The sequence below is a fragment of the Coptis chinensis genome, chromosome 9, assembly GCF_015680905.1.
Source record: "Coptis chinensis isolate HL-2020 chromosome 9, ASM1568090v1, whole genome shotgun sequence".
In the NCBI taxonomy this organism is placed as follows: domain Eukaryota; kingdom Viridiplantae; phylum Streptophyta; class Magnoliopsida; order Ranunculales; family Ranunculaceae; genus Coptis; species Coptis chinensis.
In genome coordinates, this window is record NC_141464.1 from 15,662,706 (window position 1) to 15,734,794 (window position 72,089).

At 37.3% G+C, this 72,089-nt stretch overlaps 1 protein-coding gene across 1 annotated transcript; it reads right to left on the reverse strand.

Moving 5' to 3' along the window:
- Positions 1-11,430: 11,430 nt before the first annotated feature.
- On the reverse strand, positions 11,431-12,684 carry LOC147475012 (uncharacterized). The gene has a single exon (XM_086585240.1). It carries the CDS (start codon positions 12,682-12,684, stop codon positions 11,431-11,433), a length of 1,254 nt encoding a protein of 417 aa, XP_086441366.1.
- Positions 12,685-72,089: the final 59,405 nt, after the last annotated feature.

The following is a 72,089-nucleotide window of genomic DNA, read 5'->3' on the forward strand; positions in this document are numbered from 1 at the left end:
AGAGTCATATACTCATCTAATATCAGATAGGATAGAGTCCTATACTCATCTAATATCTGATAGGATAGAGTCCTATACTCAGTGGTTTATCCTTATCTTGGTGGGCGTCTATCCAACCTTATTTCCAACATCTCCCACGCCCAACAACGAAGAAGGTTTCTAAGAGAAGCTTTTAAGTAGAATGCTTAGCCATTTGTGTGTCTCACACGGCAAATGGTTCGTGTGACCCTAGCACACGATCATGATATATCTGTGAAGTAGCAAGTCGCAATGAAAAGCACGACACAGTGATCTACCATGAAAGTGATCTTAAAGAAGATGAATCCAAAAACCTAATATCCGGAGAGTGTGTGTATACCCCAAGATCTGTTTGTTTCATCACTTTGACAAATAACACTCATCCCTATGAGTCCACACCATAAAGTCAAAAACGTATCACATGATTCATAATTATCATCAATTGTCCTGGCTAGGTAGAATCCCAGTGATTGTGTGATAAACCTTCAGTTCTTTTACCCTTTGCACGCAAGTCATTCTCGTCAGAGTTCTACCAACTTCCCAGTATGCATCCAGTCAGCCTTTTAGTAAGAGCTTGTGGGGAGCAAACCAAAGTTACGAGTAGTCCTCTTATTTTCTTGACAAGGTCAAAAGTTCAAGGAGGGTACCATTCGATATGTTTTAAACAAAAATATATCAATAGAGCTCACATAGCAAGAATTTTAGGGATATTTCTTTTCTTGCTCTCGGTGGTCAACTATACACATGTTGTGTGAAAACATGTCATGGCAAGAGTATCTAATTTGTTTACTCAACAATAGATATCTGTATGTCCACTCATACCATGCAAGTGTTGTCATCCCTAATGACAATTCCAAGGATACTATGCTCCCCACTTGGCAACAACCGTTTTGTAGGTTTAGATGAATCTTCCCTATGAAGCCTGTTTCTTCTTATCCAATTATAAGAAGGGGCATGACTCGGCACTAGGTCCATCCTTCCTATAAGGTTTAGTGACTTGTCAAGCTAAACTCCCACTGTTTAAAATGGAAGTGACTGTTCATGTGAGTGAACCAGTCAACCCTACTGACATACATATGAGATGATAAACAGTATAATGAGAATGCAATCGATCTGGAAAGAATGCACTTTTATTCATTAAACCATCAAAGTGTTCTTAACGTAATCACATCCTCTTTAACCCAAGCATTTTTACATGTGCAAGGAAGAGTTCCTTTGGAATAGGTTTGGTCAGTGGATCCGCAACCATCTGATCAGTGGATATATGTTGTAGAACCACTTTCTTCTTCAGTATCATTTGTCGCACGTAGTGGTATTTTAACTCTATATGCTTGGTTCTTCCATGGTACTTTAGATCTTTAGCATATGCAAGAGCAGCCATGCTGTCAGTCCAGATGTGAACTGGTTCAGCAGCTCTTGAGAACACTGACAAGTGTTTGATGAATCGTCTGAGCCACACAGCCTCCTGTGTGGCAGAGCAACATGCAATATACTCAGCTTCCATAGTTGAAAGTGCTATGGAAGTTTGCTTCTTGCTGCTCCAGGATATAGCACCTCCATTCATTATGTAGGTATATCCTAAAGTTGACTTCCTCTCATCAAGGTCTCCAGCCCAGTCGGCATCGGAGTACCCAATCAGCTTAAGATCTTTCAATTGGTAGACAAGTGAGTAGTCCACGGTGCCTTTTAGATACCTCATTATCTTCTTGACAGCCTTCCAGTGTGCGACCCCAGGATTTGTTTGGAACCTTGATACTAACCCAACTGCATAGCAGATGTCTGGCCTTGTACACAACATTGCATACATAAGGCTTCCGACTGCGCTTGAGTATGGTACATTTTTCATAGCCTGAGTTTCAGTAGGATTCTTGGGAGACATTTTAGAACTCAAAGACTCTCCTAGACTTATTGGGAGATCCACTTGCTTACAATCAGTCATGTTGAATCTTTCCAAAACCTTCTTGATATATGTCTCCTGAGACAAAGATAACAAGCGTTTGGGCGATCACGGAGTTATTTTAACTCCTAAGACATAACTAGCTTCACCCATGTCCTTCATTTCGAAGTTTAATGACAACCACTCCTTAGTGGAATTTATCAATGCCTTATTGTTACCTGCTAACAAAATGTCATCCACATATAGAGATAGAATCACAAAACCATTTTTAGATGTCTTGACATATACGCAATGGTCCTCATTTACCATTCGAATTTTCTTGAAGCATTGCTTCATGGAATCTCAGATTCCACGCCTAGAGGCCTGTTTTAAACCATATATGGATCTGTTCAGGTTTACACACTTTGGGTTCGACCTTTGATTGAAAAACCGATTGGGTTGATCCATATAGATTTCCTCTTGTAATTCTCCATTGAGAAAAGCAGTTTTGACATCCATCCGGTAAAGCTCTAAATCTAAATGGGCAACCATTGACAAGAGGAGACGATGGAGGCAAATCTCACATTGGTGAGAAGGTGTCCTCATAGTCTATTCCTCTTTTTGGGTGTAACCTTTTGCAACAAGCCTAGCTTTGAATTTGTCTATGTTCCCTTCCTCAAGATTTTTTCTTGATCTTGAGAACCCACTTGTTCCCAATAGATCTCCTGTTTGGAGGTAGATCAACTAAGTCCCATACTTTGTTTTTCTTCATCGACTCCAATTCTTCCTTCATAGCTTCCATCCACTTACTTGTATTGGACCCACCCAGAAATAGCCTCCTTGAACGTTTTAGGTTCATCAGATATTTCTGTAAGTGCATTGGTCATATTTATCTCCCCTTCAATCTCAAACCGACGTTTGGGGATATGGCCTCTAACACTCTTACGAGGTTGGGATTGATTAATTATTTGACCAATGCCATTGTTACTAGAATCAGGGTTGATGAAAGTTTCATCTTCGCTTTGTTCATCGCCAGCTTATAAGGTTATCAACTTCAGAAAGTTGTATATCCTTATCAACCTCAACCCTCATTGGGTATTGATCCTCTAAGAATCGGACGTTACGTGCTTCTATTTCGTGACATGCCCTCGAGTATCCTCCCCCTAGGAAGACATACCCCTTAGAAGTCTCACCGTATCTTATAAAGATACACTTCTTTCCAGAGCACTCAACTTTCCAAATTCTCGATTTTGAGAAGTGACAAAGGCCGACACCCCCCATGGTCTAAGGTAGTTCAAAACGGGTTGCTTACCGGTCCATAGTTCATAGGGTGTTTTGTCAACAGTTTTTTGAAGGAACTAGGTTAAGTATGTGCTCAGCGGCGTTAACAATGCATCACCCCCGAATGAGATAGGCAAGTTAGCCCGAGCCATCATAGATCTAACCATGTCCAAGCAGGGTTCTATTCCTTCTCTCGAGAGACACCATTCTCTGAGGGGTATAAGGAATAGTTAGTCGCCTAGCTATACCCTTATTTTCACAGAGTTCCTTAAACTCATCGTAAAGATATTCACGTCATGGGTCGGGTTCTTAAGGCCTTTTTATTGTCCTATCAAGTTGATTCTCAACTAGGTTCTTGTACTTTTAAAACAGTCCAAGGTGTAATGCGATTTGTGAGACATCAAGTGCATGGTCCCATAACGTGTATAGTCATCCGTGAAGGTAATGAAATACAAAGCCCCATGCCTTTCTTTGTTACATTCATTGGTCCACGATGTCCGAGTGAATAAGTTGTAAAGGATAAGTTGCCATTTGGGCTTTCCCAAAAGGTTTCTTGGTGGCTTTTCCAAAGAAGACAACTTTCACAGTTTCCATTTTAACCGGGTTAAGTTACCTAACAACCCTCCCTTGCTAAGCGGTCTATCCCATCAGGTCCAATATGTCCTAGTCTAGCATGCCACAATTGGCAACCAACCATTTTAGACATAAAAACTTCAGTTTGTGCTAAGTGTAATGTCATAAAAGAATTCATTAAATAAGCATGACCTATCAAACCTGTTATTTAAAGATATCTCAAGCGAAGTTCGGGGAAAAATTAAACACATAGGATTCTTGAAGTAATTTCAAACTCGATAAAAGATTTCTCCTAATTGAGGGTACAAAGAGTACTTCTTCAATAAGGATGGATCTCCCACTCGCAAAATCCAACCTACAAGTGCATGTGCCCAAAACATCGGCTACACTTTGGTTTCCCATGTGGACTCTCCGAAGTTCCTTGTGGAAGTTTCCCGAAATCTTCAAACAGGGACCTATCCCGCTTTTGTGGTCGTCGGGCTGCTGAATCTACAATCCAATATTGTGATGAATCAGATAAAGATGACAAGATTCTTATCACATTGACAAGATTTCTTAAAGTAAAACTCACCTCGGGAGAAGGACATGCCCTAGCATAGTGTCCCATCCGGTGACAACGGAAGCATTCAACACTAGTCATGTCTATCGACTTCCTAGGTTTTTTTGTCGTGGGTTAGGCTTGGCCTTTTTCTTTGCCTTTCCCTTTTCCACTTTTCTTGTTCCAAGGAGCCTTCCTCTTTTGGAGTTGACAACATTTGCTTCCGGTTTGAACAACGGGCTTTTCATCGAGAAGCCTTTGTTCCTCAAGCTCACATTTCCTTTGCACCTGTGCAAAGTTTGTGATATTGTCGTCATCGTCAAGATAAGACGAAATTGTTCCCAAGTTTTAGGTAAAGACCTAATGACAAATTTTGAATTTGTTGTTCATTTGACGGGACTCGCCCTCTTGGGCTAACTCAAAGAACCATGTTTCTCATCACCGTGCAATGTTGGTCATGAGGTATGGGGCAGCTTTGATAAATTTGTCAAAACTCATTTGTAGCCTCCTCTCTCAATGCGGCAGTAGTCGTTACCCCAAGGTCCTTTATCGCTTCCCATAGCTCTTTAGCCCGATCCAAGGCCATCATACCGCATCATGAAGTCATTCCTCATGGTGCCAAGTATGGCAATTCGGGCAACATTATCTTTGCTTGTATACTCATTGTACTTTTTAAACAAAAAGATAAGCAGCTTGTGTTAATCCTTCGGTAGGTTACGCATCGTCCCGGTTATTACATCAATGACCTTCCTATATCGCGAATTAGCCTAACTTTCCTAGACCAAAGTTCGTGAATTTTATCGTTTAACAAGTCCTTTTCGGGTAGCATCGTAAACGGGGATTTTCCATCGGGTGCCATTCTATCAAGTTTGAATTCCAAAAAAATAAGATACTACTTAATAAGAATCATCTCTTAAATTAAATCTAAGTAATCCACATTTTCACATATGAGATGATCATGATAATCTACTAGCATGATTCTAGCCATTAAATAAAATCAATGCATTTGACTATCAATAACATAGAATATGCAAAAAATCTACTACTTAAATTTCCATTTCATAAAATTGTTTCTACAAAAAGGAGTTTCCTATCTTTCAAAAACAATGTAGAACTAAACGAGAGCTAGTCAACCATGAACATAGAAGCGCCCCGGTGCCTGGGGAGCCATCCTCATCCTCACAATCACTATCACCATTTGAAAATTACTAGCCACTTCCTCTGTTTTCCCGTGAGGTGGGAAAATAAACCCCGATGACACATCATATGGATTTGGTTCCTTAGCATCGCCCCATAATCGATGTAGGAGAGATTTAAATGGTCGAGCCTCATTCCTATCCTGAATAGGATTTGGGGCTCTTTGGTGTATATTCCGTGATGGTGGCTCTCTCTCTATCTTATCGATTTCAAGACATTACTCTTGAAAGTTCTCCTATATTGCTTAGTGATCATGCGTTTCTTGGAAGCCCGCCTCCCAAGATCGGGTTCGATTTTCCTACAAGTTTCGGTCTATGTGACTTAGGCATTCAGGCCTTAGTTTTCATATGACCGTTGATAGAAAACAAACAATTTTATATACATGCAATAGTAAAAATCTAGATTCAAATAATTACTGCATGGTAAAAATAAACATCCTAATGTCAATTTTTAATTGTGGAAAAATACATGTGAAAAAAAAATCCTAAAATTTATAGAGAAATAATCTCAGAAATAAATTTCCATGTAAAAATTTCTAAGAAAAAAATTTCCTAGAAAAAAATTTCCACTAATTATTTCCCATAAATAATTTATTTTGCAAAAAAAATTAAGCAATATCTAATTAATTTTAAACAACCTAATTATTTAAAAATTAATTAAAAGATTTTGAAAAAACCGCAGTTTTTCAAAAATTGTAGATCACAAGATCAAAATCGCAAATAGAAGCATGCAAACCATGGAAAACTGGCTCTGATACCAATGTAGGATTTTATCGATATCTCATGCATGATTCCTACGATATATACAATTACGTTATACCACATGCATAAAATAGCGCAGCGGAAATAGAAGATCGTACCTTGGTCACAACTTTCAATTTGAAGTTCCAAGTTTTGATCTACAGGAGAAGATGTTCTTGGCACACTCAAGATCTTCTTCTTAACTTTGCTAGAGTCAAGTTCCAACCACGAACGGGAAGCAACCTTTTTTCACGAACCAAGAACCAAGAACCGACAATGGCTGGGGAGGATACCACCTATGGAATCTCCACAAATTACCGGGCTTCTACTTTAGTAAATGTTGGAGGTCGCCATTAAAGGAGAGAGAGCTTTTCTTGTTGTTTGGATGATTAATATGTGAGAGGTGGGGGTCTATTTATAGAGGTTCCCACCTCCTCAATATTGGATAGGATAGAGTCATATACTCATCTAATATCAGATAGGATAGAGTCATATACTCATCTAATATCTAATAGGATAGAGTCCTATACTCATCTAATATCGATAGGATAGAGTCATATACTCATCTAATATCGATCATCATATATCATCTAATATCAGATAGGATAGAGTCATATACTCATCTAATATCTGATAGGATAGAGTCCTATACTCATCTAATATCTGATAGGATAGAGTCCTATACTCAGTGGTTTATCCTTATCTTGGTGGGCGTCTATCCAACCTTATTTCCAACAGGCAGTACTGAGGATTCTTACATCCAAGAAGTACAAGCCCTCTTAGAATCTACTCCTATCCACGATCTAGCTCCTGAGTTACCAACTCCACATCTGATCAGGTATCTTAAGTTTTTAATAGGTGGACGGCAGTCGTCTTTCACCTGTTTGATCAGCTCCTCTCCACCTTTGTTGTCCCGCAACTTGTTTTGCAAAAAAGTATCTCTGTACAGAGAAACAATAAAAATAAAATGACGAAAAATAAAAAATAAAATTGAAATGGCATGTAGAGGTGAGAATGATGCTCCCTTCTTAGATTCTCAACCAATCACTTTCACTCCTTCAATCCATGACGGCGACGCCATTTGAAGCTTTAGTATTGGTGGAAGTATACTTTAAAAGTGTTTAGAAGTTGAGGTTCATCCTAAATTATTTAGAGTTTGAGTGAGGGAGATAGAAGAAGAAAGGTAGACTCTTGAATGTTAGAATGGTTCTAAGCTAATAAACTTGAAAGCTTTGATTGTAGATTAAAATGACTTGAAAACATGAAATGAAGATTGATTAAAATATTGAAATGAAACAAACAAACAAGAACAATATGAAGATTGAAACAAAGAGCAAGTAACAAGTTGATTGAAATAAAAGAAATGAAATAACAAGTTGATTGAAAGAAAGGAAATGAAATAACAAGAAATTAAAAACATAAATTGATAAATAAGACAAGAAAATAAACAAACCAAATGGTTTGGATCCTAAGACAATGGATGAGTTCTCTCTCCTTTGCTTTTTGTTTATATATCCCTACTTTTGCCATTTGCATATTTGCCCTCATCCATTCTAAACTAGACACCTCACCCCTTTCACTTTTGCTTTTGCTTTATGGGTGCCTTCTTGACCAAGATAGGGTTAGGGATAAGTCTTCATAATTTGAAATAAGGGCCTCCGTCTTTGGTCTTATGAATTGAGTCCTTTAACTGTTGACTTTGACCGGTTGACTTGACTTTTTCAGCACTTTTCCATAGCAGCTACTGGTCTTCATAATAAGCGTGATTAATGCTCCTTTTGGTGCTAAGACGAATCTTTTATGATAATTGGTCTGAAATACTCCTTAACCAGAAAAAGGCAGTAAAAGCTATAAGTTATCTTTGGTTGCGTAAAGAGACCAGAATGCAAAGAATATATCACGGTAATAAACACACATTTGGGAGCTGATCACCACCCCCAAATAGCATCTTGCTTGTTCTCAAGCAAGGATGAGAGAAAAAAACTAAGATCACAAATGAGTGATTTATTATACATTATACTAATATCGTTTTGCAGAGTGCGATTGCATTGACCATATGTAACAAGGCCTTAAACTACTAGGAATTCCCCAGTGGACGAGTTTTAAGTCTCATGAGAGTTTTTCAGTGAAGGTACTCACAAATTTTTTCTATTTTGTACAAAGAGTATTGTTTCCTTATTTATTCTCAAAAGTTCATACATCTCATTAGCGGTGAATAAGGACAAGTTCCTTTGAACTCAGAATAACATATGTACAGTAATTTAAGTATCTAAAGATAATTGTACAAAATATGAGCAATGAAATGCAAAAGCAGAGTTGTTTCCGAAGCTTTGGGAGAGCTTCTTTAAGTTGGGTTCTCACAAGGGTGTGTTGCAATCACAACTCTCTGATAGATTCACTAAAGGTTCGTTCTCTCAAGTGTAGTGGGCACTTATATTCCTCGCATACTCAAATGACGTCCAAAGAAACCGAAGTCGATTGATCACGCTTGCCACTTACTATCACACCATCCTATTCTTAATCGAGCTAGATGTCTTTTATTAGGAGTTTCAGGCGGTGATGGTTTAGAAGAAAAAAGGAAGGGAAAAACAAAATCTGATAAGATAAGAAACTGGGTCTTCAAGATACTTGTAACCAGAGAAGAACCTCATTTTGTTATTTTGCTTCTGAATTGTGATACAAGATACTCCATATGATACTTCAAGATACTTGTTATTTTGTTATTTTGTTATTCTTTTAGCCCTTTGGCTTTGTGACTCCATATGATTTTAAATTTTGGGAGTTCTAACTTTGCTTTTGATTCTTTTTGTTTTTGATATCGTCTCCTTTTGATTTTGAACTTTTGGGAGATTCGATTTTTGACTATTTTGGATTCTTGGAGTTTTGGTTTTTGATGTGTATTTCTTTTCTTTTCTTTACTTTCTGAAGCAAATAACTATTATGTTTTTGTACAAGGTTTTCTCTTCTCTTTTTTCTGATAACCATATATCCAGTTCTCAACTCATCAGCTCGGTAAGCTTTTTATTGTGTGTTGTAATAGGTTAGGAATTATTGGTGAAGAATAAAAAGGCTTTTAGAAAGGGTGAAGGCTCAAGAGGGGTAACTAGAGTAAAACTATATTTTTGGGTTTTTAACGTTTATTTGGCTATATCGATCCAAAAAGGGCCTAAATTCTCTCTTAGGATATGGCGTGGTGATCAAGCAAGTGGACGTGTGGTCATTATATCTGGACATCCTTTGTGTCATCACTCAATAATCATTCAGATGAGGCTTTTGGCTAGATTCTCACAGGATATAGAACTTAATTGTTCTAACCTTGGCTTCGGAAACTCATTGCTATATACACACAAATGCTGATGCATGCCATTCATGAAAAGATGCAGAAACTATTGTATGTATATTAGTCTGAGTACGAAGAACAAGTTCTTACTCTATTGCTATAATGAGACTTCTAAACTTTTTATTCATTATAGAAAAAGGAAACAAGACTTTTTAATACTAAACGGAAAAATATTTTTAGTCTTTTTCGATTTTTTTTTTATTTTTTTATTTTTTTTTAGAAAGAAAGAAATATACTATTATATATATTATATAGAAAATGCATAGTTTTTGTAAAATGTTACTATACCAACTCTATGATAAAACTATGCTTGTCCTTAAGGTATGAAGAGATAAGGAAAGAGATTACAATAGAAACATGAACAAACACGGAGATACACCTGTATTTTGTTCTTCATGATGAAAATACGCCACCCCCAAATAAGTTTGGGGCGTGGGTTGTTTGATATAGAACGAGAAATGCATGGTTTATTATACTAGGGATATTTATTTTACTATAAAATCTTTCTCGGGGTTTTTTTTTTTATTTATTATTTATTATTTTTTGAAAACATATATGAAATCCAAAAATCTAACATGCATGCATAAATATTATTATACTAACAAGTGAATAAATAAAAAGTGCGAAATCTATACATACACATGAAATGTGTGTGTGTGGTTTTTTTTTTTTTTTTTTTTTTTTTTTTTTTTTTTTTTTTTTTAAGAAGTGGAAATTTTATTGATAATGATAACGAATTTTACAAATAATTAGGACAAGCGTGTAACAAGCTGCGTCGCAAGTCCTTTCTGAATGGCAAATCTTATCCTCCTAAATACAAACTCATTAGAACCAGCTGTCATTACATTGCAGTCCATAACTTTTTACAATCTCTTAAGGAGCTCAACAGACTGTTGTGCTAAGAAACCAAAAGTGTCGAAACTGAACGGAATGAAACAATACTGGTTAGCCCTACAAGCCTCCTCGTGTTTCTCAATCTTTCCTACTGCTGCTTTATTAGCTGCGTCACCCACCTCAAAGACTCTATTCCCAATCCCTACCAATGGAGAGGCTCCAGTTACATCAACACACATATGTCTCCCCTCAGTCCAATTGTAGATCAATACATCCGCAGGCCGAAGTGTCGATCTTCCCTCATTTGGATCAATAATTTTTTTTTTTTTTTTTTTTTTAGAATAATTGTTTTTCTCAATCTAAATGTATCTCTAACCATATAGAGATTTTGACAAGAAGATAAAATTATACGTGGATTCAGTTTCATTTTGGTTACTCTAGGGCGTATAATTTTCATTTTTATATCCTCTAGTTTTGAAAACTATGGAGAGATGTTTTAAGAAACTCGTACTCAAAAGCCGTTATTCTTAACACTAAATTTTTAAAGCAAACCATACAGGGGCGGAACCAGATAGTAATATCAAGGGGGGCTAGTTTGAAGTTCACTTCTATGATTTTTTTTTTCTTAAGAGAACCAATCAAATCAAACCAATCCATCCACTCCTTGTGTGAGTTGTGTCAAACGAAACTATGCGAATATCTATTTGAGATCATAATTAACTAACATTGTAAACAAAAGAGTGAGTGTCGTCACTATAAACCTAGACAACTATAACAAAGACATTTAAACAAAGTACAAAGTATCGCACTAGCAAAATTTTGCCTTACGTGATTTCTTAATAAATTCATCTACTATCCCATCCAAATTGACTTCTTCAGCAAACTCTCATTCAATATAGACAGTCATACAATCGGCAAGAAACACATCCCCATCTTATTACGAAGCCATGTTTTGACAATTTTCATAGCTGAAAATGCTCGTTCTGTAGTTGCCATGGAAACAGGAAGTGTCAAGATAAGACGAATCAATCTATCAATAAAAAAAATAGTGTTTTGACTTTTTTGTTTCAACTAATCCTTGACATAACTCGGAGATTGTAGACATTTTCTGAAAAATAGCATGATTAACCACATCAATCTTGTAATGTTGCAGTTGGCTTCTCAAAATATATATCTCCTGCTTAGTAAAGTATTCACAATAAAAACAATCGTCGAGCTTGCAAATATCATCAATATCGAAGGACTTAAAAGCACCACTTGGATCTAAAGCTGAGCTAAGAGAAAGAAGCTCCATTGCTTCATCCGAGAATCTATTCTTTAACTCCAGTAACTGGTAATCTATTACAGCATTAAAAATATCGAAGTGGTAATGATGCTCAACTGTAATGTAATCTCTCTGCTCACAAGAACGACTTGTACCCGCCATGTAACGAGCACCCGTATCAAGCATAACAATGTCATATCTTTCGCAAAATGAAATCACATCTCTAAGGAAAGTGTCCCAACTTGATTCTCTTAGTTCTTGAAGAAGTGCTTTTGTACTTGAGACTAAACTGATAGCATTTAAGATGTCTTCAGACTTTTCTTGCAAAGCTTGACACAATAAATTAGTGATTCCCATTATCTTGTGCAATAAATGCAAGAGAAAGACAAATTCAAAGTTTCTCATTGCAATTAAAGCACCTTTAGCTTCCCCACGCATAGATTTACTTGACCCATTCTCCATGACACTTTCAAGAACTGTACAAGTTGCACGAAACAACTCTATCAAGCTACTAACCGATTCAAAATGAGAACCCCATCGAGTATTTCCAGCTTGTTGCAAGGTGGACACTTGATTAGCTCCTTTTCCACTAATGATTTCACCACTAGCTACCAACTTATCAATCTCAATTTGTCGAGCCTCCTGTAAGTCAGCTTTACACTTTGGCGAAACATGAAGATTAACTATAGAAGCCAACTTTAAGAAAAATAACCAAACATCCGACACATCTTTAGAAGCCGCAACTAAGGCAAGTTGTAGATGATGTGCAAAGCAACCCACATAGTATGCATATAGACACTCCTTAAGAAACAATGCTTGCAATCCATTCCTTTGACCACATATATTGCTAGCACCATCATACCCTTGACCTCTCATATTTGTAACAAGCAAATTGTGACGAGCAAGAACATTGGATATATCTTCTTTCAAAGTCAATGCACAAGTGTTTTTCACGCCGACAATGCCCAAAAACCGCTCTCTAACAAAACCACCACTATCAACAAATGCTATGACAATCGCCATTTGTTCTTTGTTTGAACTATCTTGTGCTTCATCGACAAGGATACAAAATTTTGCATTACCAACTTCTTCACGAATCCTCTTTCACTTTTTCAGCATATATATTCAAAAGTTCCTTTTGAATTTTAGGTGAGGTATATTTGGCATTTCTCCGAGCCCCACCTATTAATTCTGCAACTTTTTCATTCAACATCGCCGCAAACTTCAACACTTTCTTGAAATTCCCACTATTCTTTGATCCGGTTGACTCGTCATGACCTCTAAAAGAAATCCCTCATAGCACAAGCAATTGAATACATTGAACAATAGCTTTGATTAGCAAACGATTATTAGCAAGCTCTTCTTGACATTGTGTTTTAAACATATTATCAATGTGTCGAGAAGAATTCATAAAATTCTCACAAGACAAGGTGGCTGACCTATGTGGTGAACATGGATCTCCTTCATGTTGCAAGAAAGCACACTTCTTTCCATCATTAACCTTCTTCCAGTTTGTAAAACCTTCAATAGAAAATTTTGGACGTTTCGGCAGATTTGTTTCAAAAATGAAACAAGAAAAACAATAAGCTTTATCCTTCTTCATTGAGTACTCTAACTAAGGAAATTGTGAGAACCAATTATACTTGAACCGACGACTTTGCTTTCCAAACTTAGTGCTTAGATATTGTTTTTCTTGTAGACTAGGTTGTGTAGGCCCCTTAGAGAGATAATATATTCTAACCACTTGTTGATCAACCGGGTATTCGTAAATTGGAACACGTAAACTCGGATCTTGTTTAAATGAAGAACTCGCATCAACTTCTTGAAGCACAACACTTTGGACTTGAGGGGAATGCTCAACTTCGTTGATCATGACCGGTTGGACTTGAAGAGAAGGTTCACTTTCTTCTATCACAACCCTTTGGACTTTGGAAGGACGTTGCTCATTGCCATCAACTCTTGAAGTATCAAGGTTAGGTATAAGAGTTTCAACACTTTCCAATGTAGCAGCTTTACACTTCAAAAACGATAATAGAGTTTTTGTTTTCTTTGGCGCTTGGTGTTGTGACAAGGTAACCTAAGATAGTAGACCAGTATTAATAAATTGGTTCTATACATGAATACATACACTTCAAAGAAAAGGGATTGACTTACATAAAATCATTTGTTTTTTTCAATTTATTTTTTGAGTTTGAGTTATAATGTAATAAACAAACACGAAATCATACAAGTATAAATAACTAGATGCTTGGTGTAATGGTGTAGACGTGTAGTAGACAGTAGTGTTATGATGTTGTAAAGTTATCAACAGCCCCACAAATCAATTTTTTTTTCTATTAAACAAAGTCATAATAATATAAATTTAACCCCTACTAATAATAAAACTCATAATTGAACTAACCTCTAAGCTCTTTCGACAATTTCGCAATTCGACAATCAATGAATCAAGTGATCAATAGTGTGGAGTTGGTGCGCGTAATTCAATAATTTCGCAATTCGACAATCAGAAGGTTAGTGCGCGCGAGGCCGCAAGCTCAATGCCTCAATGGCTCAATGAGAGAGAGGGAAGAAACAAGAAAGGGAGTGACCGAGCGAGGGTTTTGATTTTTGAAGTCCGAAAAAGTGAAAAGTCTGCTTTTGTTTCCGTAAGTCTAACTTCTCATTTTTTTTTTCTTTCTTAACTTTCAATTTTTACTTAATAAGTTAATATACTAGTATATATATATATACATATTTAAGGAAATTTGGGGGGGGGGGGGGGTGTTATAGCCCCTGTTAGCCTTCACGTTGGTCCGCCCCTGAAACCATAACAAGTGATCTTAGCCAACTTTCATGTTAGCTCTTTACTGAACTAATCCAGTCAGACTGTGGCTTCAGTTATGTGTGTTGGGGGTTTACTGCGCAAGTCATAATGGAAGGGTTTAGTTGGTTGGACACTAGCGGGTGGTGGAACTAGGTCTCTTTGGTGGATTTTGGTAGTTCTGGTTAAAATTGGATGGAACCAATGCTCTGTTTTGATAGTTGTAGGTACCTTGTCATTGTCTAAATGTATTTGATGGTTGACGAACCCTAGAGGTGGTTGGGTTTGTGGCTTTGGGTGTTGCCTCCATGGTACATTTGGTATATTGAAAGCACATACTTCTTGATGGTATATTGGTGCGCAAGGGACAATTGGTATCTATGTGGGTTAAGCTGAGACAGAAAGTGCAAGGTGATATGGGCGACCCTTAGTAACACATAACTGATCCTTAAACCACCCTTAGAAGAATGGAGATTGCGAACTTCTAAGGGTTGGTCTATGTGGAATCCATTGCCCATTTTGTTTTTTGGAAAAATCACATGACTATTGATGTATCGAGAACCTTCTATTATGAGAACGGAGAAAAACAACTATTTTGAAAAAGAAATGTAAAATAAAGAAATGAAAATTGTATACTCGCTCCATAGGATCACACTTATTCAAACAACGAGTAAAAAATGTTTTATAAAGAATACACGAGATATACGTGTACTAAAGTTCCGGTACTTATAACCACATACTCCAAGTGGAGTGGTCTGGTTACCTTAAGGATGCACTCCCATGGAATGCATCGAGAAAAATCGATGTGTCTTTTATAGTCAAGACTATATGTGGGGTTGTTTTAAGTCAGATTCCCCAAGATTATATGCATATGATGGATGATATGTTATTCACTATATACTAATAATCTAAACAGTTTGGAATATTTATAGAAAAACATGTAAAAACATACACCCCCAAACAGAATGAAATGATACATTTAGAGTGTAAGATGCAGAATGATAAGAGAAACTTTATGTAACCCATCATGGAACTTATGCAATAACCCGTCATGTTTGAATTGTCCAAAAGAGTGTGAGGTAGTGGATGTTCTTCAGGAAGCTCAGATGATGCATAATATGATATACTAGGCTTTTGAACCACTTGAATGATGGGTTCATCATCGCATGCTTTCAAGAACTCCAAGAACTCTTCATCTAGCTTGGGTGTATCTACAAAATTGGGGTCAGTGTCGGCATCTTTAAGAAAATCATCGATTTCGTCCATCGTTAAGTCCACAACGACCACGCTAGATCGGGATCCATATTCCACCATAGATTTTGTTTCCTCTTTTTTCTGGCACTTCAATCAAAACGGGATTCTCATCAACTGGAATGATAGGCTGTAGAGTATGTATGTTAGGCAAAGTCTCTTTATTGGGAATGTTTAGAAAATTATGAAGGATCTCAAAGGCAATTGACTTAGGTGCAAATTTGAGGTTTCTTTGAAATGGTTTAGTGATGCAGTCCTTAGAAATGGGTGGAGTTTTTATGAATGGAGGTTGGATTTCAAGATGTGTTAAATTGGGATGGTGATGGTTGGGTGGTGGTTCTTCACATGATCTTGAGGACTCAGAGAATTCTTCATCTAGTTTTGGCGTTTCCACAAGATTGTGGTTCATATCTGCAATAGTAAGGATGTCACAAATTTGTTCCATCGATAAGTCTTTAACGGCCAAACTAAATTGAAATTCACTTTCCACCATAGTATTTACTCCCTCTTTTCCAAGCACTTCATTTTCTTTATCCTCTCTACCTAGATCTTCATAAATTTTCTCAATGCCATTTTCCAAATGTGTCGAGTCCAATACATGCTCTTGATTTTCTTCTGATGGAGTTTTCTCATTTTTGGGTGATGATGCATTAAGACATGTGAGGGAAATAGTGACTTTAGGCAGATAGTCATCGTCATAAGATCTATAATTCACATGATAGTCAGGTGGATGGTAATGGGATTTTAATTGGTCATTAATACCAGGATGGGCTTTAGCAATGGGCGTTGTTATAGTAACACCTTGTTTCTCTTGTTGGATGGTTTCTGGACTGGGTGGAAGGATATTTGTCTCAGATGTGGACTCTTTTGAATTGGATTGGAGAAAACATAAGGTAGTTGCTATTTACTGAGTTAGTATTGTTTGCTTGGCCATTTCCTGGTAGACTTGGTTTGTGATGGATGGTGTAATGGAATATGATATTGATATGGATGGTGATGTGAATGGTAATGGGTTTTGGGTGAAACCGTACTCTGACTAACCATATGGATACATGAATGGTGGTTGACTATTTGTGGTGGAACTCCATGAATCGTCGACATAACTGTAAAACTCTTGAGTGTATAGGGTACTAGGGAAGTTTGAAAATTGAGGTTCATAATCGAAAGGATTTCCCGTAGTAGAATCGAATTCGGTATATGATGGATAATGGGATAACCAGTGATAAGGACTACCACAAAAAGAACAGGGTTCTGGGTTAGCATTGTAATTCCATGATGGTTGTGATGCATATTGGTAAGACATGAATGCTCAATCAATGATGATACACAAAGAGTAGAAATTCATTTTTTTGGATTTTTGAAAATATTTGCTTTGGTCTATAATTTACTATGCCCTGTTCAGGAGAACAATTGGGCGGGTAACTAGGATGGCTCTACTACACGTCTAAGAAGAGTAAGCAGTCACTTCACCAAGTGGTGTGCTACCAAGAATCTCACCCACGATGAATCTGGGGGAGGAGAGTGAGGAAGATAGTTGGTCCACTGGAATCTAGTAACTGATTACTCTAAATCCTTGTGGTTATATTTTTGTCATTTTCTGGAGGAGAGTGACTACTTGGCCTCTAGTTGATTGATTTTAATTAATTTTTTTTTTGGTCTAGGGCTTTCAAGAACCAAGCAATGTCCAATTTACCTACATTGGGTAATGACTTCCCAATGGTTGTTATGGCTCAGGTTCAGCCTTATGTGTGAATGTAAATTGCAGTGCGGAAAGTAATTTTCAAACAATTACGTAAGCATGCTTGAACACAGAAGTATCCTCTTACTTGGGCTTTGAGGAGGTTTAGAATTTACCTCTCAAGTCGTGCTTACATGCTGCTTGAGGAGAAGATGACGTCAATTGGTGCTTGATCTGAGAATCAGGCCCAACCTTTAAGCTTTACCCTGTTTTAAGTTACACATAACGACCCACTTAAAAAGCCCACAAGTTGGGTCTTTGACAATTTATATAACTTTGCCTTCAATGACTCAAACTTAAAACTAAACTAAAATTATTCTAATCTAATTAACTAGTTTTAGATTAATCTCCTAGATTACCTAGAGTTAATTGGACTTAGAGTGTTGATTACCAAGTTGATTCAAAGTGTGTGAGCTATGATCCACAACTTGCCTCACACACTTGAACTTCCCAAGGCAATTAAAACTCTAATCCCTTGGTAAGTATTAAACTTAAACCAAGTTTAACTCAAGTTCACCATAAGAAATCAATCAAAAATCAAGTTTTTTTTTTTTTTTTTTTTTCCGTTTTTTTTTTTATCACTAACTATTACAAACAAGTTCCACTTTTTTCTCTTACTTTATTACAAAATCTGGGCTCGGAGTACAACTGTGTGTCATAAGTGAACTGGACCTCGAAAAAATTGCTCACACTTCTATTGAGGTGACCTAGCAGTCGCGCTCGCACAGTCGCCTGTCGGCGCCGGTGGACGGCGGTCGTCTTTCGCCTGTTTGAACTGCTCTCCACATTTGTTGTCCCGCAACCTGTTTTGCAAAAAATTATCTCAGTACAGAGAAACAATAAAAATAAAATGACGAAAAATTAAAAAAATAGAAATGGAGAGGTGAGAATGATGCTCCCTTCTTAGATTTTCAACCAATCACTTTCACTCCTTCAATCCATGATGGCGGCGCCATTTGAAGCTTTAGTATTGGTGGAAGTATACTTCAAAAGAGTTTAGAAGTTGAGGTTCATCCTAAATTGTTTAGAGCTTGAGTGAGGGAGATAGAAGAAGAAAGATAGACTCTTGAATCTTAGAATGGTTTTAAGCTAATGAACTTGAAAGCTTTGATTGTAGATTAAAATGACTTGAAAACATGAAATGAAGATTGATTAAAACATTGAAATGAAACAAACAAACAAGAACAATATGAAGATTGAAATAAAGAACAAGTAACAAGTTGATTGAAATAAAGGAAATGAAATAACAAGAAATTAAAAACATAAAATGAAAAACAAGACAAGAAAATAAACAAACCAAATGGTTTAGATCCTAAGACAATGGATGAGTTCTCTCTCCTTCGAATTTTGTTTATATACCCTTACTTTTGCCATTTACAGATTTTCCCTCATCCATTCTAAACTAGACACCTCACCCCTTTCCCTTTTGCTTTATAGGTGCCTTCTTGACCAAGATAGGGTTAGGGATAAGTATTCATAATTTGAAATAAGGCTCTCCATCTTTGGTCTTCTAAATTGAGTCCTTTGACTGTTGACTTTGACCGGTTGACTAGACTTTTTTAGCACTTTTCCATAGCAGCTACTGGTCTTCATAATAAGCGTGATTAATGCTCCTTTTGGTGCTAAGATGCAGCTTTTATGAGATTTGGTCTGAAATACTCCTTAACCTGAAAAATGCAGTAAAAGTTATGAGTTGTCTTTTCGTTAAGCGTAAAAGGGACTGTAATGCAGCAATATACGGGTAATAAAACGCACATTTGGGAGCTGATCAATCCACTTTCTTGCAAATCAGGGTGTGGAACGAACAACTTGGAGAGGAGCTGAAGACATAGACAAAAACCGACGAAGTTGCCGACACCAGACAAGCGACCTCGCGGGCAACCGCCTAGCCACGTCAGCATACCAGTACCTGATTTGTTCCAGTATCAGTTGTTTTTAAGTGTATACCTGTACTCTGAGCCCAGATTTTGTAATAGAGTAGGAAAAATTAGTGGAACTTATTTGTAATAGTTAGAGATAAAAAGAAAAACAAAAAAAATTAGGAAAAATTGGTTTCTGATTGATTTCTTATGATGAACATGAGTTAAACTTGGTTTAAGTTATATACTTACCAAGGGATTATAGTTTTAATTGCCTTGGGAAATTCAAGTGTGTGAGGTAATTTGTGGATCATAGCTCACACACTATGGATCAACTTGGTAATTAAAACTCTAAGCCCATTTGACTCTAGTTAATCTAGGTTGTTAATCTAAAACTAGTTAATTAGATTAGTATAATATTAGTTTAGTTTTAAGTTTGGGCCCTTGAAGGCAAAATTGTATAAATTGTCAAAAACCCAATTGTGGGCTTTTTAAGTGGGCCTTTATTGTAACTTAAAACAGGGTAAAACTCGAAAGGTTGGGCCTGATTCTCAGATCACGCGCCAACCAACTTCGCCTTCTCCTCAAGCAGTGTGTAAGCACGGCTTGAGAGGTAAATTCTAAACCTCCTTGAAGCCCAAGTAAGAGGATACCTTCTGTGTTCAAGCATGCTTAGGTGATTGTTTGAAATTTACTTTCCACACTGCAATTTACATTCGCGTATAAGGCTGAACCCGAGTCACATAACAACCAGTGGGAAGTTATTACCCAATGTAGGTAAATTAGACGTTTCTTGATTTTTGAAGCCCTAGACCAAAAAAATGAATTAAAATCAATCAACTAGAGCCCAAAGTAGTCACGCTCCTCCAGAAAAAGACAAAAATATAGCCATGAGAATTTAGAGTAATCAGTTATCAGATTCTGGTGGACCAACTGCATTCCTCATTCCCCTCCCCCAGATTCATCGTGAGTGAGATTCTTGGTAGCACACCACTTGGTGAAGTGACTGCCTACTTTTATGAGACGTGTAGTAGAGCCATCCTAGTCTCGCGCCTAATTGTTCCTCTAAACAGGGCATAGTAAAATACAGACCAAAAGAAAAGTTTTCAAAACTCCAAAAAAGAATTTTGAATTCTTGAGCATACATTGCACCGTTTGCGCATGTAGTTTTGGGGTCTTTCTAAAAGTGTATGATACTGCGTTCAAGGACTTCTAGTATTAACAAGAATAAAACTTACTCACATAAGAGAGCTCGTCACCCTAGACAATCTCCTGTTTCTAGTCCTCCATCTCTTAAGATGGCGGACGAAGTAGTGCAAGCTGAAGAACCTCTCTCTAACTTCTACACACCGTTGCAAGATGGACCTCCATCTTATATACGACTCACACCGCTTACGAGCGATTTTAGGTTTCCACCGAACATGTTCAATCTTCTACCCATCTTCCAGGGGTTAGAACACGAGTTACCATACGAGCATCTACGCCGGATACATGAAGTATGTAATACGTTTAATCATCTGGGCATCATTGACGATCAGGTTAAGCTACAAGTGTTTCCTTTCATTATAGCCGGTAAGAGTCACGCTTGGCTTCTCTCACAGAAGGCCGACTCTTTTGATACATGGGAAAATGTTGTGTTCTCCTTCATAAAGAAGTACCTTCCTCCAAAGAAAACAGAAGAGATAAGAAGCAATATACAGTTCTTCAGACAGAGTCTGAGTGAGACATTTTCCGAAGCATGGGATAGAGTCTCCGACCTACTCCATTCATGTCCTCACCATAAACTAGAAAAATCTACTCTTGTCCAATGTTTCTTCAAAGGCCTTCTCCCAGAACACAAATTAACCCTTGACATCCTGAGTAATGGTAATTTTTTGGATAGAGGTGCAATTGAAGCTTTAACCTTTCTTGAAAACCAAGTTGAAAAGAGTACCCATTGGGGCGACATAAACAATTCCAGAACAGCCCAACCCAGTACATCTAAGGCTAGTGGTATTTTTTAGGTGAAATCAGATCCAGAAATGAGAGCCCTAATAGAAACCTTCACAGGAAAGATAGATGCCCTCACAACCAAACAAAAAGACCAAACCCCTCATCCTGTCATGAACATAAATACTGTAGGAACCATTATTTCAGAATGAATATTTCTACAAACCGTGAAAACCACGTGCAGCAGAATTAATGGTTCTCACGATTTTGGATTGGAAAACATACCTGTAAATCCGGCTTCTTGATAACTCTGAGAATCCAATAGCTATGAATCTGAATTAACAATCAACCCCTTAATCTTTTGTTGTATTCCTTTCAATAGATTGGACGTTGTGTGGGTAACGATCTACCAACCCCTTTCTTCCTCTCAAAGCTAGAACCGATTTGGATCTATCTTTTCTTGCCTCTCTTTTCAATCAAGATGAATAGTGAATTTCGGCCAGGAAGAAAGGTTTCTATTTATATGCTACAACAGGGACCATGAGGAGAAATTAGGGTTGGGCCTCCTGATGGGCTTGGACTTTCCATGTTCACCCAGAGCACACGGCCCAAGTCCGTCAACAAATGGCTTATTCCACTAAAGGCCATTGTTGCACTACCGCCCTAATCCCAAATTAAGTGTCACTGTTTATGGGCTCCATATTATATGCTTGTGGATCTCCGTGTGTTTAAGATATCGAATGCCCGTTGATTAAGTCAAGTTACTGACAACTACATTAATCAACTTCTTATGTCCTTGAGTAGTACCACTCAACCTCATTGTCATGTTTGATCAAATCCACATGTAGGGTTTACATGACAATCCTTATGAGCTCTTCAAGGGGACATCATCAGCCCGACTTCTTGCGGGACACGGATTCCTTCTATAATCAACAACACACCTTACATACGATGTCATTACCCAATCCATCGAGTTTGTTGATTCACAAATGAATCTCACTCATTGATGATTTAAAGTAATGTACAATGCACGTAAGTGCCCGTTATTATATCCTGATTAAGAGGACAACATCCATAATAACAGAGGCGTTTGTTATCTTATATAGTCAGTATAAAGAGAAACAACCTCACTTGGTCCTGTTCAATACACACAAAGTGTACTAGTGTAATCCTATAGTCAAGATAGACTAATACCAGATTATACTACAACCGTACCAATGGTTTGTCCAAATCTATCTAGGTTGTGAACGATTACTTATACTTTATAAGGTACTGATGATATGATCTTCTGTGTGTCCACACCATATCATCTACAACATAAAGTATTAGACACATGTATATAACTAATAACATATATAATATGCATAACATTTGCCCATATGATTCTCATTCAAAATATAAAGAATTAGAGTTACTACAAAAGTAATGCTTTTAGTATATAACCCTATCAAATACCTCACTATGCAATTTTTATCTAAGCTTAAATCATATAGATGCCACATGTCCCTTGATCACAAACCTATCATCACTTCAGCCAGAAGAAGTATGTGCTCTCAATGTACCAAATGCACCATGGAGACAACATCCAAATTTTGTATGGACCAACATTCCACAAAACTAAACACCACTAGGTTTTAACAAACCAACAAATACATTCAGGCAAGGACAAGGACAAGGTACCTATAACAATCAGAACAGAGCATTGGTTCCATCCCAGTTTAACCAGAACTATCAAAACCCACCTATCAACAACCAAAGAGACCTAGTTCCCGTTACACCATTAACTAGTGTCCAAACAGATAAGCCTACCAAAATAATGCTATCTGTCATGCAACAACAAACCCAAATCCTAGCATCCATGCAACAATCTCTGAACTTGTTAGCCCAAGAGCGAACCCAAAAAGTTCAAAACCAGAAAACCCAAGAGATTAAGGCACTCACAACGTTGCAATCTTGCAAAACTGTTGACAACAAAGTAGTCTTACCAGAAGACCCTACACCTGTAAAGGTAACCATTCCAGTACCAGAACTAGAAATAATACCTCCACATATCCCTAGCAATGTTCCAGTCCCTAAATAAACAATTCCTCCACCTAACCTAGTTAGACAATACAAACCAAAGGCACCTTTTCCAGCTTGCCTAATGACACTCAAAGAGGATGAAAATTTTGATGAAATCAGAGAGACATTCAAAAGTCTAACCATAAACCTACCATTTCTCGATGCCATCAAACATTTACCCAAGCATGCTAAGTTTCTTAAGGATATGTGCACCAAAAAAAGGAAAACTAACATTCCAAAAGATGTGTTCCTTACAGAACAATTTCCATCTCTCACAGAGACCAACAGAATTGTCAAATATAAAAATCCTGGTCGTCCTACCATCCCTTGCATTATAGGAGACAAGTATACTGTAACTGCCTTGCTCGATCTTAGAGCAAGTGTTAACCTCCTTCCATACTACCTTTTTAAACAACTCGGCTTCCACGAGCTTACACCTACCACCAAGACATTGTAATTAGCCGATTGATCCATCAAATACCCAAAAGGAGTGGTAAAAAATGTGCTTGTCAAGGTTAAGGATTTTTACTACCCTGGTGATTTTGTCATCCTCGACACCGAAATTGGTCATGATGCCGTACACATCATTCTAGGGCGTCCATCTTGGCAACTGCCAACGCCCTCATAAATTGTTGTAATGAATCTATGACTATGTCTTTCGGGAATCTCTCAGTAGAAGTCAATGTTTTCAAGATGATGCAACAGCAGATGGAAGAAGAGTTGGATGACAAAGTCAGTATGATAGATATTGTAATGTAAGAGTACTGTGACCGGACTTTCCCAGAAAATGAGGTGCATCAGTTCTTATCCTTAAGAGATTCAGAGTTTAATATGGATCATTATAAAGAAGATACCTCGATAACTTTGGTATCAGTTCCCTTATGCACTTCAGATGATGAGTTGCTTGAACATAAAGAGACATCACCAGCCTAGGTGTTTTCAATGGAGGAATATAATCCTATATAGACATTGTTACCCACAACACCTACTCCTGCTCTTAAGCCTCTCCCTCTTGACCTAAAATATATCTACCTTGATACAGATGGTACACATCCCATCACCATTTCATCCTAGTTGTCAAAAGAGGAAGAAGAACGTTTGATTATAGTGATTCAAGAACACCGTTCTGCTATTGGTTGGTCTCTTGATGATATAAAAGGAATTGATCCAAAGATTTGCACCCACCAGATTCACTTAGAAGAGAATGCCAAGACTTCTAGAGTGCCACATCGTCGGTTAAATCCAGTTATGAAAGAGGTAATAAGGGCATAGATCCTGAGATTACTAGATGCTGGAATCATTTACCCCATATATGACAGCGAATGGGTCAGCCCTATTGATAAGAGCCCAAAACTGTAGTTTTATTTAGACCAATTATGCGAGTAATAAATAAGAGTTAATACTGATTACGTGCTTTTATGTATTTCAGGCATTGGAGTCAATTACGTGCAGAAATGTGTCACTTTTGCAAGATAAAGGAGCAAGGGTTGGTTGCTAAGAAGTTCTGTGATTAAAGGCTTAGACTCAAGGAGAAAAAACCTTTTTAAATCCCGGTAAAAGCTGAAAAGTCAACGTGGGCAGAAACAACGCATAAAAGTCAGCAGAACTTTTGAAGACTGTATCTTTGGACTCAGACCTCAGAATTGGGCCTACCTTATGTCAAAATGACTGTCTTGGAAAGAGCTTTCCAATGGTCCAAACTTTGACCCAATCAGAGGAGCATAAGTGGACGAAAAGTCTATTGAAGTTAAATCCAGCTGAAAAGGGCTCTAGACTAAAGAAATTAGGTTTTGGGCTCGATTTTCCGGCCCAAAACATGGCTCCAGGCCCATGCACGAAATTGGGGATCTCTTTCTCTTCTTGAAAGGAGAAAGGAGGCAGAAAAAATTAGCTAGACCTAGATTAGAAAATAAATTAGCTTAGACTCCATTAATTAGTTTTATTACCTTGTTTTTAATTTAGTTATTGAATCATTGATAATTCTTCATTAGATTAATAAAAGTAGTTAGTTATTCATAAATTTAGTTTTGGTTTATTAAATTACTTAGATCTAAATTCAGTTATTAGTTGTTATCATTTCTTAATTGTTAATTTAGTTTTGAATTCTTGATTAGATCAATATATATAGTAAATTTATAATCTCTATATCATGCCTTGCTTAATTTCATATAGAAATGATAGTTTAATGACTCAAGGCTAAAACCTTCATTAGAGATTTAGAGGGGTTTGAGGAAGCCTTGATGAAAACTTGATTTTGTTAGCTTAGAAATCGTCGTGATAATCTATTCAATTCTAGAAAGTAATTAATTCACCATGAGAATGAGTTTGATTGCTTCACATGCTAGTTATTATTTGGTAGAGATTGCCATGAATAATTAGGGATTAGAATACCAATTTGTTATGCGAAAGTATTGAAATTTGGATTACGACATTTCTTTGTTAGTTGATTAAGTCGAATCAAGGTGGAATCGAATTCCCCTAATTCCTCCTCATATCGTCAAATTAGAATTCCATAGTTTGAATTATCCTATCTTGTTTAGTACAATTTCCATCGTAGTATAATTTCTGTCGTTACTCTCATTGACCTTGATATACTGATAATCGTAGTTAACTTAGACTTCTAAAGAACTAGGAGTGGAATGAATTTTCTATTCCAACTATATTGCAATAGCATCGAGAGTAGAAAACTTTGATAATTAGAATAAAAAATAGTTTTAGTTTTACTTGCGTTTGAGTCTCATTACTTATGTGTAGGTAAAACTATCGTTTTTACCTTTTATCAAATGGCGCCGCTACCACCTTAGTTCCTTTTAGAATTGTTTTCATTAGTATTGTTAGTCTTCACAAAGTCCCATTAAACCCACCCACCCTTGTTTGATTCTAACAGTGATTGTCTAGTTTAGAAAGTAAAAAAATTTCAAAGAACAAGCTTGAGCGCGCCCCGCGCCCATACAAGGCTAACTTCGAGCGCCCCTAGCGCTAAACCGCCTGGAACTCTAATTGGACTTGAGCACAACTCGTGCCCTACCAAGGCAAAGTTAGAGCGCCCCCTGCGTTGAAGCACCTGGAACTCGAGTTGGACCTGAGCGCGACCCACGCCCTACTAAGGCCATTTCTGAGCGCGACCCGCGCCCTCTTCTGGAAAAGCCCGATTTTCACTGGTTATTTCAAACTTCCATTACTTCGAGTTATTTAGTGTTTCTAACTTGTTACACACACTGAGCTTGCGTATACAAGACACTATTCATAAGCGAAGCAAGGAGGCATTCAGGTACTTCTTTCTTCCACTCCTCGCATCTTTTGTTAGAGGTTTATACTAGCATATCAGGATTATTTTGAGTGTTGTCATGTTTAGTTAAGATTGGTTTTAGCCTTGAATGAGATTAAGGTCAGGTAGAAGAAAAACTCCTAACGTAATCAACCGGCAACGTCAACAAACACGCCTTTCTAGTATACCACTTACTACACCTCTAGCTAATATACCACATACTACACTTGAAATAATGGCTGAAGAAAGAGAGTATCATCTCTTTGACTTTTACAAAGCCTTGAACGATAGCCCAAAATCTTGCATCGTTATTGCAGACCCAGTGGGGGATTTCTGAATCCCCCCAAATATATTTAATTTGTTACATGTTTTTCATGGGTTAGTTCATGAAAAACCTTATCAGCATATGCGTAGGATTGAACAAGTCCTTACCACATTCCACCATCCTACGGTTGGTGCTAAACAAATTAAACTGAGGGTGTTTCCTTTCACCTTAGCCAATAAGGCGGCATCTTGGTTAACTGCCCAAGCGCATAATTCTGTGGACTCATGGGCCAAACTTGTCCAACTATTTATGGAAATTTTTTACCCACCACTGAAGATAGATGAAATGCTTTCCAAGATTCATTTCTTTCGACAGAATCCTCATGAATCATTTTCAGAGGCTTGGAATCGTTTCACCGATCTTATAGAGTGTCCACACCATAACCTCGCGAAAGACTCGTTAGTTCGTGCCTTTTTCAAAGAACTTTTACACCACTATAAAAAAGTCTTTGACATAATGAATGGGGGTAGTTTCTTCAGTAAAGGAGTCTCAGAGGCTTATACATTTTTAGAAGATCAAACAAAGCGTAATAATAACTGGGGGGAGGGTAGTGACGATATCTCCCGCTCCGCTAGTTCTTCTACAACAGTTAAGGCCGCCGGTATGTTTGAGATTAAACCCGATCCTAAACTAAAAACTTTAATAGAATCTCTCACTAAAAAGGTAGAGGCTATTTTTGTACAACAAAAGCCTATCCCCGTCATGAATGTCAACTCCAATCCATGTAATTTCTGTTTGAGTCCTGAGCATCCCGACTCCTATTGTCCTCTTGCTTATGAACAATAAACATCACAACAAGATAACGTTTGCTCAATTAATAGTTATCCTATTCCTAACGCCCCTTGGAGACAACATCCCAATTTCAGTTGGAGAAATAATCAACAAGTAACACCTCCAGGATTTAATAATCAAAATGTTAGGCCAGCAAACAATTACAACCAAGCTCCACCACGTCAAGGACAAGGTCAGGGTAATTATAATAATTATAACAATAATAATTATAATGCTAATAGAGGTATCGTTCCGGTAAATAATAACTATCACAACCCACCCATTAATAATCAACGTGACATAGTTCCTGTCACACAACCTATAGCTAACACCCGTCCACAACTGGATCGTTTTGATGCCTTTATGCAAACCCAACAACAAATTTTACAAGCCATCTAACTTTTCTTACAGCAGTTAGCCCAAGAGAAAGTACAACCCAAAGGTGTGTTTCTAGGTCAAACGATACCTAATCCTAAAACAACAAACACAGCCTTTGAGGTAAACGGTAATACTAGTAAGGACAATGAAAACGTAGGTGAGCTAAATGCCATCACCACTCTCCGTTCTGGCAGAGTGGTTGATAACAACGTAACTATGCTTATAGTTACCCTACCAGTAGCCCCTACAACAGATATTGTACTAGATAACGACGTAATAACTAAAGATCCTACCCCTACAGAAGTACCAGTTAAACCACAACCTAAGAAACAAAAGGCCAAGGTTAAACATCCTGCTGATCCATATGCTAAAAATAAAGAGAAACCACCGTTTCCCCAGAGATTAGCTATGTTGAATAAGGATACAAATTATAATAAGATTAGGGAGGTTTTTAAAAATCTAACGATAAACCTACCCTTTCTTAAAGCAATTAAAAAGTTACCTCACCATGTTAAGTTTCTTAAAGAGTTGTGCACTACTAGGCGTAAGACAAATATTCCTAAAGACGCCTTTTTAACTGAATAGTTTCCAACTTTAACCTAACATAATGGAATCGTTAAGTAGAAGGACCCTGGTCGTCCTACTGTACAATGCACCTTAGGAGGTTCCCACATGACGATCGCTTTATTAGACCTGGGGGTGAGTGTTAACTTACTCCCGTATTATCTATACAAACAAATAGGTCTACAGGAGATGCAATCTACTAAAATGACGTTGCAATTAGCGGATCAGTTTATTAAGAATCCTAAGGGGGTGGTTGAAAATGTGCTTGTTAAGGTTCAAGATTTCTACTATCCTACTGATTTTGTTATCCTCGATACAGAAGTTGCTAACGACTCTGTTCCGATCATTTTAGGGCGTTCTTTCTTGGCTACTGCCAACGTGCTCATAAACTGCTGCGATGGTTCGATGTCCTTGTCCATTGGCTATCTTTCTGTTAAGGTAAATATTTTTAAAACGACAAAACAGTTTCCAGATATGATTTATGATGGAGAGATTAGCATGATTGAGAGTTTAGCTCAAGATTATTTCAAAACCACATTTTCGGATGATCAGATGCACAAATTCCTTTCCTTTGGAAGTTCCATCTTCGATGAGAACTCCCTGGAGGTTGAGGAAGATTTCCTTCGACTCTTTTGCAACTCTTTCTTGCCACCTCGTGAGTCCCTCACTGTCAACATCCATTCATCCCTTGACGCTATGACGAAAGATGAATTTTTCACCCTCTATCCCAGTGATTCTTTTGACCTACCTATTAAGGAATGTCTTGCATATCTCAAGGCGTCTGATGATCTAGACCTGAGAGCTCTAGCCGAGCCCCATTCATCCACATCACATCATCCTATCATTCATTCATCATCTATCACCAATTTTCCCCACCTTCCACCTTTTCAAAGGAACCTTGAGTTTGCACTTGACCCTAATGTTTCTCCTGTGCTTCATGATTTTCTAAATCCTCCTAAAATGGAAATAATTCCCAAGGAAAAGGCACTTGACACCTTCATTTTCAGAATTGAGACAATTCCTACCTACACCATGAATGAGTTTTGTACTAAACCCACATTCCCATTTTTTCCATTTTTTCCTTCTAAAACTCATACATATCCAACATATCTTCCACAAACATCCATTTTCTCATGATCATTCACTTGGACACCCTTTCGTTTAAAGATGAAGAAGAGGGTGCATGCTCGGTTACATTCTAGGTCTATCAGACTTCGCTTTCATTTCACTAAGTTGTGTCGTAGAAAATCTTGGTGCTTAATTTTGTTTAGGGGGTGCATTCCATGTTAATTATTTATGGCAAGATCCACAACTATTTCGGTTGTTGATATATAGTAAATTGCATGTTCATTGTATACATATGTTAGAGATGAAGTCTTAGGAATCTGACTTTAAAAGACCCACGTTTAAAATAAAATTTCTAAACTCTGTTCTATAAAATTTGTTTGGTGGTGGGGTGTAGGTATTTCCATCCTAAACTCTATTTTATAAATTTGTTGTTTTGATGTTGTTTTTATTGTTTTTAGTAGAATGGATGTTAAGTTGTTAAATTCAGTAGTTAAATTTGAATTCTTTAGTTAATTGTTATTTGAATTTCCATTTTAATATAACTTGGGTTTTGTCTAAGCATGCGATGATTTTTGCGAAAATCCTACCTTCCCGAATTGTTTGGGGGTGGTATTATTATTTTTAGCATTGCTTTTATCTTATCCACCATTTTAGAAGTAATTTTGCAATGAGTTGGTTAAGAATGTTGCCATTATTGGTGTGGCTATGATTAGATATTGTGGTAGGATGAAATTTCAATGAGTTAGGAAGTTGCTATTCTAAATTCAATCTAAAAGATATTAGGTTGGTTTTGGAATAATGAATCTGGGTTGTTTCCGTTTTAGGTTTTGGAAACATTTTGTTTTCGGCAATTGCCTTAAATTTTTTGACAACTTGTTAATTCGTTTTAGAAACTAAAACCCTATATATACTTGATTCATTCTACACACAAAACCCACACATCTCACTTTCATCTCTCACCCTAAACTTTTACATTTTTCCTTTTATTTTTCACTAAATCCTGCTCTTCACACACGGAGTGTGCCCTGCGCCCTAGCAAGACCAATTCTGAGCGCGCCTAGCACTGAAATGCATGTAACTCGATTTGGACCTGAGCGCGACCCGCGCTCCTCAAAGGCCATTTCGGAGCGCGCCCCACGCCCTGACCTTCGCAAACCCTAAAATTTTCTAATTTTTTGAGAGTTTTCCTAAGTCATTTGAAGCTCTTCTAGAGAGTAGTTATTGTGATGGCATCTCCTACAGTCATACCTGAGCAGTCTTTCGAAGACTTGTTGGGAAGCGACACCTATGGTGCTTGGTTTCGCGAGGTGATCATACACGTAGGTTGGGAACCGCTAATGGTAAGACATAATTAACTTTATTCTCCTGCACTTACATCTTATTTTTATGATAATTGTAAGTTCTTTGATAAACCGGATGGAGAACAAGTGTTCTCTATCACCATTAAGGATGAACAAATGGAAATTACAAGGTTCTTGCTAGCCTTTGTTCTTGGACATGCTATGCCTGCTGAAATACAAGACTCATAGGCCTATTTGGTCGATAATATGTACCTTTATAACTTTGAGGATTTGCATGAGCATTATGGGGCAGGAATCTTTAGGATAGAGGACCAAGGGGAATATAACGTCGACCTTGGAAGCCTGTCCATAAACGTGGGCATTGTTATGTTTTGGATCATGCTAAACATTAGAGGGGAATGACGTTATTTTTCTGCGAATGACAAAACTTGTGATATTTTCCTTACTTTAGCTGGGGGACGTATGCTCTATGATATTCCCCAGACATTAATGTCTAGTTTAGCACGAGCCCATAACATGAGGCATAAGTACCTTCTTATGCCTGTTTTAGTTTGCCGTATTATGATATGTTTCTTCCCTCTTTTTTGTGCTCGTTTCACGGATTAGGTTGGGTCGACATTGTGAGACCCACAAATTGTATTATTCGATCTTTCCGTGCAATGACTTGGGCGGGGTGGACGCTACAACCTCATTTGGTTGCCCCCTACACCCCATCCGACCAAGTGGCGCTGAACAAGTTAGCGATTGTAGAGGATAAATGGCGTGAGGCCTGGAAAATCATCATGGCGTGGCAGGATGTGAAGGAACCTCATTTCCTATGAAGGGGATGAGGATGACGCTAAAACACTGGAGATAAGGTAAGTTTTTAGTTTCAGTTCGTGTCTGCTTATGTCCCAAGCAATTTGATTATTGTAACCCCATAACGAGTGGAACTCATATAGAGTTGCATTTGTTTTTCTGTATCTATATTAGAATGTTTTAACCTTGTTTTGCAGATGTCCCAGAATTTCACGCATTTCCATGGTATTTTTCTATCTTTTTATTTCAATACTTTGAGGACAAAACATGTTTCTTGTTTGGGGGTGGCATAGAAACACGTGTAATTAAGGCATATGTTAGGATATAGATAGGAACAATAAATTTCAAAAATTTCAAAAAAAAAATAAAATAAAAAAAAAATAAAAATAAAAAATATATATATATATATATTACACTATACACTTAGGAATATTGGTATTGTTTTCTTTCCCTATGCTCTTAATAATCTAGAAGTCTCACGTTAGCTTTTGCATTAGAATAGTTTTTAAAAACTTAGGTTAATATGTAGGTAATAATCTTTGCATCTATCTATAAATATATTACATGAGTATCTATGATTGTTTGGCAGTAAGTTTCTGAAATCTAGGCTAGAGTATTTATTCTACAAATCCTGTGAGAATATAACCTAAAGTTTTATATGAATGAAACATTTGAGAAATGACACAAGAGAGAAGTAAAATCCGGATAGAGAAATCACGCGTCCACTTGCTTGATCACTATACCATACCCTAAACGAGAATTTAGGCCCTCTTTGGATCGATATAGCCAGAAATTCAAACCTTATGAAATTATTTTCCGCTAGTCACCCCTCTGAGCCTTTCTTTAGCCTTTCATAAACCACAATTCCTTTACCCTTTTACAAAAACAAAACAAAATAAAAAATCAACCTACCCATTATAGAATGAGTCTGAGAATAGGATAAGTGAAGAAAATAGAAGAGAAAAACCTGTGTAAACAAAAATTAGTTAGTTGCTTCAGAAAAGAATAAGAAAAGAAAGTTTCCATCCAAATAAAAGAAAAAGAAAAAGAAAAAGAAAATAAAGAGTTGGAACTCCAAAAAAATAAAAAGGAGTCAAAAATCCAAAATAAAAAGGCTAAGGATGGAAACAAAGTGTAGAAGCAAAAGAACAAGGGTTTCTCTAGTTACGTAATATGGCCTATTAACTCAGACTTTTCCTTTTTGAATATCCATTTCTTTCCTTCTTAAACCATCTCCTAATCCCTGCAACACCTAATAAAGACATCTAGCTCAATTAGGAATATGTTAGTGTGATAGTAAGTGGTAGATGTGTTTGATCGACTTCGGCTTCCTTGTGTGTCATTGAAATTGTAAGGTAAAGTGTGGCCACTGCACACTAGAGTAGCGAAACTTGAGTAGCAAAATCAGAGTGCTTTTGTCTTGACATTTATGTGAGGACCTACTTAAGGACGCTATTCAAAAGTTTCAGAAATGGACCTGTTAGTGCATTTCATAGTATTACTCATTGTATATATGTTTATTCGTAGATGATTGATTATTATGCATATATTAGCTTAGGTTTCGAATTGATTATTCTGTATTCATTGCTAGTGAGATGCATAGATAATTGAGACATAAATAAGGAAACAATAGTTTTATTTCTTAGTCGTTATAGTATAGATGAAGTTTGTGAGTACCTTCACTGGAAAACTCTCTCGAGGCTATAACTTGTCCACTGGGGAATTCCTAGTGGTTTAAGGCCTTGTTGCATATGGTCAATGCAATCGCAATCGGCGAAACGAGATTAGTTAGAACTCCATTTTTGGCCACTTATTCTAATTTCTCATATTTGCTTGAGGACAAGGAAAATGCTGTTTGGGGGGTGGTTTGATAAGAGCCCAAAACTGTAGTTTTTAACCCCTTAACAATGATACTTTTAGACCAATTATGCGAGTAATAAATAAGAGTTAATGCTGATTACGTGTTTTTATGTATTTCAGGCATTGGAGTCAATTACGTGCAGAAATGTGTCACTTTTGTGAGATAAAGGAGCAAGGGTTGGTTGCTAAGAAGTTCTGTGATTAAAGGCCTAGACTCAAGGAGAAAAAGCCTTTTTAAAACCCGGTAAAAGTTGAAAAGTCAACGCAGGCAGAAACAACGCACAAAACTCAGCAGAACTTCCGAAGACTGTATCTTTGAACTCAGATCTTGGAATTGGGCCTACCTTATGTCAAAACGACCATCTTGGAAAGAGCTTTCCAATGGTTTAAACCTTGACCCAATCAGAGGAGCATAAGTGGATGAAAAGTCTATTGAAGTCAAATCCAGCTGGAAATGGCTCTGTAGATTGAAGAAATTAGGTTTTGGGCTCGATTTTCCGGCCCAAAATATGGCTCCAGGCCCATTCACGAAATTGGGGATCTCTTTCTCTTCTTGAAAGGAGGAAGGAGACAGAAAAAATTAGCTAGACCTAGATTAGAAAATAAATTAGCTTAGACTCCATTAATTAGTTTTATTACCTTGTTTTTAATTTAGTTATTGAATCATTGATAATTCTTCATTAGATTAATAAAAGTAGTTAGTCATTCATAAATTTAGTTTTGGTTTATTAAATTACTTAGATCTAAATTCAGTTATTAGTTGTTATCATTTCTTAATTGTTAATTTAGTTTTGAATTCTTGATTAGATCAATATATATAGTAAATTTATAATCTTTATATCATGTCTTGCTTAATTTCATATAGAAATGATAGTTTAATGACTCAAGGCTAAAACCTCCATTAGAGGGGTTTGAGGAAGCCTTGATGAAAACTTGATTTTGTTAGCTTAGAAATCGTCGTGATAATCTATTCAATTCTAGAAAGTAATTAGTTCACTATGAGAATGGGCTTGATTGCTTCACATGCTAGTTATTATTTGGTAGAGATTGCCATGAATAATTAGGGATTAGAAATACCAGTTTGTTATGCGAAAGCATTGAAATTTGGATTACGACATTTCTTTGTTAGTTGATTAAGTTGAATCAAGGTGGAATCGAATTCTCCTAATTCCTCCTCATATTGTCAAATTAGTAATTCTGTAGTTTGAATTATCGTATCTTGTTTAGTACAATTTCCATCGTAGTATAATTTCTATCGTTACTTTCATTGACCTTGATAGACTGATAATCGTAGTTAACTTAGACTTCTAAAGAACTAGGAGTGGAACGAATCTTCTATTCCAGCTATATTGCAATAGCATCGAGAGTAGAAAACTTTGATAATTAGAATCGAAAATAGTTTTGGTTTTACTTGCGTTTGAGTCTCGTTACTTATTCGTAGGTAAAATTATTGTTTTTACCTTTTATCACCTATTCATGTAGTGCCAAAGAAATCTGGGATTACAATGGTCCGTAATGAGAAAGGAAAGTTAATACCAGCACATGTTCCCATCATGTGGAGGATTTGCATTGATTATCGGAAGCTGAATGCCATCACAAGGAAGGATCATTTCCCCCTGCCATTCATAGATTAGATGCTTGAACGTTTAGCAGGTCATGCTTATTACTATTTCTTAAATGGGTATTCAGGGTACTTTCAGATTTTAATTGATGAAGCAAATCAAGAAAAGACTACCTTCACTTGCCCTTTTGGAACATATGCTTATGCACGTATGCCCTTCGTTCTCTGCAATGCACTTGCCACATTTCAACGCTGCATGCTACACATTTTTAGTGATATGGTGGAGAGATTCATGGAAGTGTTTATGGATGAATTTTCCCTTTATGGAGATTCTTTCGACGATTGCTTATCCAACCTATCCAAAGTATTGGCGCATTTTCAGGAAAAGAATCTGGTCCTTAATTGGGAAAAGTGTCAATTCATGGTAAAAAAGGGAATAGTGTTAGGTCACATTGTGTCTAAAAATGGTATAGAAGTAGATAAAGCTAAAATAGACAAAATTTCTACTCTACCTATTCCACGGAACATCCGTGACATACGAGCCTTCCTAGGCCATGATAGATTTTATCGAAAATTCATCCAAGATTTCACAAAAATTGCTAAACCTTTAACTAATCTTCTTATAAAAGATGCACCCGTTGAGTTTAACTCGGAATGCATGCAAGCTTTTGAAAAGTTGAAAGCCACCTTAATAACTACACCTATAATTCAACCTCCTGATTGATCAAAACTGTTTGAGCTCATGTGTGACGCCAGCGACTACGCTGTTGGCGCTATTCTAGGTCAAAAACATGATAAGGGACCTATAGTTGTTTACTATGCAAGTAAACCACTAAATGAGGCTTAACGGAATTATACGACCACTGAAAAGGAATTCTTAGCCATTGTCTATGCTTTAGACAAATTTTGTCCCTATTTAATAGGTTAAAAAACCTTAATCTACATTGATCATGCAGCACTAAGGTACCTTCTCGCGAAGAAGGATGCTAAGCAAAGGTTGATCCGATGGATTCCCCTCCTGCAAGAATTCACCTTGGAGATAAAAGATAAAAAAGGAGTTGAAAACGTAGTGGCTGACCACCTGTCTAGGTTAACTGATGATAATGATAGTGATTCTGAGCCCATTTTAGATTATTTTCCTAATGAACAACTTTACGTGATCCTCTCTGCACCCTGGTATGTTGATATTATGAATTATGCTGTGACTGAAGAGATGAAGCTTTAATATTGTAGTGAGTATACTTTAAAAGAGTTTAGATTAGAAGTTGAGGTTCATCCTAAATTATTTAGAGTTTGAGTGAGGGAGATAGAAGAAGAAAGGTAAACTCTTGAATATTAGAATGGTTCTAAGCTAATGAACTTGAAAGCTTTGATTATTGATTGAAATAACTTGAAAACATGAAAGGAAGATTGATTAAAATATTGAAATGAAACAAGAAAACAAGATGAAGATTAAAACAAAGAACAAGTAACAAGTTGATTGAAATAAAGGAAATGAAATAACAAGTTGATTGAAATAAAATAAAACAACAAGAAATTAAAAACATGAATTGAAAAACAAGACAAGAAAATAAACAAACCAAATGGCTTGGATCCTAAGACAATGGATGAGTTCTCTCTCCTTTGCTTTCTGATTATATACCTCTACTTTTGCTATTTACAGATTTGCCCTCATCTATTCTAAACTAGAGATCTCACCCATTTCACTTTTGCTTTTGCTTTTTGGTGCCTTCTTGACCAAGATAGGTTTAGGGATAAGTCTTCATAATTTGAAATAAGGGCCACCATCTTTGGTTTTCTGAATTGAGTACTTTGATTGTTGACTGTTGACTGGTTGACTTGACTTTTTTAGCATTTTCCATAGCAGCTACTGGTCTTCATAATAAGCGTGATTAATGCTCCTTTTGGTGCTAAGACGTAGCTTTTATGATAAATGGTCTGAAATACTCTTTAACCTGAAAAAGGCAATAAAAGCTATGAGTTGTCTTTTCGTTAAACATAAGAGGGACTGTAATGTAGCAATATACGGGTAATAAAATGCACATTTGGGACTTGATCACCACCCCCAAATAACATCTTTCTTGTCCTTAAGCAAAAATGAGAGAAAAAACTAAGATCACAAATGAGTGATTTATTATACGTTACACTAATCTAGTTTCACAGAGTGCGATTGCATTGACCATATGCAACAAGGCTTTAAACCACTAGGACTTCCCTAATGGACGAGCTTTAAGCCTCATGAGAGTTTTCCAGTGAAGGTACTCACAAACTTCTTCTATTTAGTATAAAGGGTCTTGTTTCCTTATTTATTCTCAGAAGTTCATACATCTCATTAGTGGTAAATAAGGACAAGCTCCTTTGAACTCAGAATAACATATGTACTGATAAACATAAAAATGATAGCTTCTTCTCACAAATAAACGATGAAGTCTAAATAGAAGTAAAACTAAAACTTTACGAATACTATATTTATGAAATATTTCTATACTCTCGAATCTATCGAAATCGAGTTGGAATAGAAGATTCGTTCCACTCCTAGTTCTTTAGCATTCAATGTTTTCTAATATTGTGAGTCTATCCAAAGTCTAATGAGAGTAATGGTGGGATTATACTACGATGTAAATTTAAATAACAAGATACTAAATAAAATGATTAAACTACGAAATGCTACGGAATACTAAGGTTTGAATCTAGATAAATAATTAGGGGGGATTGAATCCACCTTGAATCCAACTTAATAAACTAGCATAGATTGTTGTAATCCAATTCTTACGTTCTTACGATAAGAATTGGTCGTTCTAATCCCTAATCAATCATGGCAATCTCTACCAAATAATGACTAACATGTGAGGAAGTCCAACCCATTCTCATGGCGAATCAACAACCTTCTAGAGTGGAATAGACTCTTACAACGATTATACACTACACAATCAAGTTTTTATCAAGGCTTTATCAAACCCCTCTAATGGAGGTTTAGCCTTGATTTATCAAACTATCATTTCCATATGAAATTGAATAAGACATAATATAAAGATTATAACTTTGCTATATCAATCTACTCAAGAATTCAATTCGAAATTAAATAACTAAGAAATGAATAACAAACAAGAATTGAAATTAGATCTAAGTAATTTTAAATACAAAATCGATATTAGCAAGAACTAACTATTTTATTTATCTAATGAATGATAAACAATGATTCAAATAACTAATCTAAAACAAGGTATGAAAAATTAATTAATTAATTAATTAAAAATTCTCAAAACTAGATCTAGATTATTCTCTAATGGCTACCTTCTATCTAATCTAACTATTACTTTAGAGCTAAGTCTTGTGTGTGGAAATGGAGGAGACCAGATCCACATTTTCGTGCATGGGTTGAGGAGCCATATTTTGGGCTGAAAAATCGAGCCCAAAGCCCAATTTCTTTAGTCCACAGGGCCCTTTCTAGCTGGCTTTGACTTTAATAGACCTTTCGTTCATCCACTTTTGCTCCTCTGATTGGGTCAAGGATTGCACTACTGGAAATCTCTTTCCGAGCCGGTCGTTCTGACATAAGGTACGCCCAATTCTAGGCTTGAGTCCAAAGATACGGTCTTCGGAAGTTCTGCTAACTTTTGTGTGATGTTTCTGCCCGCATTGACTTTGACTTTTCAGCTTTTGACCGGGCTTTACAAAGGCATTTTCTCCTTGAATCTTGGCCTTTAATCACAGAACTCCTTAGCAACCAACCCTTGCTCCTTTATCTTACCAAAGTGGCACATTTCTGCACATAATTGACTTCAATGCTTGAAATACATAAAAGCACGTAATCAGCATTAACTCTTATTTATTCTCGCATAATTGGTCTAAAAGTATTATTGTTAAGGGGTTAAAACTACAATTTTGGGCTCTTATCAAACCACCCCCAAACAACATTTTGCTTGTCCTCAAGCAAATATGAGAAATTAGCATAAGTGACCAAAAATGGAGTTCTAACTACTCTCGTTTCGCCGAGTGCGATTGCATTGACCATATGCAACAAGGCCTTAAACCACTAGGAATTCCCTAGTGGACAAGTTATAGCCTCGTGAGAGTTTTTCAGTGAAGGTACTCACAAACTTCATCTATACTACAACGACTAAGAAATAAAACTATTGTTTCCTTATCTATGCCTCAATTATCTATATATCTCACTAGCAATGGATACAGAATAATCAAGTTGAAACCTAAGTTAATATATACATAATAATCAATCATCTACAAATAAACAGATATACAATGAGTAATACTATGAAATGTACTAGCAGGTCCGTTTCTGGAAACTCGGAATAACGTCCTTAAGTAGGTCCTCACATAAATGTCAAGACAAAAACCACTCTAATTTTTCTGCTCAAGTTTTCGCTACTCCAGTGTGCAGTGGGCACACTTTACCTTACAATCTCAATGACACACAAGGAAGCCGGAGTCGATCAAACACATCTGCCACTTACTATCACACTAACCTATTCCTAATTGAGCTAGAGGTCTTTATTAGGTGTTGCGGGGATTAGGAGATGGTTTAAGAAGGAAGGAAATGAATATTAAAAAAGAACAAGTCTGAGATAATAGAATCTTCATATTATGAAACTAGAGAAAACCTTGTTCTTTACCTTTGCTTCTACACTTTGTTTCCATCCTTAGCCATATTTTTTTTTCTTTGGCTTTTGACTCCTTTGATTCTATTTTTGGAGTTCTAACTCTTTGTTTTCTTTTATTTTTATTTTTTTATTTGGATGAAAACTTTCTTTTCTTATCTGAAGCAACTAACTTTCAAAGGTCTTTCTCTTTTCTATTCTACATCTCTATTCTCAGACTTATTCAATGAATGGGTAGGTTGATTTTTTTTATTTTGTTTTGTTTTGTAACAGGGTAAAGGATTTGCGGTTTATGGAAGGCTAAAGAAAGGCTCAGAGGGGCGACTAGCGGAAAATAATTCGTAGATTTGAATTTCTGGCTATATCGATCCAAAGAGGGCCTAAATTCTCGCTTAGGATATAGTATAATGATCAAGCAAGTGGACGTGCGATTTCTCTATCCGGATTTTACTTCTCCCTTGTGTCATTTCTCTAATGTTTCACTCATATAAGACTTTAGGCTATATTCTCACAGGATTTGTAGAATAAGTACTCTAGCCTAGGTTTCAGAAACTTACTACCAAACAATCAAGATACTCATGTAATATATTTATAGATAGATGCAAAGATTATTACCTATATATTAACCTAAGTTTCTACAAATTATTCTAATGCAAAAGCTACGTGAGACTTCTAGATTATTCCGAGCATATAGAAAGAAAACAATACCAATATTCCTAAGTGTATAACATAACTTTTATTTATTTTTTATTTTTTAAAATTTTTGAATTTTTAACTAGAAAACAAGTGTATATTATACATATCTATATCCTAACAGATGCCTTAATTACACGTGTTTCTATGCCCCCCCCTAAACAAGAAGCATGCTTTGTCCTTAAAGTATTTAAATAAATAGGGTAGAGAAATACCATGGAAACGCGTGAAATTCTGGAACATCTGCAAAACAATGTTAAAACATACTAGTATAGAAAATAAACTGATGCAACTCTATTGGAGTTCTACCCGTTATGGGGTTAATAAGAAATAAATTGCTTGGGACATAAGCAGACACTAACTGAACTAAAAACTTACCTTATCTCCCGCTTAATTGTCCTCCTCGTCCTCATCATCTTTAAAGAGATGAGGTTCCTTTGTGTCCTGCCATGCCATGATAACTTGCCAAGCCAGTAGATGGTGTCATCCTAACTGCAAGATCATATCCTATCGCGGAACCAATGTCCATAAGACTCGCTTCCCATCAAGTCATCGAAAGATTGCTTGGGTATGACTGTAGGAGATGTCACCACAAACTACCCTGTAGAATAACTACAAATGAGTCTGGAATAACCCATAAAAAATCAGAATTTTTCGTGCCCACGGGGGTCAGGGTGCGGGGTGCGCTCAACTGAGGCCTTGTATAGGCGCGGGTCGCGCTCCAAAGCATTTTGGACTAACAATGTTTTGGGCGCGTGTCGCGCTTAACCTATGCCTGGGTAAGGCGCGGGGCGCGCTCAGGGTAAAATTTGACTGATAGTGCCTAGGGCGCAAGTGGCGCTCCACTGGGGCGCAAGTGCGCTCCGAGGTGCTGAAATGAGGAAGTGAGAAGGAAAAAAAAAAGAAAAAGAAGGAAAACGTGGGAGTGAAAGGTGAGAGATGTGAGTTTTGTGTGAAGAATGAATGAAGTTTATATAGGTTTGAGTTTCCAAAACGAATCGGGAAGTTTCCAAAAAGTTTTAAGGCAATTGCCGAAAACAAAAATTTCCAAAACCGGAAACGAAAACTACCCATATTCTTGATTCTAATACAAACCTAATATCTCTTAGACTGAATTTAGAATAGTAACTTCTAAACTCTTATAGATTTCATCCTACCACCATATCTAATCTTAGGCATGCCAATATCGGCAATATTCTCAACTATCACTCCAAAACAACTTCTAAAATGGAGGATCATATAACAAATCATGCTAGAGTAAATAATACCACCCCCAAACAATTTGGGAATGTGGGATTAATGATAAACGTAAAATTGAATAGTTTTACCTAAGAAATAAAGCGATGAAACTCTAAACGTAAGTAAAACTAAACTTATTACGTGCCTAATTTATCAAAGATTTCTACTCTCAATCCTATGAGATATAGTGGAGTAGAGTGATTCGTTCCACTCCTAGTCCTTCCGCATGCTGTGTTATCACGTGTAATTACTCTACTTAAGGTCTAATGAGAGATTTATGAAAAGGCAACTAGACTATGATGCAACTACCTACAAGATGCAACTAGTCGGTTATCAAAATAACTAAGGGAATGCTACGTTGATTCGATGATAAGGAGTTAGAGGGGATTGATTCCACCTTAACTTCGACTTAATCCTATTAATCCATTTAATCGTAAGTAATCCGAATTGAATTGCTTCGCAGAACAATTGGTTCTTCCTAATCCCTAATTACACATGGCATTCCTACCAATTCATAACTAGCATGTGAACGATTAAACCTATTCTCATGGTGAACTAATCGTTTCTAGAGTGGAAAGGAAATTACGATGATTCTACGATAGTCGGAATCAAGCTTTCATCAAGGCTTCTCAACCCCCTCTAATGGAGGTTTAGCCGAGAATCATTACTAATCATTTCCGATTAAAGTTAAACTAAACATGATATAAAGAATTGAAATTTACTAATCTAAATTAAACAATAATTAAAATCTAATTAATAACTAAGAATTGAATAACAAGTAGTAAATGAATCAGATCTAACACAAATGTAAATGACAAGAATCGAAATTTAACGACTAGCTATTTTATTAATCAAACTAATTAAGAGTAATGATTCTAATAGTTTAATCTAAAACAAGAATTGGATTTGAAATTAAACTTAATTAAAACAATTAAATCGAGATCTAGAAGCTATTATAATGGCTACTTTCTATTCTAAGCTCCTTTATTTTCTAACCTAAAAATCTACTATTCTCTACTAAAAAATCTACCATTAACAAAGAGCTAAGCTTTTGTTTTTATACTTTCAGATCCAAAAATCGTGCATGGGCTTGGAGCCATGTTTTGGGCCAGAGAATCAGGCCCAAAACCCAATTCTTTCAGTCCAAAAAGGCCTCTTCAGCTGCAGTTGGCTTCAACAGACTTTTTGTCCACTTCTGCTCCTCTGATTGGATCACGACTTAGACAATTGGAAAGCTCTTTCTGAGCCGGTCGTTTTGACATAAGGTAGGCCCCATTCTGAGGTCCGAGTCCAAAGATATGGCCTTCGGAAGTTCTCGCTTAACTTTGTGTCTTTGTTTTTTACGCCCAGCGTCGACTTTTCAACTTTGACGGGCTTTAGAAAGGCTTTGTCTTCTTGAATCTTGGCCTTTAATCACGGAACTCCTTAGTAACCGACTTTTGCTCCTTTATCTCGCTAAAGTGGCACATTTCTGCACATAATAGACTTTGAAGCCTGAAATGCATAAAAACACGTAATCAGTGTTAACTCTTAATTATTACTCACATAATTGGTCTAAAAGTATGTCTGTTACAGGGTTAAAACTACAGTTTTGGGCTGTTATCAATTAACAATAAAAACAATTCACAATTTGAAAAGAACCAAATTATATTAAAATTGAAATTAAAATATAATTAACTACCGAATTCAAATTTAACTACGGAATTCAAAATTAACATCCGAACTAATAAAAACAATAATGCAATACATGCATAATTCACACCATAGAGAAACATGACTCAAAAACTGAGAAAACATGCAAGAGTGGAAAACGTGAATTATGTTTACCGTGGACTTAGGATCCGGTACTTACAGCCACACACTCCATAGGGAGGGCCCAATTACCTGAATGGTGCACTTACCAATATATGGACGTGGAGGGAAGTACACCAAACAACAAATGAGTCTTTTATAGTCAGATACTCGAGACTTTAACAAATAACTGGATATATAAATATATACCTTGCAATTTTCCATTTATCAAAAACCTAAAGAGTTGTGGATCGTTCCATATATAATGATCACAGGAAACATACCCAAACAAAATCAAGCACCATGATTGCCCAAAACGTGGGCTAGCGGGATGAGAGTGAATACTGATGAATCTAGAACCTAACTTAGCATGCAAAGTCTTCTTTTTCCTCCAACGAAACGGTGGCCAAGTGAATGAGTGTGAAAAAGTGGATGGTTGTGGAAGATATGGTGGATATGGATGAATTTTAGAAGGAAGGAATTGAAAAAATGAGAATGTGGGTTTAGCGTAAAACTAATTTATGGCATGGGTTGGTATTATCACACAACTGAAAATGAAAGTGTTAGATGGCTCTTTAGGTAGTATTTTCTTAACAGGAGAGTTTAGAAAATCATGAAGCACAGGAGAAACAAGAGGATCAAGTGCGAACTCTAGGTTCCTTTGAAAGGGTGGAAGGAGGGGAATCAAGGGAATGGTGTGCTAGGTAGGTCTTGATAGGGTGAATCATCACCTGCTCTAAAAAACTCGTCGAATTCCTCATCCAGCTTGGTCACATCCACATTACTATGGTATTCCTCTATATCTTTGAGAAAGTCATCTATCTCGTCCTCATCCATAAGATGGGTATCGACTAGTGTAGGGACGAAAACGTTAGAGTCTGAACTTCCAAAGGAAAGAAATTTGGGCATCTGATTATCAGGAAATGTGTTGTCAAAATAATCTTGAGCGAAGCTCTCGATCATGCTAACCTCTCCATCGACAGTCGCATCTGGGTACTGTTGAATCGTCTTAAAAACATTTACCTCAACAGAAAAATGGACAAAGAATAAGGACATCGAACCATTGCGGCAGTTTATGAGCGCGTTGGCAGTAGCTAAGAAGGGATGCCCTAAAATGATAGGAACAGAGTCGTTAACAACTTCTCGCGGTCGAGGATATGCGAAAGTCGGGCCGGGTAGTAAAATTTTGAACTTTAACTAGCACGTTTTCAACCACACCCTTAGGATACTTAATAGAACGATCCGCTAATTACAACGTCATTTTCGTTGGTTGCATCTCTTGTAGACCGATTTGTTTATATAAATAATAAGGGAGTAAGTTAACACTCGCCCCTAGGTCTAATAAAACAGTGGTCGTGTGATTATCCCCCAAGGTGCATTGTACAGTAGGACGACCAGGGTCTTTGTACTTAACGATTCCATTATTTTTAGATAGAGTTGGGAACTATTCAGTTAAAAAGGCGTCTTTAGGAATATTTGTCTTACGCCTAGTAGTGCACAACTCTTTAAGAAACTTAGCATGGTGAGGTAACTTTTTTATTGCTTCAAGAAAAGAAAGGTTTATCTTTAGATTTTTAAAAACTTCCCTAATCTCATCGAAATTCGTATCCTTGGTTAACATTGCTAATCTCTGGGGAAACGGTGGTTTCTCTCTATATTTAGCATAAGGGTCAACAAGATGTTTAACCTTGGCTTTTTGTTTCTTAGGTTGTTGTTTAACTGGTACCTCTACAGGGGTAGGATATTCAGTTTCTAGTTCGGTATCTAGTAGAATATCAGGTGTAGGGACCACTGGTGGGGTAACCACAGGCATACTTACGGCATTATCAACCACTTTGCCAGAACGGAGAGTGGTGATAGCATTTAACTCACCTACGTTTCTATTTTCATTACTAGTATTACCGATTATCTCAAAGGCTGTGTTTGGTGTTTTAGGATTAGGTAACGCTTGACCTGGAAACACGCCTTTTGGTTGGGCTTTCTCTTGGGCTAACTGTTGAGTTAAATGATTAATGGATTGTAAAACCTGTTGGTTAGATTAAGCCATGGTTTGGAAAAGTTGTTGGCTAACTTGTATGAAGGAGTCAAGACGATCCGGTTGTGTAGGCGTAGTGGTCACAGGTGGTGTAATTGGAACTATCTCACGCTGATTATTAACAGGTGGGTTGTGATAGTTATTATTAACCGGAACGATACCTTTATTAGCATTATAATTATTATTGTTATAATTATTATAATTACCTTGTCTTTGTCTATGGGGAGCTTGGTTGTAATTTGGTGATGGCCTAACATTTTGATTATTATACCCTGGAGGTGTAACTTGTTGATTATTTCGCCAACCGAAATTGGGCTTTTGTCTCCAAGGTGCGTTAGGTTCGCTATTAATGGAATAAACATTGTCCGGCTGTGCGGATGGATGTTCATAGACTAGAGGACAATAGGAGTCAGGATGCCCAGCACTCAAACAGAAATTACAGGGAATAGAGTTGACATTTATGACAGGGGTAGGCTTTTGTTGAATAGCAAAAGCCTCTACCTTTTTAGTGAGAGATTCGATTAAGTTTTTAAGCTCAGGATCGGGTTTCATCTCAAATATACCGGCAGCCTTAACTGTTGAGGAAGAACTAGCGGAATGGGGGATATCGTCACTACCACCCCAGTTATTATTATGCTTTGTTTGATTTTCTAGAAATTTATAGGCCTCTGAGGCTCCTTTACTGAGGAAACTACCCCCATTCATTATGCTAAGCACCGCTTTGTGGTGGTGTAACAGTCCCTTGAAAAAGGCACGAACTAATGTGTCTTTCGCGAGGCTATGGTGTGGACACTCTATAAGAAGATCAGTGAAACGATTCCAAGCCTCTGAAAATGATTCATGAGGATTATGTCGAAAGAAATGAATCTTGGAAAGAATTTCATCTATCTTCAGTGGTGGGTAAAAATGTTCCATAAACAGTTGAACAAGTTTAGCCCACGAGTCCACAGAATTAGGCGCTTGGGCAGTTAACCAAGACGCCACCTTATTGGCTAAGGTGAAAGAAAATACCCTTAGTTTAATTTGTTCAGCACCAACCGTAGGATGGTGGAATGTAGTAAGGACTTGGTCAATCCTACGCATGTGCTGATAAGGTTTTTCATGGTCTAACCCATGAAAAATGGGTAACAAATTAAATATATTTTGGGGGATTCAGAAATCCCCCACTGGGTCTGATAGAACGATGCAAGATTTAGGGCTATCGTTCAAGGCTTTGTAAAAGTCGGAGAGAGGAGACTCTCTTTCTTTAGCCATTATTTCAGGTGGTGTGTGTGGTATATTAGCTAGAGGTGTAGTGAGTGGTATACTAGAAAGGCGAGTTTGTTGACGTTGCCGGTTGATTACGTTAGGCGTTTTTCTTCGGCCTGACCTTAATCTCATGTAAGGCTAAGACTAATCTTAACGAACCACAACAACACTCCAAACAATCCTGATATGCTAGTATCAACCTCTAACAGGAGATGCGAGTTGTGGAAGAAAGGAGTACTTGAATGCCTCCTTGCTTTGCTTATGAATAGCGTCTTGTATACGCGTGCTCAGTGTATATAACAAGTTAGAACACTAAAAACCTTAAAGAAATGGAAGTTTTAAACAAACCTGTGGAAAGCGGGCAGTTTCAGTAGAGGGCGTGGGTCGCGCTCAGGTCCAACTCGAGCTCCAGGCGTTTCAGCGCGTGGGGCGCTCGAACTTTGCCTTGTGATAAAAGCCTAAAACTGTAGTTTTAACCCCTTAACAATAATACTTTTAGACCAATTATGCGAGTAATAAATAAGAGTTAATGCTAATTATGTGCTTTTATGTATTTTAGGCATTGAAGTCAATTATGTGCAGAAATGTGCCACGTTGGCGATATAAAGGTGCAAGGGTTGGTTGCTAAGAAGTTCTGTGATTAAAGGCCATGACGGGGAGAAACAACACATAAAAGTTCAGCAGAACTTCCGAAGATCGTATCTTTGGACTCAGGCCTCAGAATTGGGCATACCTTATATCAAAACGACCGGATCGAAAAGAGATTTCCAATGGTCCAAATCTTGACCCAATCAAATGAGGAAAAGTGGACAAAAAGCCTATTGAAGTCAAAGCCAGTTGAAAAGGGCCCTGTGGACTGAAGAAATTGGGCTTTGGTTTCAGCCCATGTACAAAAATGTGGATCTGGTCTCCTCCATTTCCACACATAAGACTTAGCTCTTAAGTATCAATTAGCTAAGGATAGAAAGTAGCCATTAGAGTAGCCATAAAAGCTTAGTTCTAGATCTAGTTTTTCAATTAATTAATTAGTTGTTATTCTTGTTTTAATTTTAGTATTGAATGATTGTTATTTAGTTGTTAGATCAATAAAATATTTAGTTCTTGATAATCTAACTTCGTTTTCCATTAATTATTAGTTTCAATTCTTAGATTTACTTATTTGTCATTATTAGTTTAAATCAATTATTGCATGAGTAGTTTCCATTTGAGTTTAAATAAGCAAAGTTCCAATCTTTTTATGATGTCTAGTGTTAATTCATATGTAAATGATAGTTTGATTAATCAAGGCTAAACCTCCATTAGAGGGGTTTGATGAAACCTTGATGAAAACTTGATTGTGTAGTGTAGAATCGTTGTAAGAGTCTATTCCACTCTAGAAGGTCGTTGATTCACCATGAGAATGGGTGGACATCCTCACATGCTAGTTATGAATTAGTAGAGATGCCATGTATAATTAGGGATTAGAATGACCATTTCTTACCGTAAGAACGTAAGAATTGGATTACAACAATCTATGCTAGTCTATTAAGTTGGATTTAAGGTGGATTCAATTCCCCCCTAATTCTTATTCTAGATTCAAACCTTAGTATCCCGTAGCATTTCGTAGTTGAATCATTATAGTTAGTATCTTGTTCTTAGAATTCTCTTCGTAAAACTCTCGTTAGACTTTGGATAGATTCGCAATTATAGAAAACTTGAATGCTAAAGAACTAGGAGTGGAACAAATCTTCTATTCCAACTCTACTTCAATAGTATCGAGAGTAGAAATCTTTGATAATCACGAGTATAGTTCAGTTTTAGTTTTACTTCCGTTTATTCTTCATCGTTTATTCGGAGTAGAATTATATTCACTTTTAGCGTCTTATCAAATGGCGCCGCTGCTATCTTAGTTCCCTTTAGGATTGTTTTCTTTAAAATTGATAGTTTTCCAAAGTCCCATAACCCACCCACCCTTGTTTGATTCTCACTGTGATTGTCCGTTTCAGCACCGAAAATTTTCCTCGAAGAATTACACGGAGCGCGACCCGCGCCCTGGGCAAGCAAAATTGGAGTGCCACCCGCGCCCAAGTGCCTGTAACTCCACATTTTGGTTGAGCGCGACCTGCGCCTTGCCAAGGCAAAACACGAGTGCCCCCCGTGCTGAAGCGCCTGGACCTTGAGGTTTTCCCTGAGCGCGATCTGCGCCCTACCAAGGCTAAATTGGAGCGCCACCCGTGCCCAAATGCCTGGAACTCCAGCTTGACCTGAGCGCGACCTGCGCCCTACTTAGGCCTATTCTGAGCGTGACCTGCGCCCTCTTTTGAAACTGCCCGATTTCCACAGGTTTGTTTCAAATTTCCATTTCTTCATAGTTTTCAGTGTTTTAACTTGTTATACACACTAAGCACGCGTAAACAAGACGCTATTCATAAGCGAAGCAAGGAGGCATTCAGGTACTCTTTTCTTCCACACCTCGCATCTCATGTTAGAGGTTCATACTAGCATATCAGGATTGTTTGGAGTGTTGTTGTGTTTCGTTACGATTGGCTTAGCCTTGCATGAAATTAAGGTCAGGCCAAAGAAAAATGCCTAACGTAATCAACCGGCAACATCAACAAACACGCCTTTCTAGTATACCACTAACTACACTTCTAGCTAATATACCACACACACCACCTGAAGTAATGGCTGAAGAAAGAGAGTCACCTCTCTCTGACTTTTACAAAGCCTTAAACGATAGCCCTAAATCTTGCATCGTTCTATCAGACCCAGTGGGGGTTTTCCGAATCCCCCCGAATATATTTAATTTGTTACCCATTTTTCAAGGGTTAGACAATGAAAAACCTTATCAGTACATGCGTAGGATTGGCCAAGTCCTTACTACATTCCACCATCCTACAGTTGGTGCTGAACAAATTAAACTAAGGGTATTTCCCTTCACTTTAGTCGATAAGGTGGTGTCTTGGCTAACTGCCCAAGCGCCTAATTCTGTGGACTCGTGGGCTAAACTTGTTCAACTGTTTATGGAACATTTTTACCCACCACTGAAGACTGATGAAATGCTTTCCAAGATTCATTTTTTTTCGACAGAATCCTCATGAATCATTTTCAGAGGCTTGGAATCATTTCACCGATCTACTTATTGAGTGTCCACATTATAACCTCGCGAAAGACACGCTAGTTCGTGCCTTTCTCAAGGGACTGTTACACCACCACAAGGAGGTGCTTGACATAATGAATGGGGGTAGTTTCCTAAGTAAGGGAGCCTCAGAGGCTTATAAATTTTTAGAAGATCAAACTAAGCGTAATAATGGGGGGGGGTAGTGACGATATCTCCCGCAACACTAGTTCTTCTACAACAGTAAAGGCCGCCGGTATGTTTGAGATGAAACCCGATCCGAAACTTAAAAATTTAATCGAATATCTAACTAAAAAGGTAGAGGCTATTTCTGTTCAACAAACGCCTATCCCCGTCATGAATGTCAACTCCAATCCATGTAATTTCTGTTTGAGTCAAGAGCATCCCGACTCCTATTGTCCTTTCGTCTATGAACAACAACAATCACAACAAGATAATGTTTGTTCCATTAATAGCAAACCTAACGCAGCTTGGCGACAAAACCCCAACTTCGGTTGGCGAAATAATCAACAACCTCCAAGGTTGTTTAACCCAAATGTTAGGCCAACAAACAATTACAACCAAGGTCCACCAAGGCAAGGACAAGGTCAGGGTAATTATAATTATAACAACCAAACTCAACCACGACAAGGACAAGGTCAGGGTAATTATAATAATTATAACAATAATAATTATAATACTAATAAAGGTATCGTTCCGGTAAATAATAACTACCAAAACCCACCCATTAATAATCAATGTGACATAGTTCCTGTCACACAACTAGTAGCAAATACTACTCCACAACCAGATCGTTTTGATACCTTTATGCAATCTCAACAACAGATTTTACAAGCTATCTAACTTTCCTTACAGTGATTAGCTCAAGAGAAAGTACAACCAAAAGGTGTGTTTCCAGGACAAGCGATACCTAATCCTAAAACACCAAACACAGCCTTTGAGGTAAACGGTAATACTAGTAACGAAAATGCAAACGTAGGTGAGATAAATTCCATCACCACTTTCTGTCCAGGCAGAGTGGTGGATAACAAAGTAACTATGTTTATAGTTACCCCACCAGTAGTCCCTACACCAGATATTACACTAGATATCGAAACAAAAACTGAAGATCTTACCCCTGTAAAGGTACTAGTTAAACCACAGCCTAAGAAACAGAAAAGCAAGGTTAACCATCCTGTTGATCCATATGCTAAATATAGAGAGAAACCATCGTTTTCTCAAAAATTAGTTATGTTAAACAAGGATACAAATTTTGACGAGATTAGGGAAGTTTTTAAAAATCTAACGATAAACTTACCTTTTCTTGAAGCGATTAAAAAGTTACCTCATCATGCTAAGTTTCTTAAAGAGTTGTGTACTACTAGGCGTAAGACAAAGATTCCTAAAGATGCCTTTTTAACGGAACAGTTTCCAACTTTAATGAAACACAATGGAGTCGTTAAGTACAAGGACCCTGGTCGTCCAACTGTATAATGCACCTTAGGGGATACTCACACGACCACTGCTTTATTAGACCTCGGGGTGAGTGTTAACTTACTCCTTTATTATTTATATAAACAAATAGGTCTATAGGAAATGCAACCCACAACAATGACGTTGCAACTAGCTGATAGGTCTATCAAGTATCCTAAGGGTGTAGTGGAAAATGTGCTGGGTAAGGTTCATGATTTCTACTATCCTGCGGATTTTGTTATCCTCGATATAGAAGTTGCTAACGATTCTATTCCAATCATTTTAGGGCATCCTTTCTTGGCAACTGCCAATGCGCTTATAAACTGCCGCGATGGTTCGATGTCCTTGTCCTTTGGCCATCTTTCCGATGCGGTTAACGTTTTTAAAATGATCAAACAGTTGTCTTATACGAATATTGATGGAGAGGTTAGCATGATCGAGAACTTAGCTCATATTTATTTCAAAACCACGTTTCCGAATGACTAGATGCGCTTTCAAAGGAACCTGGAGTTTGCGCTTGACCCTTTTGTTTCTTCTGTACTTAATGATTTTCTAAATCCTCTTAATACAGAAATAATTCCCAAGGGAAAGACACTTGACACCTTCATTTTCAGAATTGAGACAATTTTGACCTACACCATGAATGAGTTTTGTGACAAACCTACATTCTCATTTCTTCCATTCCTTACATCTAAAATTCATCCATATCCACCATATCTTCCACAAACATCCATTTTTTCATGATCATTCATTTTGAAACCCTCTCGTTCAAAGGCGAAAAAGAAGGTGCATGCGCGGTTACATTCTAGATCCATCAGACTTCGCCTTCATTCCAATAAGTTGCATCGTAGAGAATCTTGGGGTTTGATTCTGTTTGGGGGTGCATTCCTGGTTATTTATTTATGGAAAGCCCCCCAACTCTTTAGGTTGTTGATATATGGAAAACTGAAGGGTATATATATATCCAGTTATTTGTTAAAGTCTCGAGTATCTGACTATAAATGGCTCATTTTGTTGTTTGGTGTACTTCCTTGCAATTCCATATATTGGTAAGTGCACCACTCAGGTAACCGGGCCCTCCCTAAGGAGTGTGTGGCTATAAGTACTAGATCCTAAGTCCACGTTTAACATAATTCACGTTTTCCACTCTTGCATGTTTTCTCGATTTTTGAGTCATGTTCCTCTATGGTGTGAATTATGCATTTATTGCTTTCTTGTTTTTTTTTCCGTATATTAAATCTTATTCATAAAAAATAAAAATTGTTAAAATCATAAAAATAGTAAGTTAGGAAGTCTTGGGAATCTGACTTTAAAAGACCCACTTTTAAAAACAAATGTTCAAACTCTGTTGTCTAAAATTTGTTTGGGGGTGGGATGTTCGTTTTTCTGTACTGGATTGTTCAACTTTCCATTTGTGTTGCTTAAGCCATTTAATCGTATTTTGATTTGGGTTAACATTATCTATGAATTTAGATTTCATTCGTTCGCATAACTTACGTCATACAAGCACTTTGAGGCATTTTCCATCTTCTTATATGTCATCCACAGTCAGAATTGAGTGTTTTATGGATCATTGGATTGGAAATTCTTTCCTAATCATTTCCATAACTCATTCGCAAAAATCGGACCGGTAACGAAGCGACAATTTTAGGTTGAAGTTGAGCAAAAAATCGACGAATTTCGAAATCGATTTGGGCTTGGGCCCAAGGTACGCACATGTGACGCGCGTGCGTCTCCTTCTTCCAAACAAAATAGAATCACGATTCTTTCCATTTCTGCCATTACCAAATTCAAAACCATAACCTAAAAAAAAAAAAAAAAAAAGAAACCTAAATACAACCACGCCCAAATTCAAAACATTACCCAAACCACTCCCACCACCATCCCCAACATTTGCACCACCGAAAATTAGGAAAACCCAAAATATTAGAATTGCTGCGCAACAGCTGTCCCACCACCATTGTTTTTTTTTTTTTTTTTTTAATTATTAAATAGGGTTGTGATAACCCGTAAAAACTCAATTAGATTACTCTAACCTTATTCTTACGGTATCAATAATTTATTTCCTACTCTCACATATATATTCATGCAATATATAGAGTACGGAATCGTTCCACTCTTAACTCTCAAGACTTAAACAAATTCAATTGAACAAACAAAAAGAACAATGGTGAGAGTAATGTGTTATATGAAATATCTATTCTATGATTATACTACGGATTCAATTTATACTAACAAGATACGATAATTCAACTACAGAAATACTAACTGGACTCTATGATAAGGAATTAGGGGGATTGATTCCGCCTTAACTCTACTTAATCTACTAACCAAGAACTGTCGCACTCCAAATTGAAATGCTATCGCGTAACAATTGGTAAATCTAATCCCTAACTATTCATGGCAATCTCTACCAAGTAATAACTAGCATGTGAAGCATTAAACCCATTCTCATGGTGAACTAATTACTTCTAGAATTGAATAGATTATCAGGACAAATTCTAAGCTAACAAAATCAAGTTTTCTTGAAGGCTTCCTCAACCCTCTAATGGAGGGTTAGCCTAGAGTCATTAAACTATCATTTCTCATGGAATCTTAACAAGACATAATATAAAGATTTGAACTTTACTTGTTTAAACTCAATTCGAAACTACTCATGCAATAATTGAATTAAACTAATAATGACAAATAAGTAAATCTAAGGATTTAAGCTAATAAATAAATGAAAATGAAACTAGATTATGGAGAACTAATTAAATTTATTTATCTAATGAATAGCAATAACAATAATTTAATACTAAATTTAAGGCAAGAATAAAAACTAATTAATTAATGTAAAACTAGATCTAGAACTAAGGTTTAATGGCTACTTTTCTTATCCTAACCTAATTTATTTTCTAACCTAACTATCTACCATTAACAAAGAGCTAAGCTTTGGTTTTTATATGTTCAGATCCAAAAATCGTGCATGGGCTTGGATCCATGTTTTGGGCCAGAGAATCAGGCCCAAAACCCAATTCTTTCAGTCCAAAAAGGCCTATTCAGCTGCAGTTGACTTCGACAGACTTTTTGTCCACTTTTGCTCCTCTGATTGGGCCAAGGCTTGGACCATTGGAAAGCTCTTTCCGAGCCGGTCGTTTTGACATAAGGTAGGCCCAATTCCGAGGTCTGAGTCCAAAGATATGGTCTTTGGAAGTTCTCATTGACTTTGTGCTTTCATTTTACGCCCGCGTGGACTTTGACTTTTCATCTTTTGACCGGGCTTTACAGAGGCTTTGTCTTCTTGGAAATTGGCCTTTAATCACAGAACTCCTTAGCAACCGACCTTTGCTCCTTTATCTCGCTAAAGTGGCACATTTCTGCACATAATGGACTTTGAAGCCTGAAATGCATAAAAACACGTGAATCGAGATTAACTCTTACTTATTATTCACATAATTGGTCTAAAAGTACGATTGTTAAGGGGTTAAAACTACAATTTTGGGCTCTTATCAAACCACCCCCAAACAGCATTTTGCTTGTCCTCAAGCAAATATGAGAAATTAGAATAAGTGACCAAAAATGGAGTTCTAACTACTCTCATTTTATTTGAGTCGCGATTACATTGACCATATGCAACAAGGACTTAAACCACTAGGAATTCCCTAGTGGACGAGTTATAGCCTCGTGAGAGTTTTCCAGTGAAGGTACTCACAAACTTCATCTATACTACAACGACTAAGAAATAAAACTATTGTTTCCTCATTCATGTCTCAACTATCTATACATCTCACTAGCAATTGAATAAGAATAACCAAGTCAAAAACCTAAACTAATATATTCATAATAATCAATCATCTATGATACAAATACATATACTATGAGTAATACTATGAAAATGCCTAGCAGGTTCGTTTCTAAAAACTCGGAATAGCGTCCTTAAGTAGGTCCTCACAAAAATGTCAAGAAAAAAACCACTCTGATTTTTCCGCTCAAGTTTCGCTACTCCAGTGTGCAGTGGGCACACTTTACCTTACAAACTCAATGACAACAAGGAAGCCGGAGTCGATCAAACACATCTGCCACTTACTATCAAACTAACCTATTCCTAATTGAGCTAGAGGTCTTTATTAGGTGTTATGGGGATTAGGAGATGGTTTAAGAAGGAAGGAAATGGATATTCAAAAAGGACAAGTCTGAGATAATAGAGTCTTCATATTATGTAACTAGAGAAAACCTTGTTATTTACTTTTGCTTCTACACTTTGTTTCCATCCTTAGCCATATTTTTTTTCTTTTTCTTTGGCTTTTGACTCCTTTTATTTATTTTTATTTTGGAGTTTTTATTTATTTTATTTTTTTTTCTTTTCTTTGGATGGAAACTTCTTTTCTTTATTTTCTGAAGCAACTAACTAATTTTTGTTTACACAGGTTTTTCTCTTCTTCTTTCTTCCTCATTCTATTCTCAGACTTATTCTAAATTGGGTAGGTTGATTTATATATATTTTTTTATTTTGTTTTGTTTTTGTAACAGGGTAAAGGAATTGTGGTTCATGGAAGGCTAAGGAAAGGCTCAGAGGGGCGACTAGCGGAAAATAATTCATAGGTTTGAATTTCTGGCTATATCGATCCAAAGAGGGCCTAAATTTTTGCTTAGGATATGACATAGTGATCAAGCAAGTGGGCGTGTGATATCTCTATCAGGATTTTGCTTCTCCCTTGTGTCATTTCTCGAATGTTTCGCTCATATAAGGCTTTAGGCTATATTCTCACAGGATTTGTAGAATAAGTACTCTAGCCTAGATTTCAGAAACTTACTGCTAACAATCATAGATACTCATGTAATATATTTATTGATAGATGCAAAAATTATTGCCTACATATTAACCTAAGTTTCTAACAATTATTCTGATGCAAAAGCTACGTGAGACTTCTAGATTGTTAAGAGCATAGAGAAAGAAAACAATACCAATATTCCTAAGTGTATAGCATAACTTATTTATTTATATTTTTGAATTTTTTAAAATTCTAACTAGAAAACAAGTGCATATTATACCTATCTATATCCTAACAGATGCCTTAATTACACGTGTTTCTATGCCCCCCAAACAAGAAGTAAGCTTTGTCCTCAAAGCATTTAAATAAAGAGGGTAGGAAAAATACCATTGAAACGCGTGAAATTCAGGGATATCTGCAAAACAAAGTTAGAACGTACTAATATAGGAAATAAAAACTGACTCAACTCTATAAGAGTTCTACCCTTTATGGGGTTAACAAGAATGAAATTGCTTGGGACATAAGCAGACACTAACTGAAACTAAAAACTTACCTCCACTCCAGCGTTTACTCGTCATCCTCCTCTTCTATAAAGAAGTGAGGTTCCTTCAAGATCTGCCATGCCATTATAATTTGCCAAGCTTGCCGCCATTTATCATCTACGGATGCTAACTTTGTTAAGCCACTTGGTGGGATGGGGTGTAAGGTGCAACCTGATGAGGTTGTATCCTCCACCCTTGCCAAGTCATTGCACGGAAAGATCGGATAATACAATTGGTGGGTCTCACAATTTCGACCCCAACCCAATCCGTGAAACGGGCACAAAAAATAGGGAAGAAACATAGCATAATACGGCAAACTAAAACAGGCATAAGAAGATACTTATGCCTCATGCTATGGGCTCGTGCTAAACTAGACATCAAAGGTTACGGGAAGGTCATGACACATCGTCCCGTGTCTAAAGCAAGGAAGACGCTGCAAGTGGCATCATTCCGTAAGAAAACACACCATTCCCCTAAAATGTTTAGCATGATCCAAAACATAACAGTTCCTATGTTCATGGACCCGGGCTACCAAGGCGACGTTATATTCGCCTTGGTCCTCGATCTGAAAATGCCTGCCCCATAAGCCTCAAAAAAAGTCATAAGTGTAGACATGCATATTATCTACCCAATAGCATCATGGGTCTTGTATTTCAGCCGGGCATGGCAAGTCCAAGAACAAATGCTAGCAAGAACCATAAGCGGTTCCGGCCAACGTATGTGATCGCCTCATGAAAACCAAGCACCATAAGTAGTGCTTTGGAACAAATCTTGAAAAGACTGTTCGGTATCAATGTTGGAGATGTCATCTCAAAATTACACTTTGGAAAAGCTGCGAATGATCCGGATACTACTCGCGAAAAACTGGAAATTTTCTGGTCCACGGAAGTCGAGGCTAGTCGCCTCGAGTATTTGGAATTTCCAGTGTTTGAGCTGGTCACGCTTATGCTTGGCACTGGCCCTCGACAAAAATTCAGAAAAATATACAGAGAGCCGAAAAGTCGCTCTCAGAGGGCGCGAAGTCTTTCGGAGTTCTTGAAACTTCGGAAAATGAGCCGAAACGAGGGAATCGCGGGAGTGAAAGGTGAGTGGTGGAAGTTAGGTGTAGTGTGGGTCGTGAGTGTAGAATGAATGAAGTTTTTATAGGTTTTGAATTGTTAAAACGAATCGGTAGGTTGCCAAAAAGCTTTTGCGGCAATTTTCGGAAATAATAAAATTTCCAAACCCGAAAACGGAAACAACTCATTTTCTTGATTCTAAAACAATCCTAATATCTTTTAGGTTGAATTTAGGATAGAACTGCCTAACTCATCGATATTTCATCCTACCACAATATCTATTAATAGATATGCCTATATTGGCAATATTCTCAACCCTCACTCCAAAACAACTTCTAGACTGGAGGATCCTACAACAAATCATGCTAGAGTAAATAATACCACCCCCAAACAATTCGAGAAGGTGGGATTAACAATAAAAATAGTGCACAATTTGAAAAGAATCACATTATATTAAAATAGAAATTCAAACAACATTTAACTACCAAATTCAAAGTTAACTACGGAATTTAACAACGTAACATCCTATCTACTAAAAATAATAATAAAAAAAAAACATCAAAACAATAAACAAGAAGAAATCTAGCTACTCTTCAAGGGAGCGAGGTGGGGGTAAGAATAGGAATTTGAGTGATCAAGAATGGAAAAACCAAACACTCCACCCCCAAACAATTTTTTTTGAAAATAGGTTTGTAAAAATTTGTTTTAAAATGTGGGTCTTTTAAAGTCAGATTCCCAAGACTTAATGTGGGGTCATTTTACGTCAGATTCCCCTAGACTGTGCACACCCCCAAACAAGCATGAAACTGGGGTGGCATAAAGTGGATGATGCGTGGTCAACTATAAACAAATAGTCGGAAGAGTTGGGGGTCTAGCTATAAAAACATGATACTAAATGCACCCCCAAACAGAATAATGTTGTATAATTGGAAGCAAACATGTAAGCGAATGAATGAAAACTTATGCATCCTATCAAAGAATATATGCAAACCATCATGTGATTGTTGTTTTAAATAGTTGAAATGACCAAAAAGATGAATTAGCGATACTTTAGGTGAGAAGGGAATGAAGTGTGGATCCTGATGTCTTTCATGAAGCTCAGATGAAGAAAAAAAAGACAAACTAGGTTTTTCCCTATACTCGGTGAAAGCTTGGCTCTCAATTACCGGCATGGTGTGCTCATGGGAATGTGTGCTAGGCAAACACTCTTCACTGTGAGGGTTGAAAAAATTATAGAGGGTCTCTGAGGCAATTGGCTCAAGGGCAAAATCGAGGTTCCTTTTAAATGGTGGGTGAATGGATGGTTTAGTTATGGTAGATGGTTGGATTATAGGAGGTGGTAACTCAGGTGGATGGTGGTTGGTTGGTGGTTCATCGGGTGGTGGATCCTCACATGCTCTTAAGAATTCTACATCTAGCTTAGTTGAATCCACAAGGTTGTGGTTCGTGGCTTTATCTTTAAGATTTTCCTCTATTTCTTCCATTGTTATTTCCTCAGCTGCCAAACTGAATTTAGATTCACATTGCTCTAAAGATGTAACTTCCTCGTTTTCTTTCACATTAACTTGTTCATGCCTTAGATTTGAATTGTTAATTTCCATGTCCTCACCCTCTTCCTCTAAAACACTACAAGTATCCTCAATGTCCTCATTCGAATGTGTCGAGACATCATCCAGCCGAGTGCGGTTTGCAAACTCAAAGGCCTGGACATGCTCAACAGGAGGGTCCATATTACGAGAATGCCAATAGTTATCAAATTCTTCCTTCGTCACATCTTTATAAATATCTTCTAAAGTGTAATCATTATATTCATCGTCAGGTGGATCAGTGGGAAGTTCCTCGGAGACATCGCTCAAGTTTGAGTGGTCATCCGAAACTAGTCCTAAAGAGTCGTCTACATAAATTTCCTCATCCAGGTGGGGTGTGGAGTTAATATCATGGTTAATGGGAGGGTTTTCGGAAGGTAATGGTTCATGAAATGTAGGGTAGGTGTGAACTAGGTTGACTGGGTTAGTTATGGGAATAGTGTCGATCTCTGGCATGGTAGAAATGTCTGGCGCAGGTGAACCTAATATCTTTAGGTTTCGGTTTATTTCCTGAATTATTAATTTGTTTTGGGCCATCATTTCATTGAATGTTGTTAGCTGAGGTGAAGCTTGGTGGTGTGGGTCTGGTTGGTATGGTGTTTGATAGTCATAGTTATTGGCGTTTGAGTGACTCTGGTTGATGTAAATCTTGTGATGGGTTAGGTTGAAATTTGAATGGTGGTTGATTGTTATTGGTGGAATTACATGAATAATTTGGATGACTAGAAAACTCTTGATTGTATGAGTCACTATAAAAATTTGAAAATTGAGGCTCATAATTATTATTATATCCTATAGTAGGCTCAGACTCTTGATATGATGGGCATTGAGAAGCCCAATGGTTAGGACTACCACAACATGAACATGGTGAAGGGTTCCCATAATAATTACAAGATTGCTCTTGATATGATGGGCATTGAGAAGCCCAATGATCAGGACTACCACAACATGAACATGGTGAAGGGTTTTCATAATAATTACATGATTGCTCTTGATATGATGGGCATTGAGAAGCCCAATGGTCAGGACTACCACAGCATGAACATGGTGAAGGGTTTGCATAATTATCATATGATTGTTGGTCTACATATTGATATGCCATATTGGTTTTTCAAATATACTATAGGGCAATTAATATGCAACCACAACTCTAAGCATACATTTCTAGATAGGCGTGTGGTATTTCGTTTTAAGAAAACAAGCCTGATTATACTAGAATTAAAACTCCTCTAACAGAAAAAACAAGGAGTGAAAGAAGGAGTACCTGAATGCCTCCTTGCTTCGCTTACGAATAGCGTCTTGTATACGTGATCTCAGTGTATTTAACAAGTTAGAAACACTGAATAACTTGAAGAAATAAAAATTTGCATTTACCTATGAAAATTGGGCTGTTCACACTGAATTTTCCCTTGAGGGCGCGAGTGCCCTCTGTTTTTGTCGAATGTCCGGTGTTTTGGGCGCGGCGGTCGCTTTTCGGTTTGGCGCGGGTCGCACTCCAGGGTTTTCAAGTTTTAGGCCTTTTATCGTACTCCAAAAAATCTGAAATTTTTACAGTAATTTGCTAAGACGTCTTTCAAGTAGCCTGTAAAATTTCAGATCAATCGGAGCTGTGAAAGTCCCTCTACTTCCCCCCAAAGTTTGCGAAACGGTTTTCGGACACAATACAAACAACCGAATGGTTAACCCTTCAAAACAAATCCAAAAATTGCCAAATTTTTACTGGAGACTCCTGACAGATCGTAATTGTTCCTGTAAAACATTTAGAGCAATTGGAGTTCTACAACCTCTCTTTATTGGCTGGTGTTCCAGATATTAAGTGTTTGCAACACTGCAGAAACACACTGGAAACACTCTACTATTTAGGAGGTCAAAACAAATTAAACACTCGTCAAATTTTTACTGAAAACTCCTGACTTAGGATAAATACTCCTGTAAAAATTATAGAATTTTTAGAACTCCCTAAGTAACCTTATTCGTCTGTTTTTCAAGAACATACGGTGTGAAAACTGAAATGCAGCACTGTAAAGATCGTATTTTTTTCACATGGTAAACCAACTTTGAAAATTCTAAAAATATTCCAGTAAATCAAAAACACATTAAATATTATGTATGAAAATTTTTAGAATTTTCGAAAATTTAGAAATACCTTCACTGCAGTGTTTTTCTCAGTGAATCCGCAGCCCCAATGCCTAAAATAGTGAACAGTTCCAAAAATCAAGAAATAAGAATGAAAAATTAAAAGGGTGGGTGGGTAGAGAATGGGGGATTGCCCCTTGGATTCAAGCAATTGAATTCTTGTCTTGAACTAGATTAAGATGGCAGCGGCGCCATTTGATAACCCGTAAAAACTCAATTAGATTACTCTAACCTTATTCTTACGGTATCAATAATTTATTTCCTACTCTCACATATATATTCATGCAATATATAGAGTACGGAATCGTTCCACTCTTAACTCTCAAGACTTAAACAAATTCAATTGAACAAACACAAAGAACAATGGTGATAGTAATGTGTTATATGAAATATCTATTCTATGATTATACTACGGATTCAATTTATACTAACAAGATCACGATAATTCATTCTGTAAATACTAACTGGACTCTATGATAAGGAATTAGGGGGATTGATTCCGCCTTAACTCTACTTAATCTACTAACCAAGAACTGTCGCACTCCAAATTGAAATGCTATCGCATAACAATTGGTAAATCTAATCCCTAACTATTCATGGCAATCTCTACCAAGTAATAACTAGCATGTGAAGCATTAAACCCATTCTCATGGTGAACTAATTACTTCTAGAATTGAATAGATTATCAGGACAAATTCTAAGCTAACAAAATCAAGTTTTCTTCAAGGCTTCCTCAACCCGTCTAATGGAGGGTTAGCCTAGAGTCATTAAACTATCATTTCTCATGGAATCTAAACAAGACATAATATAAAGATTTGAACTTTACTTGTTTAAACTCAATTCGAAACTACTCATGCAATAATTAAATTAAACTAATAATGACAAATAAGTAAATCTAAGGATTTAAGCTAATAAATAAATAAAAATAAAACTAGATTATGGAGAACTAATTAAATTTATTTATCTAATAAATAGCAATAACAATAATTTAATACTAAATTTAAGGCAAGAATAAAAACTAATTAATTAATGTAAAACTAGATCTAGAACTAAGGTTTAATGGCTACTTTTCTTATCCTAACCTAATTTATTTTCTAACCTAACTATCTACCATTAACAAAGAGCTAAGCTTTGGTTTTTATATGTTCAGATCCAAAAATCGTGCATGGGCTTGGATCCATGTTTTGGGCCAGAGAATCAGGCCCAAAACCCAATTCTTTCAGTCCAAAAAGGCCTCTTCAATTGCAGTTGACTTCGACAGACTTTTTGTCCACTTTTTCTCCTCTGATTGGGCCAAGGCTTGGACCATTGCAAAGCTCTTTCCGAGCCGGTCGTTTTGACATAAGGTAGGCCCAATTCAGGTCCGAGTCCAAAGATATGGTCTTTGGAAGTTACATTGACTTTTGCACTTTGTTTACGCCCGCGTGGACTTTGACTTTTCATCTTTTGACCGGGCTTTCAGAGGCTTTGTCTTCTTGAAATTGGCCTTTAATCACAGAACTCCTTAGCAACCGACCTTTGCTCCTTTATCTCGCTAAAGTGGCACATTTCTGCACATAATGGACTTTGAAGCCTGAAATGCATAAAAATACGTAATCAGTATTAACTCTTATTTATTATTCACATAATTGGTCTAAAAGTACGATTGTTAAGGGGTTAAAACTACAGTTTTGGGCTCTTATCAGGTTGTTTCACATCGTTTCCTACACCATATACAAACCCCCAAATCAGTTAAAAACTTTCAATGACTCTAAGACGAAGACTTCTGCCGGAACAAGCTTTTACGGCCGACCGCTTCGCGCCATTTTTTCGTGACGAGATGATTAGGAGGAATTGGAATAGGTTGTGGTACTCGACAAATAATTTCTACCACTCCGATTTGGTCGAACAATTCTATAAGAAGAGAGAGTTGGATGGTCGGAAAGTTCTCATGAAGGTGGCTAGCGTTAGGAGAGAATTATCGAGAGAGAAGTTGGCTGGGATTCTAGGCATTATGAAGCACACCTCACGCCAACCGTTCGGGAAATCGGTATCTTTGGAGTTCTGCATTGATGAACGACACTCTCATGGAAGGTCAATACAATCCGAATTCTCATTGTGCTCGACAGTTATCTCTGCGAACCAACTAACTGGCTGTAGCTCAGTGGATTGGTAAGAACGTCATTGGGAAGGAAAAAAGTGAGCGACATCGGTTTGACATGTCTGCACGTTATCTGGATATTGCAAGAGAAGAGGTATGAATTCTGTATCCTCGAGTTTTTGATAAATATGATTAGAGGAGTTAGGAAGAGTATTGCACCATTCCCTACTCTAATTACAAAGATAATGTTTATGCGGGGGAACCAAGAACTGAGGTGGACTATGTTGAAATTGCAATCAAAGGAAATTATTTATACGGAGTGTATCCAAAAGACTTGGATGTTGCCGGGGGGACAGGATGGTTGATTCGGATGAAGAAAGGGAGGACATGACATGTTTGGATGAAGATGCCTTGGAGAGGTGTACGTCTGATTCAGAACACATGTCAGTGTTGTATATTGGCGTGCGTTGCATTTATGCTATTTGTGAAGATATACGAGATAGGCAGATTAAAATTGAGCTAAAACAAAATACCCTTCAGACGAATTTTGAAATGCTCGACAAGAGCCAGTCGGATCTCCATTATAACATGGAGATAATCCTACAGCGCCAGGTTGCGCATTATACAGAGATGAAGGCAGAGATAGAAGCACAATGCCTGTTCTGAGTGGAAATTCTACGACGCATGCCACCACTGGAGGTTTCTATTTCAGATGAGTCTGAGAGGCATGGGCGTCGTCGTCAAAGGATGGATGGCTCGGGCCCTTCTTCATCTCAGGCCTCATCTTCATCCCAGGCCTCATCTTCATCCCAGGCCCAATCTCCATCTCAGGGTCCATCTTCATCACGTGGCTAGGTTTTCTAAAATAATGTGGTTTCGATGTTATTTAGTTGTTTTTATTGTTTTTCTTAGTTCGGATATTATGTTTTTTAAATTCCGTAGTTAAATTTAAATTCGCTAGTTAATTGTATTTGAATTTCATTTTTAATATAATATGGTTCTTTTCAAATTGTGCATTGTTTTATTGTTAATCCCACCTTCCCGAATTGTTTGGAGGTGGTATTATTTACTCTAGCATGATTTGTTATATGATACTCCATTTTATAACTTGTTTTCGACTGAGGGTTGAGAATATTGCCGATATGGGAATCGCTATGAATAGATATTGTGGTAGGATAAAATCTCGATGAGTTAGACACTTTCTATACAAAATTCAATCTAAAAGATATTAGAGTTGTTTTAGAATCAAGAATATGAGTTGTTTCCGTTTTCGGTTTTGGAAATTTTTTGTTTCCGGCAATTGCCTTAAAGTTTTTTGGCAAGTTCCCGATTCGTTTTAGCAACTTAAAACCTATAAAAACTTCATTCATTTTACACTCACAACCCACACTACACCTAACATTTATCTCTCACCTTTCACTCTCACGTTTCCCATTTTTCTTCTCCTTTTTAGCACTATCGGCCCGCCCGGGCGCGCTTGATGGGCGCTACCGCGCAAACCTTGTCGCCCGAGAATTTCATCAGAGCGACGCGACGCCTCTACCAAGCCCGTGAGCTGGCGCCACTGTGCCCACAACACTGGAATTCCAGTTTTCATCTTGAGCGACCAGCCCACCGAGCAAAAGTGAGCGCCCTTCAAAGTGCCACGGAGCTCGAAAAATCACCAAGCAGCGCGCACCTACCCATGCATAGGTTGAGCGCACCTTGTGCCTTGACCCCGTGGGAACGAAAAAAAAAATCCAATTTTTTGTGGGTTGTTCCAAGATTCTTTGCAGCTATTCCAGCGAGTTTATTGGGGATGACATTCCCTCGTATCATACCGGAACAGTCTTTTGAAGACTTGTTCCAAAGTGACACCTATGGTGCGTGGTTTTGCGAAGTGATCATTCTAGCAGGCTGGGAACTACTATTGGTAAGTCCTGATGAACTTTATTCTCCCGCACTCACATCTTATTTTTATGATAATTATAAGTTCTTTGATAGACCAGATGGAGAACAAGTGTTCTCCATCACCATCGGGGATGAACCAATGGAAATTTCCAGGTTCTTGCTAGCCTTTGTGCTTAGACTTGCTATGCCGGTCGAAATACAAGACTCATGGGCCTATTTGGTAGATAATATGTACATGTATATCTATGATGATTTGCATGAGCATTACGGGGCAGGATTCTTTAGGATAGAGGACCAAGGGGATTATAACGTCGCCCTTGGTAGCCTGTCTATGAATGTGGGCACTGTTATGTCTTGGATTATGCTAAAAATTAGAGGGGAATGACGTTATTCTTTTGTGAATGACGAAACTTGTGATATTTTCCTTGCTTTAGCTGGGGGACGTACACTCTATGATATTCCCCAGACCCTAATGTCTAGTTTAGCCCGAGCCCATAGCAAGAGGCATGAGTACCTTCTTATGCCTGTTTTAATTTGCCGTATAATGCTATGTTTCTTCCCTATTTTTTGTGCCCATTTCACAGATTGGGTTGGGGTCGACATTGTGAGACCTACCAATTGTATTATTCGATCGTTCCTTGCAATGACTTGGCAAGGGTGGAGGATACAACCACATCAGGTTGCGCTTTACACCCCATCCGTCCAAGTGGCGCTTGACAAGTTAGCTATAGTAGACGATAAGTGGAGTGAAACCTGGCAAATTACCATGGCGTGGCAGGATGCGAAGAAACCTCATTTCTTTATTAAGGATGAGGAGGAAAATGCTTAAACGGGAGTTCAGGTTAGTTTTTATTTCAGTTAGTGTCTGCATATGTCCCAAGCAATTTGTTTCTTATTAACCCCATTACGGGTGGAACTCTTATAGAGTTGCGTCAGTTTTTCTTTTCTATATTAGTATGTTTAACCTTGTTTTGCAGATGTTCCAGAATTTCACGCGTTTCAATGGTATTTCTCTAACCTATTTATTTAAATACTTTGAGGACAAAGCATGCTTCTTGTTTGGGGGCATAGAAACACGTGTAATTAAGGCATTTGTTAGGATATAGATATGTATAATATGCACTTGTTTTCTAGTAAAAATTTGAAAATTTTAAAAATATAAATAAAAAGTTATGTTGTACACTTATGAATATTGGTATTGTTTTCCTTCTCTAGGCCCTTGATAATCTAGAAATCTCACGTAGCTTTTGCATTAGAATAATTTTTAGAAATTTAGGTTAATATGTAGGTAATAAGCCTTGCATCTATATATAAATATGTTACATGAGTATCTATGATTGTTGGCAGTAAGTTTCTAAAATCTAGGCTAGAGTACTTATTCTACAAATCCTGTGAAAATATAGCCTAAAGCCTTATATGAGGAAACATTTGAGAAATGACACAAGGGAGAAGTAAAATCCGGATAGAGAAATCATACGTCCACTTGCTTGATCACTATACCATATCCTAAGCAAGAATTTAGGCCCTTTTTGGATCGATATAGCCAGAAATTCAAACCTATGAATTATTTTCCGCTAGTCGCCCCTCTGAGCCTTTCTTGAGCCTTTTATAAACCGCAAATCCTTTACCCTGTTACAAAACAAAACAAAATAAAAAATCAACCTACCCAATTCTTTGAATAAGTCTGAGAATAGAGATGAAGAATAGAAAAGGGAAGAACCTTTGGAATCAAGAATTTGTTAGTCGCTTCAGATGAGAAAAGTAAGTTTCCATCTAAATAAAAAAAAATAAAAGAAAAATAAAAGAAAATAAAGAGTTAGAACTCCAAAAATAGAATCAAAGGATTCAAAAGCCAAAGAAAAAGAAAAATATGGCTAATGATGGAAACAAAGTGTAGAAGCAAAAGTAAAGAACAAGGTTTTCTCTAGTTACATAATATGAAGCCTCTATTATCTCAGACTTGTCCTTTTTGAATATCCATTTTCTTCCTTCTTAAACCATCTCCTAATCCCCGCAACACCTAATAAAGACCTCTAGCTCAATTAGGAATAAGTTAGTGTGATAGTAAGTGGCAGATGTGTTTGATTGACTCCGGCTTCCTTGTGTGTAAAAAGTTTGTAAGGTAAAGTGTGCCTACTACACACTGCATATATTAGCTTAAATTTCGACTTGATTATTCTGTATTCATTGCTAGTGAGATGTATATATAATTGAGACATAGATAAGAGAACAATAGTTTTATTTCTGAGTCATTGTAGTAAGTTTTTGAGTACCTTCACTGGAAAACTCTCACGAGACTAACTCGTCCTTTAGGGAATTCCTAGTGGTTTAAGGCCTTGTTGCATATGGTCAATGCAATCACACTCGGCGAAACGAGATTAGTTAGGACTCCATTTTTGGTCACTTATGCTAATTTCTCATATTTACTTGAGGACAAGCAAAATACTGTTTGGGGGTGGTTTGATAAGAACCCAAAACTGTAGTTTTAACCCCTTAACAATAATACTTTTAGACTAATTATGCGAGTAATAAATAAGAGTTAATGCTAATTACGTGCTTTTATGTATTTCAGGCATTGAAGTCAATTATGTGCAGAAATGTGCCATTTTGGCGATATAAAGGAGCAAGGGTTGGTTGCTAAGAAATTCTGTGATTAAAGGCCAAGACGGGCAGAAACAACACACAAAAGTCAGTAGAAATTCCGAAGATCGTATCTTTGGACTCAGGCCTTGGAATTGGGCGTACCTTATGTCAAAACGACCGGCTCGGAAAGAGATTTCCAATGGTTCAAATCTTGATCCAATCAGATGAGCAAAAGTAGATGAAAAGCCTGTTGAAGTCAAAGCCAGCTGAAAAGGGCCCTGTGGACTGAAGAAATTGGGCTTTGGGCTCGATTTTCCAGCCCAAAATATGGACCCTCAGCCCATGCATGAAAATGTGGATCTGGTCTCCTCCATTTCCATACACAAGACTTAGCTCTTAAGTATCAATTAGCTAAGGATAGAAAGTAGCCATTAGAGTAGCCATTAAAGCTTATTTCTAGATCTAGTTTTTCAATTAATTAATTAGTTGTTATTCTTGTTTTAATTTCAGTATTGAATGATTGTTATTTAGTTGTTAGATCAATAAAATATTTAGTTCTTGATAATTGATAAGTGCTCAAAAAGTGCTATTTAACCCTCGATTATGCCTCTTGTTTAGCCATCTTAGTGGACTAATAGTGTTTGTAAGTTATGTTTTATGATTCTACAGGTCAAAGAGAGAGTTTTGCAGAATATTAGAGAAAAAGGTGTAAAACGGAGCAATTCGGAGCATTAAGGATCACATGGGAAGCCCGTGGACAATCATGGAGAAGGCCAAGGAATTGGAGCTATTAAAGATGCGACTTGGACCTATTTTAAAGCCTATTTGGAATCCCAAGACCAAAGGATTCGTTGCTTGGACCAAAGCCCGCAAAAGAGGATAGAAGGATAGAGCAGAAGAGACAAAATCGGCTAACGCGTCTGGGATGCATGGATCTAGCGTTTAGACGCATTGATCGCGTCTGAGACGCATTGATCGACACTGTAGCCAATTTCTTCTCAGTTTTGGAGACGAAGTTGGACTCTGAAAGAAGTCTATTTGTATTAGGAAACAAATGACGGTTTGGAATGCTTCTAGAGCTCATTGTAACCTCTATAAATAGAGGACGTAAGTGCCTTACGTAATTGGCCAATTCACTTATACTCTTGTCTCCAGAACTTGAGGCAGAGAGAGATTAATAATAAAAGATCGATTTTAACTAGCTGAGTCTTAATAAATTAGTCTTTCTAGTCTTATGTTCTTCGACTCTTCTTCTTCTCGTTCTTCGTGTTCTTCCTTCTTTATGGAAGGCTAATCTTCTCCTTCAAGGGAGGAGATGAAGCCATTGCTTAAGGTTTAATGATTCTTCTGGTTCATGGTGTTCTTCAATCAAGTTAGTTCTTTATGTTTTTAGTTATTAGTTCCATTGCCCACGAGGGGGATGGAAGTATAGAATAGGGTTTATGTTTTGCAATATTAATATCATGCTAGTGTTCTTTACTTTTCTTCTAGTAGTATAATTCTTTAGAGTTAGGGAAGTATTCTTTGTGTTGCCTTAGAAGGGGTAGCTCAGGGAGTGGCTGCCTAGGGGAAGTATTCTTTGTGTTTGCCTTAAGTGGTGATTCATTGAATGGCCGCCCTATTAGGAAGTACTCCTTGATGTTGCTCTTGGTAATACATTGAATGGCTGCCCGAGCTTACATAAAAGGAAAGAAGATATTAATAGCATAAACATAGGAACAACCTTAAGTAGAGTTAATTGTTAACGATGTTTCGTCCAAAGGGCATTGGCACTCGCTCGATTGCCTAATTGTAGTTTACTTGTAAGAACAACCATGAAGCAGAAGGTCATAGATTAAAAGTATTGGTGGATTCTAATCTCTTGAATTCCCTCTCTTATAAATTCTCAATAGTTTAGTTAATTTAGTTTAGTTTAGCATTAGAATCTAAAATCTTTACAATCATAGTTTTTAATCCCTTAAACCCCCTTTCCAGTCCTGTCCTTCACATAGCATACACTTAAAAGTGGAACGATACCCTACTAATCCTTTACTTATTGAGGGATAATTAGGTTTTGATACGTTATGTTTTGTTCAACGACCGTACATCATCTACATACACAAAAAGAGGTTTAGTTGAAGGAAAGTAGTTTTACATTTTAGTATAACTTAGAATAATTGCATACTATTCAAGCATAGTAGGATAGTTTTTCATTATTTTTGCATAGTATTTTCTAGTGTATGCCCCGTCGTCCATATCATCGTCCAGTAAGAACACAACAGTGGACAAGGTTCAACAATCGACTCACAAGAATACTAGACGAGATCGATACAATGGCCGCACGCAATGATAGAGGTGTTTTGGACACCTATAATCCTGAAGCTATCCCTCCCATGCAAGCACAACAGAGGAAGAAGCTGAGTGATTTCTATTCACCAATCATTGGAGACCCACCAAGCAGTATTGTTTTTCTAGAGACAGAAGCTAACCAGGTTGAACTTAGAGCATCAATAATCTTTATGCTTCCAAAGTTCAATGGTTCAGACAATGTTCAGCCTTATGTTCACATGAACAAATTTCTATCAGTCCTCAGAACTTTCAAGAACTAGAATATCAAGGATGAGAGTATCAAGTTGATTCTTTTTCCAATCTCACTCGAAGGTAAAGTATCCGAATGGTTAACTGCACAGCCGATCAATTCAATCAACAACTGGGAGAAGTTGAGAACAAAGTTTATGAACAAGTTCTACCTACCCCAGAAGACAGATGCCATGCAGCAAGCCATCATCAATTTCAAAGGGAAGGTGACTGAAGAATATCATCAAAGCTGGGAGAAATTCAATAATCTGCTAGTCTCATGTCCACATCATGGTTATGATAAGAGCACATTGGCTCATTTTTTCTATCGAGGACTTTCTACTATGAACAAGCAGATGATACAGTCAATGCATCAAGGTAAGTTTACATCATTAGATAGAGAGGAAGCCTACAACTTTCTCGAGAATTTAGCTGAAGACACTCAACAATGGAGTACTAGCAACGAGGACGTAGCTAGAGTGGAGGGGGTGCCGAAGCAATTTGGCAACCAAATTCAAGAAGACCCAAATCAAACGATGATATCAATTATGGAAAGTCTATCAACAGGACTTGAAACTCTGAACAAGAAGTTTGATCAGTTCTCCATGAATCCTCCAAAAGCAAACAATTTCCAAGCTAAACCTCAGCCAACCAAGCCTTGTTATGCCATTTGTGAGCTATGTTCTGATGAAGGCCACACCACTGAAGAGTGTTCGTACTATCTGGACACTAATGCAGAGGCATGTAGTATCAACTTTTTAGGAAGAAATAACCAGTTCAATCAAGGACAGAATTATTAGAAGCCACAAAATACAAATCAGAGGAATTTCCCTCCGTGATTCCAAAATCACCAAATCGGGTTCGAATAACTAGTATCGGGCCCAAAACTGCCAAAGAACCATACGAAATCAACAATCATACGGAACCAACAATACCAAGCCAACACAAAGAGAGTTAGTACCAAATCTTATGAGTGGATATATTGCCCCGCCTCGGCCGAGCAAAGTAGTTATCCCACATCCGGAAGAAGCTATCACCACCATTGTCAATGAGTCAAAACGGGACAAATCAAAGAACCCGAAGTTTGAGAATAACTTTAGTGTCATTCAAGGCCGATAGGGCAAAATCGCTGCCGCGCCCTTGGCGGAAAGATCGAAAAGGAGCATTACTAGCCCGCCCGGAGCCAAAACCGAAAAGGAAGAGGTGTCCCGCAGGTGGATAACCTGGAGATTACTCATGAACAAGTTAATGATGTCACCACTCTGAGGTCAGGCAAGAAAGTTGATAATAAGATTGTCTATGAACCAGGAAAAAAATTTGCGGAGCCTGAGGTAACTTATGTTCCGACCATCCCACCCAGTTTTAACATTCCAGATATATCTAGTGTTGTGCCACCCAATCAAGTAATCGTTGAGAGAAGTCAAGGAACTATTGTGGAAGTAAGTAAGAAGAAGCCATCACGAGTGACTCCACCTGTCACTCTACTATTTGTTACCAAGCCAACCGAAGCCGAAAGAAG

What these genes read in the sequence shown, in the direction of transcription:
- LOC147475012 (XM_086585240.1), bottom strand. Translation starts at nt 12,684, where the DNA reads ATGGCGATTGTCATAGCATTTGTTGATAGTGGTGGTTTTGTTAGAGAG.